This window comes from Lycium barbarum, chromosome 6 (assembly GCF_019175385.1).
Source record: "Lycium barbarum isolate Lr01 chromosome 6, ASM1917538v2, whole genome shotgun sequence".
In the NCBI taxonomy this organism is placed as follows: Eukaryota; Viridiplantae; Streptophyta; class Magnoliopsida; order Solanales; family Solanaceae; genus Lycium; species Lycium barbarum.
In genome coordinates, this window is record NC_083342.1 from 103253827 (window position 1) to 103325049 (window position 71223).

At 35.7% G+C, this 71223-nt stretch overlaps 7 protein-coding genes, 2 long non-coding RNA genes and 1 pseudogene across 11 annotated transcripts; 7 read left to right on the forward strand and 3 right to left on the reverse strand.

Moving 5' to 3' along the window:
• Positions 1 to 369: 369 nt before the first annotated feature.
• On the forward strand, positions 370 to 3858 carry LOC132645150 (pentatricopeptide repeat-containing protein ELI1, chloroplastic). Of its 2 annotated transcripts, XM_060361945.1 has the most exons (3): positions 370 to 562; positions 1649 to 2802; positions 2884 to 3858. In XM_060361945.1, the coding sequence occupies exons 2-3, from the start codon at positions 1755 to 1757 to the stop codon at positions 3639 to 3641; spliced, it is 1806 nt and encodes a 601-aa protein (XP_060217928.1). In that variant the 5' UTR covers positions 370 to 562; positions 1649 to 1754; the 3' UTR covers positions 3642 to 3858. The 2 variants fall into 2 exon arrangements, with proteins under 2 accessions (XP_060217928.1, XP_060217927.1); XM_060361944.1 differs by having other exon boundaries at positions 371 to 562; positions 1649 to 3858.
• Positions 3859 to 5282: 1424 nt separating this feature from the next.
• On the forward strand, positions 5283 to 22811 carry LOC132644291 (benzoate carboxyl methyltransferase-like; annotated as a pseudogene).
• On the forward strand, positions 12508 to 15096 carry LOC132645148 (uncharacterized). The gene is made up of 3 exons (XR_009584013.1): positions 12508 to 13508; positions 14081 to 14251; positions 14566 to 15096. It is a non-coding gene; the product is annotated as an uncharacterized LOC132645148 (long non-coding RNA).
• On the reverse strand, positions 17387 to 20261 carry LOC132645149 (uncharacterized). The gene is made up of 2 exons (XR_009584015.1): positions 20084 to 20261; positions 17387 to 19740 (listed from the first exon to the last, which is right to left on the reverse strand). It is a non-coding gene; the product is annotated as an uncharacterized LOC132645149 (long non-coding RNA).
• A 20275-nt stretch (positions 22812 to 43086) lies between the features above and the next one.
• Positions 43087 to 46626, forward strand: LOC132645151 (nucleolar GTP-binding protein 1-like). The gene is made up of 3 exons (XM_060361946.1): positions 43087 to 43213; positions 43948 to 46030; positions 46262 to 46626. The coding sequence occupies exon 2, from the start codon at positions 43983 to 43985 to the stop codon at positions 46020 to 46022; it is 2040 nt and encodes a 679-aa protein (XP_060217929.1). The 5' UTR covers positions 43087 to 43213; positions 43948 to 43982; the 3' UTR covers positions 46023 to 46030; positions 46262 to 46626.
• A 773-nt stretch (positions 46627 to 47399) lies between these two features.
• Positions 47400 to 48374, forward strand: LOC132644292 (probable protein phosphatase 2C 55). Its single transcript, XM_060360882.1, has one exon. The coding sequence runs from the start codon at positions 47400 to 47402 to the stop codon at positions 48372 to 48374; it is 975 nt and encodes a 324-aa protein (XP_060216865.1).
• Positions 48375 to 48779: 405 nt separating this feature from the next.
• LOC132599905 (benzoate carboxyl methyltransferase-like) lies at positions 48780 to 52538 on the reverse strand. The gene is made up of 4 exons (XM_060313071.1): positions 51472 to 52538; positions 50877 to 51269; positions 50476 to 50724; positions 48780 to 49331 (listed from the first exon to the last, which is right to left on the reverse strand). Exons 1-4 carry the CDS (start codon positions 51580 to 51582, stop codon positions 48969 to 48971), a joined length of 1116 nt encoding a protein of 371 aa, XP_060169054.1. The 5' UTR covers positions 51583 to 52538; the 3' UTR covers positions 48780 to 48968.
• An 8691-nt stretch (positions 52539 to 61229) lies between these two features.
• LOC132645153 (benzoate carboxyl methyltransferase-like) lies at positions 61230 to 64670 on the reverse strand. Of its 2 annotated transcripts, none has more exons than XM_060361947.1 (4): positions 63499 to 64670; positions 62762 to 62875; positions 62228 to 62620; positions 61230 to 62034 (listed from the first exon to the last, which is right to left on the reverse strand). In XM_060361947.1, the coding sequence occupies exons 1-4, from the start codon at positions 63628 to 63630 to the stop codon at positions 61423 to 61425; spliced, it is 1251 nt and encodes a 416-aa protein (XP_060217930.1). In that variant the 5' UTR covers positions 63631 to 64670; the 3' UTR covers positions 61230 to 61422. The 2 variants fall into 2 exon arrangements, with proteins under 2 accessions (XP_060217930.1, XP_060217931.1); XM_060361948.1 differs by having other exon boundaries at positions 64501 to 64661.
• A 2882-nt stretch (positions 64671 to 67552) lies between these two features.
• LOC132644293 (uncharacterized) lies at positions 67553 to 69003 on the forward strand. The gene is made up of 3 exons (XM_060360883.1): positions 67553 to 67830; positions 68009 to 68559; positions 68636 to 69003. The coding sequence occupies exons 1-3, from the start codon at positions 67553 to 67555 to the stop codon at positions 69001 to 69003; spliced, it is 1197 nt and encodes a 398-aa protein (XP_060216866.1).
• Positions 69004 to 69116: 113 nt separating this feature from the next.
• On the forward strand, positions 69117 to 70209 carry LOC132599906 (uncharacterized). Its single transcript, XM_060313072.1, has 2 exons — positions 69117 to 69246; positions 69387 to 70209. The coding sequence occupies exons 1-2, from the start codon at positions 69121 to 69123 to the stop codon at positions 69825 to 69827; spliced, it is 567 nt and encodes a 188-aa protein (XP_060169055.1). The 5' UTR covers positions 69117 to 69120; the 3' UTR covers positions 69828 to 70209.
• Positions 70210 to 71223: the final 1014 nt, after the last annotated feature.

Sequence of the window (71223 nt, forward strand, 5' to 3'; positions counted from 1 at the left end):
GATATAATTAATAATTACATATATTCTAGAAAACAAGAATTACTATTTAATAAGGATTTAAGTAAGATGCACGGACAACGTAGATTTCTATTTTAACTATGATTGTAATTTAACATATATACATAGTAATATAATAACCATTTTTACTAGTTAGCAATAATGTTTTATAAATTTTTATTACATACAATTACCTCATAAATGATAAGTATTTTGTTTTATAATGTTAGTACGTAGAATTTACACTCATTCCCCCAGTTTCTAGATATTTGGAAAGGGCCTAAGAGAATATTACTACTACGACGTCGTTTGTGGGGATAGCCGTGATAGTGTTTGATACTATTACCATCATATTTAGTTGACAACTAAACATGATAAAGGATTATCTTATGAAACCTTTAGCTTTAACTAAGGAATGCCAATACATAAAGATACATACTAGTTGCTATTTTTTTTATATAAAAATAAATAAATTAGCTTAGTTTGAGGCTACTTTTTTCAGGACTTCTGGTGGGATTGGACTGACAAGAATTACTGGACATATTTCATTGTTGCTGGTTTAGTGGTGAGAGTTGTCGAGCTTTTCCTTTTCATTATTATTATTATTATTTTTTTTTTGGGACTGATTGTGTTTGGAATACTGTGTGACATCTTTATTTTGTTCTTACTGGCTATAGTATCAAAATGCACATTCAACTTCAAAAAGAAATAGCTTTGCTTGGACGGCTTACGTCAGGGGTCGTTTGGCAGACAGTCAAAATTATCTCGTGATTATAATTTTGAGATTAATTTATCTCATCTATTAGAATTATTTTATACCATATAAAATAATCCCAGTATAAGTGCATTTTATACCTTGTTTGGTACAACGTACCTTCTACCAAATATGGTACAAAAAATTAGTGCTGGATATCCCAGCTTATACCATGCTTCAAACGACCCCTAATACTGCTTAGAGCTATTTTATTACTTGCTCTCTGTATATGTGCTTACTTGTATACTCTGGTAATATGGATTGCTAAAATATGGTGACTGAGGACACTATATTAGTTTAAGTATAATTCAAGCATTAGGTTAAATTGTAGTAGATACATCATAGGCGATATTGGAATCACCAAAACAAAGATTTATTAGCAGTGTTTTTCCAATTCTGTGAAATTTGTTTTACGAGGTTAAGAGTTGTTGGTACTGCATCAGTTTACTACTATCTTTGGTCTTAATATGTTTTGATTTTCCTCTTTTCTATTGCAATCTAGGAATAACTATGCACAACATTATAGTTGTATATTTAACAGATCCTGTCAGCCTTAACACAAAAGGTTAGATACATTAACAAGTCTACCGGAATCAACAAAGTGCTTCTATGAAATTCCTTAGTGAATTGGCTCTTTTTCTATATGATTCTGGGTTATAAAGCATTGATTTGCATCATAAACTGTAGGCAGTGGTTTGAAGCTGTGCATGCAGCAATAATTGAAGTGCACTTAATTTCTATGTTGACCTTTTTAATGGCTTGAAGCAATCCCCACGATGTAAAAGAGTTCAATCATTATATATGCTCTTTTATTTTATTTTATTACGGTTCCCAACTTTCTTGCAGCTGTTCAAAGTCTTCCTTATAGTTATGTGCTTATTGTTGATGGTGGAGCAGGTGCTTGACCAGATGCCTTTTGCGTTCTCTTAGTTAATGAGTGCCCCCTGGATCTTGGACAAATTAAAGTGTTGAAAGAGTTCCTAAACAAAGCTTTGGCCATGCAATGGCTGAAATCATGTCTGGAACTTCCCTTTTCTCCCACCCACCACTATACATTACTAGTACCACCACCAAGTACAGCCATAGCCCATCACCAGACAGACTTAAATTCTTGATAGAGAAATCAAAAAGCATCAGGCAGCTTGTACAGATTCATGCATTTCTTATTCGCCATGGCCTGGAGAGTGACCCAGTCTTGAATTTTAGGCTCCAACAATCATACTCTTCCCTTGGACACCTCAAACACTCTGTTTCTGTCTTTAAGCGTGTTCAGAATCCAACTGTGTTCTCTTACACCGCCATTATCCATAATCATGTGATCAATGATCTCTATGAACAAGCCTTTGTCTTATATATCCAAATGCTAACTCAAAATATTGAGCCTAATGCATTTACGTTTTCTTCCATCCTTAAAACTTGCCCACTTGAATCAGGGAAAGCCCTTCATTCTCAAGCCTTAAAACTGGGGTATGAATCTGACACATACGTTCGAACTGCTCTTGTGGATGGCTATGCAAGAGGCAGTGATATTGTCTCAGCTCGCAAGCTCTTTGACACTATGCCCGAAAGGTCTTTGGTGTCTTTGACAGCAATGATTACTGGATATGCAAAGAATGGGCATATCCAAGAAGCAAAAGTGTTGTTTGATGGGATGGAAGACAGGGATGTTGTTTGTTGGAATGCCATGATTGATGGGTATAGCCAACATGGCAGGCCTAATGAAGCTTTGGTTCTTTTTAGGCAGATGTTACTGTCAAAAGTGAAACCTAATGAAGTAACTGTGGTGGCAGCTCTTTCTGCTTGTGCGCAAATGGGAGTACTGGAATCAGGTCGGTGGATTCATGCTTATGTGAAAAGTAACAGAATTCAAGTAAATAAACATGTAGGTACTGCTTTCATTGACATGTATAGCAAGTCTGGGAGTTTAGAGGATGCAAGAATGGTGTTTGATCAGATGAGAGATAAGGATGTCATAACGTGGAATTCGATGATTGTAGGATATGCAATGCACGGATTTAGCCTTGAAGCTTTACAGCTGTTCAATGAGATGTGTAAGTTGGGTCTCCATCCTACTGATATAACATTTATTAGCATTTTAAGTGCGTGTGCTAATGCTGGATTGGTCTCTGAAGGGTGGGATTATTTTCACTTAATGGAGAAGTATCGGATTGAGCCAAAGATTGAACACTATGGTTGCATGGTGAATCTTCTTGGACGAGCTGGACAGCTAGAAGAAGCTTATGAATTTGTCAAAAGAATGAAGATTGATTCTGATCCTATTTTATGGGGAACATTACTAACTGCTTGTAGGATTCATGGGGACATAAGGCTTGCAGAGAAAATTATGGAGTTCCTAGTCGAACAGGATCTTGCTACTTCAGGAACTTATGTTCTGCTATCCAATATATATGCTGCTGCTGGCAATTGGGATGAGGTGGCAAAGGTTAGGGCATTGATGAAGAGAAGCGGGGTTGACAAGGAACCTGGTTGTAGTTCCATTGAGGTAAATCATAAAGTGCATGAGTTCCTTGCGGGTGACATGAAGCATCCTAAAAGCAAAGAAATCTACGGAATGCTGGAGCAGATGAACAAGTGGCTTGAGGCTCATGGTCACTTGCCGCAGACTGATATAGTCTTGCATAATCTTGGGGAAGTTGAGAAGCAGCAATCACTTGCAGTTCATAGTGAAAGGTTAGCCATTGCTTATGGGCTAATTAGTACTCAGGCAGGAACTACAATCAAGATTGTCAAGAATCTACGTGTTTGTCCAGATTGTCATGCTGTCACCAAGCTCATTTCAAAAATCACAGGACGTAAAATCATTGTGAGGGACCGGAATCGCTTTCATCATTTTGTGGATGGTTCATGTTCTTGTGGTGATTTCTGGTAGAATTATTAGCTTATATTAACAAAGGGGCAGGTTTCCTGTAAAGCTCTCTTTTTTGGTTTTGTAAATTTCTTTTGCTGTTTTGGATGCAAATTTCCTTTTCACCTTTTGGGAAGTATTTGGCTTCTGTTTGTGTTGTAACATAATTGAAGAATGGGAAAAAGAGGAGAACCTTTCATCATTCCTCTTATTTTAATGAAAGCGTCAATATGGATACAAAGTCTCTATTATCTGTTCAATTTCACTTATTCTGAGTAATTTGTAGACATGCAAGTCATCCTCTCCCATCTTTTTGTGGACAATTGTTCTAATTGTTTATCTTACCACCATCTTTGTAGTAAAGGAGTTTGAGAATTTTTCTTCTTTGAATATTGTTCCACGTGAGATTGAGTGATTCGACTTATGTACCTGTTTATATGCCTTCTTCTGCCTAAATTACTTGAGCTAGTGCCTTTTGTCTCTCCCGAATTAATTGTCACGTTTCTCTGAAATCTATATTGCATTTCGTTGAGTCTTTACTAGCTAATTTATTTTCAAATAAGTGCCTTTAGGAGTAGTCATTTGTTATTGGAATCCCCCGATATATTATCCTCTTATTTTCTTGTCCCATTTTATAACAAGGATCAGTCATTTTTCTTGTTAATTAGATGAATGCCTCCTATTGATTTATAGCTGGTATTTGTGGAAACTGGAAAGAGAGTTTGGTACTTAACCTGCTGTTTATGGAGTATGATGTACAGAGCTTTCCAAGAATTGCATTGCACCACGGTGCCTCTCGTAGCTTGATGACATCCTCATACGGTGTTATGCTCAACCAGGAGCTTATATAGTTGAAACTGACTCATGTTTGGCTATAAGCTCCAACGAAAGAGCCGAAGGTGAGGTTTCATCACCATCTCTTCCCAGATCTTAGTAAGACTAGTGCCAAGTGCTTGAAATACCAGTCTGTGGAAGATGCAACAACTTTAAGGACACTTTGAGCATTATCTGCTTCACTGGAAAGCTGCAAAACAGGTGAGTAATGCTTGGCCACGTTCTTTCATTGAGGTTATGTACAGAAATTTTGTAGATTTCATCCATAGCCCCTTTGTCAATATACTGATGGTAAATCAGCTGCTATCTTAGCATATTTTCCAGTGCACTAGGGTGCAACATATGGAAGAAACAAGCGTTTCAATGACTCTGCCTTTCAAAATTTTCCCCACTTCATCTCTCCACTACTGCATATCATGTCGCCTGTCTGTAATTAGAAATGAGAAATATTTTTCTAATGACATAAATTTTCATTTCATCTGGAAATAAATAAATCATATTTCTCTCAATATTGTCTTTGTAAATTGATTCAAAAGTGTTTCATTATACAGGAGGAAAGTTACTAAAGACTGATAGCTCTCAGGTAGAGCATTAGAACTGAAAGATCCATTAGCTAGATAATGATATATTGGTTCTAAGACATCCATGTTCCACTTTTTGCCTGGGGAATAAGGAAACTAGAAGGAAGATTGTAGTTTTAAATGGCCGTAATATGGTGTTGTTGACCAGTGAGCCACACCTCATGGTTTTTACAAGGTGTGTAAGGTCGGAACATCTAAAGATGGTTTAGTAGGGAATAGGGATCGATGTTTCGGCTAGATACTAGAGCTAATGGGGCAACAAGTGCCTGAACTATTAAGTATTTGCAAGAGTTTAACATCTTCTAAAATTGTGATTTTGAGGCAGTTTGTTCCTCCAGATTCTAGTTACACCAAACTCAGCAACCCTTTTGGCCACTGGCAGCCAAATAAGTTGCTGGAAATTTACGTTCACCTCACATGGCAAGTTTGTAAGTGTTTCTACAACCAAGAACAGGATTTGGCACATTCTGAGCATTTGCTCCTGTCTTTTAAGGTAACATTTATAAGGAACCCAAAACCCTTCCTATGGGCCAATTTGTTCTTCCCTTTATTTTTCTTTTTTCTTTTTTCACTTGTGTCCTTTGGAATGTGTTATGACTTATGAGACTCTTGGGAGTCAGATTGGTTGATGCATTATGCAGAAATTATTTGTATAGAGATTAATAATAAGGAAATTATTATATGAGTTACTAATGAATAATAATGCTAATCATGCTTTCTTTTAATTCTTTAATCCCTTTATAGATTTTCTATTAACGTTATTCATGTTTTGTTTACATGCACAGTTCGTTCTATTTTAGTAGATCCTTTGGATAAAATCTTACTCGTGATTTATGTAATGATACTTAGTCTAAACACGCAAATCGTGTGAGATCTGGATGAGGCTAACAAGTTTCTACCAAATTAATGGAAAGATCTTCTAAAGGAAGCCAAATCACGAAAAGGAATAGTATCCTATTTTACCTATATACGCCTCTTCTTTTTATATGTGTTTCTTAAGGATATTGATTTAATTCTTTTATTATATAGCAATAGATGAAACTTGTAAGAATAAAAAAAAATGACAGGTGAAACTTGTAGCAAATAGCAATAGATATTTGTTGAAGTGTCCCTATATTGGGAATCTATTTTAAATTGACTAGTTTTATATTGATGGTCAATCTATTACAATCAGCCTCTTTTATTCGAGTTTGAGACCAGCAGTGTGAGTAAACAGTACACAAGCAGAGTACAAATATCCAGAGAATTAAAATAAGATACAGTTGAAATGGAGAAACCCTATTGGAGGGTCATGCAATAGATAGAAGATACTTATCAAAGTGAAAGGCAAATTCTAGCTGTTATAAGAGCAATACAAATGTGGTATGAGAGTGAATGTTGGGCCTCTTGGGTCCAGTACAATGTTACGGTATAGATGTCCAATTATAAAATATACACAACATTAGAAATGAGTAGATTAATAGAAGATACAGGTTGTGCACGTAAAGAATAACATAAGAGATCACCTGTTTGATCATGTGATTGAAAGTCTTGAAAGGGATATTATATTGCACCCAGAGAGAGAGAAAATTGAAATGGAAACTCAATAAAATGGTAAATATGATCGCCATTTGGTCCACAAATTAAACATAAGGAATTAAGAATAACAAGCATTTTGTTGAGATAGTGCCGAAGAAATAGAGAAATGGAAGGAGAGAAAGCAGTGCTCCACATGAATCTAGGAGATGGAGAAAATAGCTATGCTAAAAACTCAACATGTCAGGTCAGTCTGTTCTTTCTTTATGATCTTTTAATTATGCTATCCTTACGTCATTTATAAATAATCTTGTACTTAGAGAGCTATATTACTCTCTTTTGTGTGTGTGTGTGTACGCAGAAAATATGGATGATGAAAACAAGGCATGTTTTAGAATACAGTCTGAAAAAAAGTTGGAATCATTATCAACTTCCAAAGTGCTTTAGAATGGCAGACTTGGGATGTTCATCAGGACCAAATGCTTTATTGAGTATCTCTTAAGCAATTGATGTCATTGATCAAATTTGTCAACAATATAATCGCAAAATGCCTGAGTTTCAAGTGTTCTGAATGACCTTCCTAGTAATGATTTTAATCAACTCTTCAAATTGCTACCACATTTCCACGAGAAGCTTAAGGAGGAGAAGGGTACTGATTATTGTTGCTTCATTTCTGGGGTTCCTGGTTCTTACTACAACAGGTTATTTCCAAGTAATAGCCTACACTTTGTCTCTTGCATCAATGGGGTTCATTGGCTCTCTAAGGTATAGTGAAAATTTAGTATTTACCATTTTTTCTATACATAATATGCAAAGTCAAACTGAAATTTTCTTGAACATACCTTTTCCATAACTACTAGAATATATTAACAGAGGCGGATTCAGGATTCGGGACGTCACTAAACCCTGATCTTTTGAGTTACTGCGTTCGAAATTTAATATAGATTACTTAACACATATACAAATTCCGAGCTGGGTTCGGTTGAATCTATAACTTTAGTGGTACATTTGCCCCTGAATATAAGATATATATATATAGTCTTAGTATAAAATCTCTTATAAGTTACATAGCCAGAAATTCTGATAAGAGGATTCAAAGAAATGCAAAAAGTCACACCTAGGAATTCAAACCTGTTTTTGCCACTACACTAGATTACTTTTACCATGTTAATTTACCCACTATAATTTCTCTATGATGGAGATTTTATTCAACTCCTCTCCAACCATGTATCTCCTCCTCCGTTTCTGCTTTAATAGTTGGAAAATATACTAGAGGTGGTGCTACTATGCTTTGAAAATTCAAGTTCAATTGGAATGTTAATAATAATTTTGACATTCTGGGGATGATGTTATATTAGTTCCAGAAGGGCTCGAGAACAACAGAGGTAACATACATCTTGCGAAGTCGAGTCCTCGTGATGTTTTGAAGCATATTTAAAGCAATTCCAAGAGGACTTTTTCAATTTTCTAAGGTTTAGAGGCCAAGAAATTAAACCTGGTGGGGTTATGATATTTGCAATGCTGGCTGAAATACTGTTGCAAATGGCAGCTGAGGTAAGTAAAAGTTCTAACTCATAAAATCATAGAGTTTTGACATTTATCATTTATGTTATGTTTTTGGTTGGATGCTTGAAGAGGAGCTTGGAGCAACGGTAAAGTTGTCTTTGTGTGACCCATAGGTCACGGTTTCGAGTCATGGGACTCTTTTTTTTTTTTGGGGGGGGGTTCGATGCTTAAATTCTAGGCACGTGCGTCTCTGTATCAATACAACTCATCAAGCTGTCAACTCTCTGCTAAGGGCTCACTTGCTTTTTTTTTTTTTTTTTAAAGGTTTAAGGAAGAAAAAAAGGGAAAATTATGGTCCCTGCGGGGGTTGGGGGGGTAAACCTTAGAACCAAGTTACACGTTTGAGAAGGTGTTAGTAAATACACTATCCGTTATAGGTTGTCTAAGGGTTTTCCAAAAGGATTTACAATTTCACAATTCAGTCCACTCATTACCTTAAAAATTTAAGTTGGCTTCTCGTATTCTTTCACATTGCTACTGCTAATATTGTGCCATTAATTTCATGAGATTTTAGGGGCTTGTGGAGGAGGCTAAGGTTGATTCTTTTAATTTCCCAACATATTTTCCATACAAGGAAGAAGTAGTGACCATTATTCAAGCAGAAGGATCCTTCAATCTTGAAAAGCTAGAAATTTTTTAAGTCAATTGGGATGGCACTGCCAACAACGATAATGATTGTGATTTTGGCAATAGTCACACAATTATCACAAATAGCGTAAGAGCTTTCTCAGGGCCTATGCTTGCAAACCATTTTGGTACGTCGATTTTGGATGAACTATTTGAAAGGTATGAAAAACATGTCGCAAGGCGTTTGACCAAAGCCAATAGCTATTTCTTGAGTCATGTTTTTGCTTTGACGAGGAAGTAAGAAGCTTATAATCTAGTGGTATTAGTAGAAGTTTTTCATATGATAGGTGTGAGTTTATTTCTTCTTGTCTATATTCCCTCCTCTTATCAAGTAATAATGTAATAGAAAAATAAATAAATAAATGTAAGAGGCCAAGATGAGAAAATCTTCAAAGAAGTGACTTTATGAAAATGTTAGTCAGTTATTGTATATATAAACGGATTCAAGATATGAAATTTATGAGTTTCTACTTGTTTGCAACAAACTTTAATATTCAGAAATAAATTACAACCACAAACAAAATATGAAGAAACAGAGATTTTATTGATGAATATTGCGGGTAAAAGATCTGTTTACTCCCTTGATTCTTCTTTCCTAATATTTCTCCGTAATTTGAGGGCCGTTAGTAGCTTATTTCTCGAACGTAGGATGATTTGGATTTGGATATGTGGACTTTTTTGGGATGTATTTGATCTCCATGAAAGGATATTGTGGATCTTCTTGAAGTATTGGTTGTCAAGAAATATCCAGCCACATTGACCTCTTCTTGAATACCTATGAGTTTATGGGATATCTGAGATGCCTCTTTAAGTGAATATGTGTCCTTTATATTGGCTTAATCTAGAGTTTAGGGTAGAGTAGTTTTCAAGAAATCCTAACACATATTGGGCTCAACTTGTAGACACCACAAAATTTCGATGTCTGTTAGGAAAAATCTGACAATATTGACCAAGAACAAGTGAAACAGAAAAACAACTTATCGGATTAACGCTGCGTCGACAAGTCACTGCCTTAAAAGCGATTTCAGCCCAATTGTGGTGCAAATCATTTAGACTGGTTACTCCCCAAGGTTCCACGGAAATACCTAAACACATGCACTCGTGGCTTGAAGTTTGGAGTGTGCACAAACAAAATTGCCCAGAAAATAGAATTGTAACGAACTATTAGAGAAAAGAAGAGAACGTATTTTCTATGTGTTGACAGGAGAAATCTCAACATGTATACATATATAGATGATAATCATGGCTGGAAGTTTGCAGTTTGCACAAACAAAATTGTAAAAAAAAAAAGAACTGTGACGAACCATTAGAGCAATGTAGAGGAATTATTTCTATGTGCTCACAAGAGAATCTCAACCTCTTTACATAGGTAGATGACAATGTCTGGATAGTAAAGGTCAAGACCAGCAACAACTATAAAGTTAATTGTATTGATTAAGAAAATAATGACTGTCATTTAATCTTGTGTAATCAGGAAAATAATGATTTCATTTAATCTCAAGTGATGGCTCATCAGCTCCAACGACATATCAAGTGAGAATACAACCATTGACACCAAAGTCATAGCTCACACCGAACTCATCGGCTCAAACCACATGTAAAGATGTGAATCACATATGCAAATAAGTTGACATACGTACAATGTATGACTAAGAAGCTATACGTATAATTAAACATGCATATAACACATAGTGTTAAACTAGCATATCCTGATGCCAATGCAGAAGCGACTATGAGTTTTGCAAGCAACCTATGGTTTAGATGAAATTATCTTAAAAATTGATGAATTAATTCTTGAAACGTATCGTTGTTGGCATTTAAATGAATATTAACAAAATGATAACGTCATCATCGATATAAATACTAATATCAATGAAAGAATACAAGTCGTTCACTATTAATCTAAACATTACAAGTTGGTCGCATAATTATTTCGCCTATTGCAATAAAGACAAGAGCATTTCACATTGATTATATGTAATTATGTCATCAATTTCAATATAGATCATATGTAGTATAGTGACCATTTGCTACATGTCTAAGAAAAATATGTGATGCTCACATATAATTATGTCACCAATTCCAAGTTGTTACATATAGCTATGATCATCATAACTTTTTCTTCAACACATTATTAACATTACTCATTACTTATCATTATTTTAGATTATTATAGTGTTGTTTCACTAATTTCATTGTGATAACTCACATATTGTTTAGTAACAAATTTAAGTTTTATAATAGAAAATTAGTTTACTTCTTATTAACAAAAAAAAAAAAATCTTTTTTGGTTGCAAAAGCAAATGTTAGATTGTAGATTCTAATAACATGTAACTGGCTTATTAGTAGAGTATGCAAGTGTAGTAACATAGCTCTTTTGAGGACCTCATTCTCCTGTCCCAAAGCACCTCATTAACTAGTTTCAACTACTATCAGTTTCCAATTCTTGAGAAGGCCAAAAGGTATTGATAGGATTTGATGGGTAATGGCCTCTTTGTGGTAAAGACATGAGACAGACAAAGCGGTACAAGATATTCATGAAGGCATAATCAGCAGTGAATGTATTTCTGTTATTGGTCTATGCATAACTGTTACCCATTTATTTTACTTTTAATGAATGTCTTCTGCTAATAATAGTTCAATGGTCTATGCATAGACATTGTCTTTTCTATAGTAAAAGTTAAAAATCTGAAAGTGTTTATCTTCAACCTCAAGCTCAAATCTGAAATGATCATCTTTTATCTCAAGCTCAAATCTGAAATTTTATGCAAAACCACCTTTAATCTTTTCCAAATTCTTTTGAGACTTCTCAAAATATCCCCAATAATACCCACTTTGAAATAAATCACTTCTTCATAAAACCAATTTTTCAAGTTTGAAGCTCAAGCTTCAACGATGGCTATTATCAAGCTCAAATCTGAAATTTAATCCAAAACCACCTTTAATCTTCTCGAAACTCTTTAAAATTTGAGATTTAAACTCATCAAAAGATCCCCAATAAAATCCAACAACACTCACTTGAAATGAATCACTCCTTCGACAACTCATTTTTTCAAGCTTGAAGCTCACAGCTTCACCAATGGCTGTCAATTGAGTATATTTTAGATGTAGGAGGAAAAAATGTGGGAATGAATTGAGAGAGGGGAATATTTTTTTGTTTTGTTTTTTTACAAGGTAAAATATATATATTTTTAGATTTATTTTATTATTTCTTACGTTGGATCAAAAGTGTATTCTTTTAAATCTTGGAGGCTAGTTTGAATGCTTGGAATAATTTTATTTTTTATTGTTTTTAAATCATTGGACAAAAATGTATTTTTTAAAACTTGAGAGTTTGTTTTGACGCTTAGTTAACTTGTCTCCACTTAATTAGCACTAATCCTAAAAGGGTCCTGACACTTAATAATTAAAAGGCTGAAGTGGTGAAAATACTCCTAAACTTGGCATGTTTTGGTACTTTAATCCCTAAACTATTGACCCTCTTAAAAACACCTCTAATCTTGGCCAACTCAATTTAAATTCACCCCCATGTAAGGACACCTCAGCAACGTGGATTCACGCGCTGTCCACTTGGCATTTTCTAGCTGTGCCATGTGGCAACATGGGGTGAATTTAAATTCAGTTTGTCAGTATTAGGGGCATTTTTGAGTGTGACAATAGTTTAGAAACTAAAGTAATAATTCGTGTCAAGTTTAAGAATGTTTTCGTCACTTCGACCTAATTAAAACTTTGGGTCCAAATTCCTACATGAAAAAAAAAAAAAAAAAGCCTTGCTGGGCCCTGTCACCGCACTTAGTCTACTTTACAAAACTTGTAAACAAAACCTAGAAATGAAGAGGAAAATCATAGATCTACTTACTGAGTAAAAGAAAGCAGAGGAAAATGATGGATCGGCTTAGTGATTTGCCCGATTCAGTGCTACAAAAGATTCTGTCTTTGGTAGAGAATATGACAGAAGTTGTAAGAAGTAGTGTGTTATCCGCTTTCTTTGGAAGTCCGTTCCGCTATCACTTCGTTTCTCTCTTGACGACTCTAATTGTAGCGGAGATGGTGATATTGATGATTTCGTCAAATACGTTAATAGACAGGTTTTGCTTTCCAGGATATACGAAAATTCAGTGTGAATATGAGGTTCAACGAGTGTTACAGACAAGATATTGATCTCTGGGTATATTTTGCTAAAGCTGCTAATGTTGAAGATTTTATACTCACATTATACTATGTTGTTAAGCATGATTATGAGTTTCCTCAGTTTGGGTATATGAATTCGTCCTTAAAGAATATGGTTTTACGTGATTACCAACTGAACCCTACTGGTAGTATTAGCTGGAGTAGTCTGATTTCTCTTTCAATTGGGGATCTCAAGTTGACAGATGGGGTTATGGAAAAGGTATTATCTGGTTGTCCTAACTTGGAGTCCCTCGAAATCGATAAATTCTCGGGCCTTAATCATTTGGAAATCAGCTCTGTCAAGGTTAGGAAGTTGATCGTTGGGAGCAGCAAAATAGAAGGGACAAAAGCTGGCCATCTGCTTGAAATTTTTGCCCCATATGTTCAAAATCTTCAACTTTTGGGGTCCAGACACGAGACGCCCTTGCAGCTGAGAAATGTGGCTTCACTTGTCACTGCTTTCCTCGATTTTACACCCTATGTAGGCCTTTAACGTGCTGATGATGATGGAGTAGACAGGGAGTGTAGTTATTTGAAGGAGCTTCTTCAAAGTCTTGTCCACGTCAAGAGTCTTGAATTGGGTCCTTGGTGCATCGAGGTTTACTCTTCTTCAACCCTCCAAATATTTGAATCTTTAAATTCGGTAGCATTTGCTATTTGCATCATCATTATAGTAACATTAACTGTGATGCTAACAATGATAAGATTAATAAGTTTGTCGGACTAAGAGCTGCATTCTCATGGCAAATGAGGTTGGATAGGAGCAAGTGATTTGATGGAATTTTTGAACAAAATATATGAAAGGGGTTAATTAAACGAAAGGCAAAGGTATGCTGTGGAGAGGGAAAATATGAAAAGGCTTAACTAATGTTACATCCTTATGATCAAGTTGTTTGTGAATGCTTTCTTTGAGGTGGTTAAAACTCCTTTTTCTGAAGTTCTAATAGTAATATCACTACCATAAAATTTTCTTTCTAGTTTAAAATTTTCCCAATATTTAACCAAGCTTGTAAACTTTGATGTCCCAAAGCAGTCATTTAACAAGGTTGTAAACTTTGACGTAGTAAAGCAGTCATTTAGTTCTTTCTGTCAATTTTCCAAAATTTTGTATGCAATTGTCGAAGGATGTTGAATTTGTTGGGCTGACATTTACCGGTTTATTTGTTAAAGTTCTTATCCATATTGGTGCTGAAAGGGTGGCAATCTCCTGCATCAAGTCGAAGAATCTTAACACTTAACGCCGCCTTGGTACAGCAGGACTTCCCTGCAATTTGCAGCTTGCTACAGAGTTCGCCAGATCTTGAGACATTGGTCATTGACTGGACTAAGAACAATTCAAGAGTAAGTTATTTACATATTTCTCCATATTTTTCTTTTACACCTACTAAGTAGGAAGTCCTAAAACTGATCTTCAGTAAGGTTTTAAGATATCAGATTGTCACTATCAACATTGTTTCTGTGAGTACGCCATTAGTCACCATTTACGTAATTGTCAGAGAAAGGTGTTATTATATTCTTCTTCGTGGGTGATGTAATATTTTTTGTTGGTTGAATGTATCAAGTTGGTAACTTTTTTCCACAATCTATTCCTTGAACATGTAACTTCTAACTCAGGGGAATAACCTCGTTTTGTATTTCGTATTCTTTGCCTGCAGCATTTCCTCTTGAGGTTCATCGATGAGGATGAAAATGGCAGGATGTTTGAGAAGCATATTTTTGACTGCTTACTGTTCCATCTGAGGACTGTCAAGATCATTAACTATTACGGACCATTAAGAGCAAATAAGTATATAATGCCATTGGTAAAACATTTGCTCAAGAATGCAGAAGTGCTAGAGAAGATGGTCATTGCTGCCAGTTTACGCTACAACAAATTCGAAGGGAGTGATGTGTCTCGTGATTTTGTTGAAATGGCACAGGAGCTTCTAAGTTTTCCAAGATCCTCCAAGCATGCTGTAGTTCTGTTTTCTTATTGATAATCCTCGGCCACTCTCATATGAATGGATTGCTACATAGTATTTAGCAGGTGTTACCTTATGTGCAAAGCGTATTACGAACTAGTCTGTGGTGATTGTTAAGGTTGTGATCTTTCTTGTCTGTAGCCAAAGAGTTGTCAGTAGATGTTAATGTCTAAGTGACTATTTCTTCTCTGATCATGGTAAATCTTGCTATTATATGTTTTGTTATATCTATCCAATTGCTGATCAAATTTTCATACTGTTGGAAGATTTAGGGTTGATAAATGAAAGGAACTTATTATAACTTGCTGTTTGGAAACGTAACGAAGAGTTTGGAAACGTAACCAAGATGAGAGTGATGTGTCTCTGGATTTTGTCAAAATGGCGTAGGAGTTCTGAGCTTTCCAAGATCCTCCCCACATGTTGTAGTTGTGTTATCGTATTTCTAAACCTTAGCCCCTCTCTGTTGGTATTGATTGTAACATCATTGAAAGTTTTCACTTTATGTGTAAAGAGTATTCGAAACTGGTTTATGACTGATAGACCAGGTTATAATTGGGATTGGGATCACAATGAGTTTTAGTATCTGTTCATCTCTAAGAAGGCTTGTTGTGTATGTGTTTTTGTGATTTCTATCCATTAGTGTGTAATAATTGTTCAATACCATGCTTGAATATTCTTTTAGTTGTTAGTGTATTCTGAACAGTTCATACAAAAATACCCCTACCAATGTTACACCTATCTGACACGAGTATGTCCGGAATAAATGAAGGATCTATATTGGAGATCGTTCATTTTTCTTGAGTAACTCAAATTATTCATACTTTTTCGACTCCCAAAGACTCCTAAGTAGCAGCAGATTTTTTTAGTGAAGTTATATAGTCAGCTATGTCTTATCCCTGAGTCTTCAATGTTGGGTTAGTACTTGCACGCCGGGATGACAATGGGGGAGGGCGAGGGAGAGGGAGAGGGCGGGGTTGGGTTGATTGACAACTTTGTGATTGTATTTGTGAGTAGCCAAAGAGTTGCTAAGCAGGCTTCATGACGAAGTACCAGTGTACCCTCTCTGATCATTATAATCTTGATGTATATGTTTTGTAATTTCTATTCAATTGCTGATCAGATTTTCATAGTATTTCTGAAAGATTTGAGGTTGGGAAAAGAAAGGAACTTAAGCAGTGTGTGCATCAGCATTAGGTTCAGCTTCTATAAACCACCTTCAACTCTTTGCTGGAAATGTTACACCCCAGAAAATTTCGCGTTACTAAGGCTGCAGACGACTTAATGTGAGCTTAGGAGGAGCAAATATTACAAGTATAAAGGATGAAATTCTACTGTATTAGCATGAGGATAGCATGAGTATGATATCTGGAATTCGTACAATATGATTGGAATGATATGTTAAAAGATATATAGCCCTCGTAACCGTAAGCTGAGGTGGGGCCCACGTGATGGGATTTTTATAAAGGACATATGACAAGTTATATGGACAATATATGTGAAGTTAAACACAACTCAAGAAGGACCGTTATACCCCATTTTAACAGGATCAAAACAGAGTACAACATATTGGTGATTCCTAATTATTTAACTTAAGGAATTGCCACCTAATTATTTTAACGGTGAATTAGGACACCCAATTATTAATTAAGTAATGCTAAACTAAACTACAATTTTAAAGGTCTTACTAACCTAATAAATTCTAAGTAAGGGTTCTAAATATCTTAATGGGAAAGTCTTAGACATCCATTAGAATCCGTTAATTACGGTTACCAACCAAACTTAGGTTAATCAAAAGATTAAAATATATTATTAAAAGATTTTAAAGAAAATAACAATGTCTATTATAACTAGGTGCACATTAGCTTTTAAAATACAGTAATGCTTAAAATTTGTTTACTTTAACTATAAACTCCCAAACGAAGTGAACGTAAAGTCATTACAATTTAAAAGGGAGATCAAATTATCAAATTAGCTAAAACACTAATTTTTAATTTATCAAAAGAACTTGAAGGCATTTGTTTGAGGTTGTAAGAAATTCAAGAATATATTAATCTAAATAGCTTTTGAACTTAACTTAAAAGAACTTAGTTCTAAAAAACAGTTCCTTTCATTGAATGCAAAACGAAATCAGTTCCAGTTGGTTATATTTTAAAAAGTAATGTTCACCATATGTTATCCGAACTAAAAGAAAAACTACAAGTGATTAATTTTAGCAAAACTCGATAAGTTTGTATCTTGAGCTTGAAATATATATATATTTTTTAAAATGAGCACTTCATTTATTTTTATTTTTTTGAAATCTAAACTCAGTTATGACAAGTAAAACATGCACAACTGTACCAAACTTGAAGATTGTAAAAAATGCTTCAGCCAACATTTGCTTATCAGTTGAAATTTCAGCTTTTAATCATAAAGGAAAGTTTGTCCTCTCAATTCAAAGAAATATGCTCAAGTTCTGAAAATCAGTTCTCTGGTCAAAACTTGATTCACATCTCCCTCTTGGCAAAGCTTACAGTGATAAGAAAAAGAAGTCACAAATATAGACTTAAATGTTTCAAAGAAAACGTTGTAGGTATTATAAGTAACTCAAAAATAAGAAAAAATTAACTACTAGCTTCTCCCTTATGTCAACTACCCCTCTAAATCTAGGTGTTCTAGGGTCGATAACCTTAAGCGAATCAAATAAACATTCACAAACAAGAAAATAAAAATGGTTAGTAATCTTAAGACGAGCAAAAAATAAATGCAACAGTAGTCCTCTCTTCTCCTTGCATTTGTTCAGATGTTTTCAAGAGAGGGAGAGAATTGAATGCAGGATAGACGCGGGTTCACAATCTAGCGGAGATATCGAGTCTCAGAATGAGACTTCTACTGGCAGCGAGAGTCTTCTTATGAAGACTCCAATTGCTCCCGAGATGTACATGTAACACAAAAAAAAAGATAATAGGAATTAGAAATGCAACTATTAGATAAGGCAAATATAGAGTCATATGAATTCCAACTCCCACATAAACACCTTACAATATGCACAAAGTGGACTGAATCAAATTATAAAAAAAAGGTCATATTTTACTATTTCAAGATAGATAAACTTAGAGGAAAATGTTTTTGAAACATAGAACAGGTTTTCTTTTTATGACAAATATTAAGTAAACACAGATGGGTCCTCAGATTAAGTCCTTGAAGGCAGCCACCATTAGAGATATTAAATAAACTGAATCATGATCTAAGCTAACATAATTAGATGCCTCATTCCTACCCCTACTCAGATTTTGAATTATTCATCAAGCTAGATTACATCTAATACTTAAGCCAATATAAGAAAGGGAAGTAAACAGATTGCTCATAAACTAAATTTGAGTATTAGATTCTCAATAACTGAAGCAGGGAAAACTGAAATGAACATATATAGTCAACACTCAACCTAACAGCCCAAAAATAACTGTAAGAAGCATCCTGTCTAACCTAGTATCAATATCCGAATCCCACACATACAGAATAGAGCCATCAAGAACTCAAATATACAAGTAGGGAAATAATATTGAAGTTTAAAGCTGGCAGGGTAAAACCCTGAATTAACCGTGGTGCACTTGCGGGAAACTCCTTGCCGAGGGCCTGTGCACCCCCGGGATTAGTCGGGGCTCAAAGAGACCCGGACACCCGGTGCTTAATCAAAAAAAAAATAAAGCAGGCAGCAGCTATTTTCACGAGGAACTAATTTTGAAAACAGTTTCAACACAGGAATTTAAATCACACAGTGGCATTTAAACAATACCTTAATCAGAGTCTAATAGCTTAGATTAAGCTGTTTCCCACAGGATTTTAACTAGCACAACTAAGTCCTTAAGATATTTTCATTAAATGCCCAGGCAACTTAGTTTTAACTTCAAATACATATGTGCTTCCAATCGCAACTTCACAAACAGATCCTAAGAGAGCCATTTCTTTTATCCAAGTCCAAATCACTTAATTTTACTAGTCCTGCTTTAGACCTTATCGCGTCGGCATGCTTTTCTTCAATTGTTTAGTCTGAATCTAACATGTTGTTCATATCACATGGACACACAATTACATAGTCCACACCTGATTTGAATCCTTCAACTTAACTCCCAAACATACTTTAGTTAAAACTACAAATGAAGCCAATCTTGTGTATCACTTGAAATAGTCGCGGAGACAAGATAAGAGATTCGAGGATTCTATTTGCTGCTTTGGGAAAAATACTTAGTCAATCATGTATTTTCTTGTTAGGATAGCATAGCATTAACTTGGTGAGAATCTTTTAGGATTGTGAACATTTGAACTAATCATAATAATTAAGGTCAATACAAATCTAAATGAATCACTCTAACAGCAACAAGTCATCGATTGTAAGATGAATTCTCATGGTGGCATTGGTTCGCGCTAATCAAAGATTGAAACTAAAGCCTTTTCAATAGTTTAACTACACTACACTTAGGATTAAACCTAGAAAACAGTTGAGCATTACATTTAACCCAACACAAACCATTAACTATGTAGCTTCTAAACCAATGTACTGAAATCTAAGTAACCAGAAAACAGAACTGGAAAACCATAAACATTAACACTTAACAGAGGCAGTTAGGCTGGATTCATATACATCAATGCTTAAATAAAGGGCAATATTTTATGAAGGGAAACTAACACTTAACAGAACTTATACATTTAGACAAATAAGAACCAAAACAGGACAAAACCAAAAATAAGAGAACTGCAAAGGAGTGAATGTTACCTGCTGCGGGGGCAGTGAATCGGAGCTTTGAAGTCTCAGATCTACTCAGCTTCGAACCAGATTAAATCAGACAAAACCAAGTAAAGTAAGGAAAATACAAGAGATTCTGCTATTGCCTGAAAGTAAATCGAGAGTGAGTGCAAAGCTTCGGAAATATTTTAGACGTTGTAGCAGTTAAAATTTTATGGTGGAAAAGGGCGGCAAAAAAAAAAAAAAAAAAAACTTCCAGAGGTAAAGAGGCCGTTCTCCAACTTGGTCCCAAAATGGACTCCAAATGCTACTACTTATAGATACCAAGTAGGGTTTGCTAGGATACAAAGTTTTTTGGGCGGAATTTGAATTATTTTTGAATTTAAAACGAGTCAAATGGAATCGTTTAAATCTGAACGTTGGCATTTTGGACGGACATGGTCAGATTGCTCCGAAAGTGGGAGAAGGCAGAGTGAAGATGACATATACCTCTATATTTCGAATAGTTTTGGTCAAATATGAAAGGGGGAGCGTCCTTCTGTCAGTGGTCACGCCAAGATCTGAAGATTTTCACGAAAATGGAGAGGGCAAGCCACTGCCATTGATGTAGGGTACTGGAGCTTTTCTTGAAAGGGAAAATGGATGAGGGAGACGTGCGGCTGAATATGTGGGATGGGAATTAGCTTTAAAAAATAAGTCTTCTCTTGGGCTTCTAAGTGTGCTAAAATATTAATTAATTTTCAAATTAAAATTATATGATATTGTAATAGTTGACGATAATAATTATAAAGTTTAAAAGTAAGTAAATGCTATCGTCTAAATATATATATATATATATATATAAAATAAATGCGATACGTAAGATGTTAAAACGATTATGATTAAGTGATCACAATATAATGAAAATAATAATAATAATAATAATAATAATAATAATAACGGTAATAATAATGATAATAGCCAAAAACTATAGTTGGATAATGAAAAACGACGATATTAATAAGAGCTAAATTGTAATAAAATGTAAATAACTGTTCTTAAGTTGTCAAAAATATGAGAAGCGCAAATAAATATTTTGAAAGAAAGGCGAGACAAAATTGGGTGTCAACGGACCCTTGAGCCAAATCCAATATATATATATATATATAGACATAGTCTTAGTATAAAATCTCTTATAAGTTACATAGCCAGTAATTAGAGGATTCAAAGAAATGCAAAAAGTCACACCTTGGAATTCAAACCTGTTTTTGCCACTACACTAGATTACTTTTGCCATGTTAATTTACCCACTATAATTTCTCTATGATGGAGATTTAATTCAACTCCTCTCCAATCATGTATCTCCTCCTCTGCTTCTGCTTTAATAGCTGGAACATCTACTAGAGGTGATGCTACTATGCTTTGAAAATTCAAGTTCAATTGGAATGTTAATAATAATTTGACATTCTGGGGATGATGTTATATTAGGTTCCAGAAGGGCTCGAGAACAACAGAGGTAACACACATCTTGCGAAGTCGAGTCCTCGTGATGTTTTTGAAGCATATTTGAAGCAATTCCAAGAGGACTTTTTCAATTTTCTAAGGTTTAAAGGCCAAGAAATTAAACTTGGTGGGGTTATGATATTAGCATATATTGGCAGAAGTACACCAAATCCCTTTATTAAAGACGCTGTTAAAATCTTAGCAATGTTGGCTGAAATACTGTTGCAAATGGCAGCTGAGGTTAGTAAAGATCTAACTCATAAAATCATAGAGTTTTGACATTTATCATTTATGTTAGGTTTTTGATTGGATGCTTGAAGAGGAGCTTGGAGCAAAGGTAAAATTGTGTTTGTGTGATCCATAGGTGACGGTTTCGAGTCGTGGGACTCTTTTTTTTCTTTTTTGGGTTCGATGCTTAAATTCTAGGCATGTGCGTCTCTGTATCAATTCGACTCATCAAGCTGTCAACTCTCTGCTTTCCGGCTCACTTTCTTAATTTTTTTTAAAAAGGTTTAAGGAAGAAAAAAAGGGAAAATTCTGGTCCAAGGGGCGGGTAAACCTTTGAACCAAGTTACACGTTTGAGAAAGTATTAGAAAATTTAAGTTGGCTTCTCGTATTCTTTCACATTGCTACTACTAATATTGTGCCATTAATTTCATGAGATTTTAGGGGATTGTGGAGGAGCCTAAGGTTGATTCTTTTAATTTCCCGACACATTTCCCATGCAAGGAAGAAGTAGTGACCATTATTCAAGCAGAAGGATCCTTCAATCTTGAAAAAATAGAAATTTTTGAAGTCAATTGGGATGGCACTGCCCACGACGATAATGATTGTGATTTTGGCAATAGTCACAGCATCAAAATTATCACAAACACCACAAGAGCTTTCTCAGAGCCTATGCTTGGAAACTATTTTGGTACGTCGATTTTGGATGAACTATTTGAAAGATATGAAAATGTCGCAAGGCGTTTAACCAATGCAAATAGCTATTTCTTGAGTCATGTTTTTGCTTTAAAGAGGAAGTAAGAAGCTTATAATAGCAGTCACCTTACTACCTAAAACTGCTTGCCCTAAAAATGTGAAAGAATATAGGCCAATTGCCTGTTGCACAGTGCTTTACAAACTAATTTCTAAGGTGTTAGCTGCCAGAATTCAAAAGGTCATTGCTTGTGTAATAAGTGAAGCTCAGTCTGGATTTATCCTAGGGAGAAGAATCTTTGATAATATAATTCTAGCTCACGAATGTAATAACTCATTTTTTTAAAATAAGGGTTTGTTTGGTAATTTTTGCTAAAAGGAATTAAAAAGAAAATAGAAAAGAAGGAATTTAGTGGGCCAAGCCCAAAAAGAAAAAGGAAAAAAATTAAAAAGGAAGGGCTGAAGCCCAAATTTGAAAGAAAAGAGAAGAATGAATTTTAAAAGAAAAAGGAAGCCTATGTAACAGAAGCAGAAAAGGCAGAAGCAGTAGAAAATACGCACAGAAAGAAAACAAAAGGGAGGGAGAAAAAGAGAGGAAAAGAAAAGAGAAAAATAGGGATTTTCAACCCTAATCATCAAGGTAATGCTTCTAATATTTTATTTAAATTTATTAAGTAATTATGGGTGAATTTTTGTGGAGAAAACATGGGGATATTTTGAGAAATTGAGAAAGTTTAGCTCTAGGGTTCTTCAACCAAAATCATTGATTTGAAAGGGCAAATGGCGTCGGATTTTAGACTTCTATATATCGTTGGAATCCTCTCGTTAAGACCATTCCGAAAACATAAGTCTTGTCAGGTTTTGAACACATTGACCAGATGGCGTTTTCGTCCTTTAAAATTTAACTTTAACCGCTTAAGCCTCTAAAAATATAGAAGTGGTTTACCCTAAGGGTTTTGACCATTCTAAATCTGTTTTTGTGTAGTTCGAGCAATCCGGAGACTTGAGAACCCAGTTTTGATTTATTGGGAAGTGTGCTTAAATTGTGAATTTGAGGTACGTGAGACTTTAAGCTTTGAGTATTTGCTTTTCAAAACCCGTTTTAAAAATATGTTTTGTCTGCCTGGTCCATGTGTTGGGGCGAGCGTGTGCTTGGCAGAATCGGTGGTCCTTAAGGCCAACCGCATATACTTTATTTTCAAATAATCCAAAAACTCCCTTTATAAATTATTTTGTGATGTGATATAACTGTGAGCCATGATATTGGGGCATTGTGTAGCTTCCCTTAGCATTGTGTATGCTTCTTGATTATACTGGGGCATTGTGTATGCTTCCCTTAGCATTGTGTATGCTTCTTGATTATACTGGGGCATTGTGTATGCTTCCCTTAGCATTGTGTATGCTTCTTGATGATATTGGAGCATTGTGTATGCTTCCGTTAGCATTGTGTATGCTTCCTGACGTATTTGGTACATTGTGTATGTTGCCGTGAATTCATAGTGTTGACTAATTCTTTAACTGCCACTTATGACGGTTCGTAGCGTAAATTGTGTTGAGATATATAATATATTTGATAAACAGTGGTTTGGACCTTGGTTGCTATTATATAATGATATATTCATGTGCATAATATTTTTGTGCTTGTTGTGTGTTTGTATTTTCTAACACTTGTTCCAGAGGTATTTGAAGTGGCGGGTCGAGGATCTTACAGGGTTATATTTATGTATAACTCACTCCTTACCTGCATGTCCATGCAGATACTGTCGTTGAGAACGAGGCTGGTAATTGAAGATTTCGTGAGTGGATTCTGTTGCTGAGGTGAGCCACCGCATTGTTCGTGGAGGCAGCCATTTCAGCTTTATCTAGTTTACTTCTAGTTATTTCTTTTATTTTGGGTTTACATGCCTGACACTCAAACTCATGTAACTCTGTTAGATGCTTTATGGTCTTAGCGTGGGATGTGGGCTAGAGATTCTTTTTATCTTAACGTTGGTTGGTTTTCATAAATCAATTATGGATTTGGTTGGTGACTATTTCGCATTTTTATCATTAATAACGTTGTTGGACCTGCACTTATTTTCTTTTAGTGTTTTTGTAAATGAATAAGAGTATGATATATGGTTCGCCTGGTGGGTGGTGTTTTCTGGGTGCCAATCACGTCTAGCAGGTATTTTGGGACGTGACAAAGTTGGTATCAGAGCCTAGGCTTTAAGTCCCGGGTCATGGAGCAGTGTTTAGTAGAATCTTGTTCATGGGTATGTAGGCGCCCATACTTATGACCTTGAGGCTACTAACATCTAGGATGGTTCCCCTTCTTTCATTCCTTATTCGTGCGTTGAGTTGAATCTAGTCTAATTGTTGTAATACTTATTCCGCAGACGGCTAGAACATGCATATCCTCCTCTGTTAGATGTCACGGTTGATTCGAAAGTTTTTTTTAACATCATATATGTAACTGAGAGTGATACTGAGTACATGGAATGTTGTGTGCGTTGATTGTAGTTGAGATTGGACCGGTGTACACTTTGGGATAGTTTTATTTACAAAGAAAATTCTGCCAAATATTTTTCTGAATGTTTAGGAGTTAGTGAAAATTTTGAACGTTAAGAAATCGTTGAATGAAAGGGTAGCATCTACGGGTTCCCTAGTCATCAAGAAAAAAAAAGTGGTCAAATGATATAAAAAAAAATTGTGTAAGAGCGACCATCCAAATCTGGGGTTGTTGGTATAACTTTATATTATGAGTCTTATCGGTAAAAAGAAAGAGGGTAGCGGGAAAGTAAGAAGTGTAATTGCATACCCATACCTAAGTTGTTGGGCTTTATGGTGAAAGATATTTTGAGGAAAGTGCTTAAATGGCTCTAAGATTAATGCCTTTTAAAGCGATTCACTATTATTAGTAATGTCGTGATGGTGATGTCATAAGTGTGACTATGGCATAATATTACATATCTTAAGTGTATTAAGTATGACCATGATAATGGCCCTATGAGATGCACAACTTGTTCGTGGAGTAGGTCCCTGGGTGAATTCCAGATTGTGAGCGAGAATAAGACTTAAGTATAAGAATTATTGAAACAAGATAGTAAGATGTTTAGCATGAAACTCAGTGTATAGTGGCTTGATTAGTTGTTGAAGGGAAAGACGTGGAATATTAAAGACTATCACGCACCAAGAAAATAAATGAACCATAAAAGAAGTGGGAGTAAATAAGAAATGACATGATTGCCACAGATAACCAATTCACACAGTTTTGTTAATATACATTGTTTTCGATAAAGCACAAGCTTGAGGAAGATGAGAAAACACGTTAATGAGATGATAGTATAGATGAGGATAAAGAGAAAAGTTGATACTTAGATGTACCCTTTGTGATTTCGCGGTGGAGTCTACTATTATTGGCCGGTCTATCGAACATGTGTGGACACAGTTCAGAGTCATGATACGTTTATGTGCTGGGAAAAAAAACATAGCGTTATTGACCTTGAGGTTATCTTTGATTCAGATTGAATAACTTCGTCTTGCCTTAGGCTTGATTGCCATAAAAAGACCGTTCCATTTTCCATTTCGATAGAGCCTAATATTGAGTTTGTAATGAGTTTAAAGGATTCAATTGGTACGCCCACAGACAAAGCAACCTCATCGATATTATAGGTCGTATCTAACTTTAACTTGAGGCATCTGAGTTGAATAACTAACTAGTGGGTTAGTGTGAGTAGTTAATAAGTTTTTGAATATGAGTTGGTAATAAGCTTTTTACTATTCTTTCAGTGAACCTACTAATTATACCATATAATGGGGAGGTCGACTAAAACTTGGTATTGATATGCTATCATTAATATGGTATATTTTTATTTTTAATTATAGAATGACTGCAAAGTCAAAGGAAGTAAATTATAAGTTACAAGATTTCGTGATTGAGAGGTCACTATACCAAGTATAGCCCAGAGGTGCTTAATTTCTGTTTGTTGGGGAGAACATTGAATCTATGCAGATTTTTATCACTAAGAGAAAAATGACTTAATTTTTATCATATGATGGGAAAGTATGTTTTTGTCTTTTCCTAAATTACATGATATGTGGCTTCAGTTACAGGGTGTTATATGCTATTCTAAGATAGACTTGTGATCAGGATACGCTGAGTAGTAGGAGAAAGGGATGGATAATCTGAAGACATGTACCAAGACTTATTTTGGTTAGTGTAAATTTCTAGTGATATCTTTTGGATAGAGAATGCATTAGTGATTGTCATGCACTAGAGGATTGGGGTATTCAAAAACGTTCCTTAGCTCTCTATTTGTTATGCTCATTAATGACATATACGAATATCTTCTCAGTCGATAGAAGCATATGATGTGGTTGAAAAAGAAGCCGGAATAATATTGATTAAACAACTGAGGTTAAAAGTGTGAAGTTTAATTTTTACATCATGGCGTTATGAGCCTTGTGGTGTCTAGTAAAAGGATGGAAGGTTGAGTTTAATACACACACTAAGGATCTATCATGTGTTATGCTACAGTTATTTTTGTTTGAACATGCACAGTTGATCGATACGAGAGTCTTGACCTTATTAGGGATTAGTGATAGTCTCTAAAGACGAGGCTACTTGATAGTGGGAAAAAAAAGGGAACATTCTAATTAAAGAGTTGAATGTGTGTACACCTATGGTGGTTGACTTAAGGAGATTTGTACTCGAAAAGATACAACGTTTATTATATTTATTACTTTTTAGATTCACAAATATGCATTGGGGCTGCGAGAAGAGAGTCAAAATTGACAAAAGTTATTTAGGGTACATAAATGTTGTTCTTGTGTTTAAATCGTTAATATATTAAATACGAGTGTTAGAGACTCGAAATTTTCGATGCATGGTTGTCTCCGATAGAAAGTAAAAATAGATCAATGTAGACTTTGTAGTTGGTCTATATGTTCATTCAGAAAATCGTGATCGTAGCTTGGGTGATATTGATTGACTTAGCGAGATTGTGTACCTGAACTATTTTTTTATATATCATACTAGCTTATATGGTGTTATGTGTCAGAGATAGTGCAATGGCATGAGATGTCAATATTGTCATGTGTGACAAGAGTAACAGTGCATGGAACGTTTATGTAGGAGCATGTGGATGTGTTCCAATATCGCTATATGTGAAAGTGTTATGTAGGAGTGTATGGATGTGTTCCAACACCACTGTACATGTGAGAGATATGTATAAGCATAAGGATGTATTTCTAATATTGTTGTACGTGAGAGCATTATGTAGGAGTGCTTGGAGGTGTTTTAGCTCTACCGTATGTAAGATTGGTGGATATGTTTCGCCATATGATCGTGGTTGTGGCACTTGGATTGTGCCATCCTTGGGTGCCCAGTCTTAACACTTGTCAGATGGATATTACCTGATAAGTAGTTAATGATCAGTTATTTTTGACCGAGTTCGTGTATGATATTAGTTTACTAACTCATTATGCAAATCTTGTCGTTTTAGGTTTTATACGAATGCTGGAGTCTTACTATATTTGGTTGATTGAATACTCTAAATCAGAGTAGTTGGGTCTAGACTTTGATTAGCAAGCCTTGAAGAAGGTTGCATTGAATGCGGGAACGAATTCAGATAGCATAGAGTAGACAAAAGTCTTATAGTGATAAACAAGATTGTGATTTGAAGCTTATGAAAGGGAGTAATTTGAAAGTTCTCAATATGAAATGAGTCATGAGATTCAGTCGAACGGTAGGCAAAATCTTAGGTATATTGTTTCTTGTGGGATTGGGATCGAATCAGGTTGGTGCATGTGAACTTGCTTTTACCTCTGTGATTGTCTGTTGTTCATATCTCGTGTTTCATGTGTCCATGCTTAGATCATATGTTCGTAATGATAGCCATGATTCAGTCCAAACATAAAGTGGAGCTAGATTAAAATTTGACTTGCGAAGAAGGTTCAATATCTATTGTAAAGACAAGTGCGATAATTGAGCTCAAACAAGGTTTCTTAAGTGGAAGTATGGTATGAAAATCATGTTTTTTTAAGGCTTTATTAGGATATCGATATCGTCTCTAGTTGAGTTGTTTGAGCTCGAGAAGACAATGCTATTTTATTAAGAAAACAAGTGTGATAGGCCCTGATAAAGTTGGGTTGGACCAAAATACAACTTGGAGCAGGAAAAGTTTCCTTTTCTTTTCGAACAAGAAAAATTCATGACTTAAATTTATAGTGAGTGACTGCTTTTAGAGGTTTCTTTTACCGTTAGCAGTGTTGTGTGAGATATTGAAAGAAGGATAAGTTGTGGGGTGCAAGCGTATTACCGATAAGATTATGGGCAATAGGTTGTGGTGGTAGGTAAAAGACTTGCTATGCTACAAGAGGTACATGTTATATTATGTGAATATGTTCCGAGAGTGCATTTATGATCGGATCCATGTTATTGAACCTGAAATAGTGCTGGTAAATACGAATTGCGTCTTTTTGTAGGAAGTTGTTATTCTGTATTCGAACATATGACTTGTTGGTTATGGATGAACAAGTATTCTGAGGTTAAAGTATTATAGTAGGACTATCTACAAAAAAAGATCACTTTGATAGTATGAGTGGGACATGCGTACTGAGTATTCATATCCTGACAATTTCGAAAAGTTCCTGAACACGTTCGAGGACGAACGTTATTTTAAGTGGTGGAGAATGTAATAACTCATTTGTTTTAAATAAGGGTTTGTTTGGTAATTTTTGCTAAAAGGAATTAAAAAGAAAATAGAAAAGAAGGAATTTAGTGGGCCAAGCCCAAAAAGGAAAAGGAAAATAAAATAAAAAAGGAAGGGCTGAAGCCTGAATTTGAAAGAAAAGAGAAGAATGATTTAAAAAGAAAAAGGAAGTCTATGTAACAGAAGCAGAAAAGGCAGAAGCAGCAGAAAATACGCAGAGAAAGAAAAAAAGGGAGGGAGAAAAAGAGAGGAAAAGAAAAGAGAAAAATAGGGATTTTCAACCCTAATCATCAAGGTAATGCTTCTAATCTTTTATTTAAGTTTATTAAGTAATTATAGGTGAATTTTTGTGGAGAAAATATGGGGATATTTTGAGAAATTGAGAAAATTTAGCTCTAGGGTTCTTCAACCAAAATCATTGATTTGAAAGGGCAAATAGCGTCGGGTTTTAGACTTCTATATATCGTTGGAATCCTCTCGTTAAGGCCTTTCTAAAAACATAAGTCTTGTCGGGTTTTGAACACATGGACCAGAGGGCGTTTTCGTCCTTCAAAATTTGACTTTAACCGCTTAAGCCTCTAAAAATATAGAAGTGCTTTACCCCAAGGGTTTTGACCATTCTAAATCCGTTTTTGTGTAGTTTGAGGCAATCCGGAGACTCGAGAATGCAGTTTTGATTTATTGGGAAGTGTGCTTAAATTGTGAATTTGAGGTAAATGAGACCTTAAGCTTTGGGTACTTGCTTTTCAAAACCCGTTTTAAAAATATGTTTTGTCTGCCTAGTCCATGTGTTGAGGCGAGCGTGTGCTTGGCAGAATCGGTGGTCCTTAAGGCCAACCGCATATACTTTATTTTCAAATAATCCAAAAACTCCCTTTATAAATTATTTTGTGATGTGATACAACTGTGAGCCATGATATTGGGGCATTGTGTATGCTTCCCTTAGCATTGTGTATGCTTCTTGATTATACCGGGCATTGTGTATGCTTCCCTTAGCATTGTGTATGCTTCTTGATTATACTGGGGCATTGTGTATGCTTCCCTTAGCATTGTGTATGCTTCTTGATGATATTGGAGCATTGTGTATGTTGTCATGGATTCATAGTGTCGACTAATTCTTTAACTTCCACTTATGACGGTTCGTAGTTTAAATTGTGTTGAGATATATAATATATTTGATAAACAGTGGTTTGGACCTTGGTTGCTATTATATAATGATATATTCATGTGCATAATATTTTTGTGCTTGTTGTGTGTTTGTATTTTCTAACACTTGTTCCAGGGGTATTTGAAGTTGCGGGTCGAGGATCTTACTGGGTTATATTTATGTATAACTCACTCCTTACTTGCATGTCCATGCAGATACTGTCATTGAGAACGAGGCTGGTAATTGAAGACTTCGTGAGTGAATTCTGTTGCTGAGGTGAGCCACCGCATTGTTCGTGGAGGCAGCCATTTCAGCTTTATCTAGTTTATTTCTAGTTATTTCTTTTATTTTGAGTTTACATGCCCGACACTCAAACTCATGTAACTTTGTTAGATGCTCCATGGTCTTAGCGTGGGATGTGGGCCAGAGATTATTTTTATCTTAGCGTTGGTTGGTTTTCATAAATCGATTATGGATTTGGTTGGCGACTATTTCGCATTTTTATCATTAATAACGTTGTTGGACCTGCACTTATTTTCTTTTAGTGTTTTTGTAAATGATTAAGGGTATGATATATGGTTCGCCTAGCGGGTAGTGTTTGTTGGGTGGGTGCCAATCCCGTTTAGCGAGTATTTTGGGACATGATGATGAATTAGTGCAAGCTTATAACAGGAAGCAATTGTCTCCCAGGTGCATGCTAAAAATTGATCTTCAAAAGGCCTATGATAGTGTGGAATGGATTTACTTGAGACAGGTCATAGAGTACCGGAGGTTCCCTGATAAATTTACCAACTGGGTAATGGAATGTGTGCAGACAGTTAGCTACTCAATTGGTATAAATGGTGAATACACAGATCTGTTTGATGCAGCCAGAGGTTTGAGGCAGGGAGATCCTATGTCTCCCTACCTTTTTGCAATAGCTGTGGAGTACCTAAGTAGGTGTTTATGTGGTCTGAAACATGACAAGAAATATAAATTTCATCCTAAGTGTGCTAAACTAGTAATAACTCATTTGAGTTTTGCAGATGATCTGCTGATATTTGCAAAAGGAGACTTGAATTCTTTCATTGCTGCTTTACTCAATTTTCGCAAGCATCAGGGTTGAAAGCAAATCTAGACAAAAGTTGTGCCTATTTTGCGGGTGTGAAGCAGACTGCTAAAGAGAGCATATTACAGCAACTTGGGTTTGTAACAGGTGAACTGCCTTTCAAATATTTAGGGATCCCATTATCAACTAAGAAATTAACGTTTCTCCAGTGGCAGCCTCTTATTGATAAGTTAGTCAAAAGAATTTCTTTATGGACTGCAAAAAGGCTTTCATATGCAGGGAGGATTCAATTGGTGCAAACTGTCCTGTTTGGAGTCCAATCTTACTGGTCACAAATGTTTCTACTTCCTAGCAAGGTAGTGAAGACCATAGAAGCATATTGTAGAAGTTATGTATGGTCGGGAACTAACACAATTACTAAGAGGGCATCAGTGGCTTGGGAAAAAATGTGCATGCCAAAGTCTGTTGGGGGTCTCAATATTATCAACCTACAAATCTGGAATAGAGCAGCTATCTCAAAGATGTATTGGTACCTTACTCATAAGCAGGACAGGTTGTGGATCAGGTGGATTCATGAATTTTATATCAAAGATTTGGACCCTCATACAATGGTTGTTCCAAAATAGGCAAGCTGGATAACGAGGAAGATTCTAGAAGCTGGGCAGTTCTGGATGCAGTCGCAATATACAGCTACCAGTAATGCAGGACTCATCAGACAAATTTATTTGAAGATGCTTGGTGATGGGGATAGGGTGCCATGGAAATGTATGATGTTTGGAAATGCTGCACGAAATAAAGCTATATTCATAATGTGGTTGTAACTACAAGAGATACTCCTCACTAAAGACAGGCTGCTGAACTGGGGAATCGATGTGAATGCGGATTGTGTCATGTGTCAAAACGCACTAGAATTCAGGGACCATTTACGAGATATGTAGGAAGCTCTATGCAGAGTTCGGTCACATCGGGACGAGAATCATTCTTTCCCCAGCAAGTATGCAATCTTGCACCCTCCCAGTATCTCGTAGCTCGATACTGGGGCAATTTTGGAAGCGACGACGTGGGTATGCGAACATTTTTTCGGCCCTGAACAATCCTTCCCGTTTATCATTTTTTCTTTGTATTGCAACCCCGCCGACGGACTAAGAGTATTGTCAAAGCTCTACCAACGTCTGGCCTCTTTCTCCGTACATATACTTTTAGCAATTCTTTATCGAGCCAAAATAAGCTACATGTCAACGTCTTCGTCCGAAAACTCTTTCATCATCTCCGGTCGAAGAGGGACAAGTTGTTGACACCTAATTTTGGCTCGACGTGCTTAAAATTAACGTTTTGGGGGGCCCTGATTCGTTAAAGAGCACGAAATACATTTTTTTACATTTTTTCAACAATTTATTGATGATTATCCTTATTTTAGGAATTTTCTCAATTTATTGTCATTTTTCAAGAATCATTATTTTGCACATGTACAGCGTAATACTATCATTTTTTGTGCAATTAATAATTGTTTCTTAATTTTATAGCAATACATTTTCATATCATAGACATTAATGTTTATATTTTATACTTGCGTTATTATTTATACATGTATTAATTAACTATATTTTAGTACAGTCTGACAGTGCAGAGAAAATCGGAGTAATTAATTTTTTAACGCAAAGTAAAATCCGATCAAGTCAAGGTTTCATCATTTAAAAAAAAAAGGGATTAAGGTAAGCATTGAGGAGACAAAAGGGTGCAATTTTCTATTCTTTGGACAAAACAGGGGCCATTTTGCATTATCAGAAAAGGGAGGGGGTATTCATCTTCTACATATATTTACACAAACACACACTTACAGAGGAGATTTTTTTTCAGATTTTTCCCATCCTCTCTCTCTTCTAAGAAACCCTAAACATTTTTTTTCCCTCTCTTCTACTTCACAAACAGCAGCCGCCGCCGCCAGCCCTCCACGCCGGAGCTCCGAGCTCCGGCGAACACGAACCAACGACTGCTCCATCTCCGCAGATCCACGAACAACCAATCCACACCCTTCGTCCCTTTCGCTGCTCCGGCGAGGAGCATATAACTCCGGTGAACCGGAGCAGCCAGCAACCCACAGCAACCAACTACACCACCATCTTCCTTCTCTTTCCCCCTTTTTTCTCCTCCATATCCGTCAAACACCATCAACACCATCACCGCGAAATCCAGCCACATGCCTCACGCCACCGGAAAATAGCCATTGACGGCGAGAAAAGCCCTGCTATGCTTATCTTCTTCTCTTCTTGCTCTTTCTTTGTTTTATTTTTCGATTTCACTAACCCACATCTCCTTCTGTTTCTTCCTTCAGATCAGAACGGAAAATGCCATTAGCTACATTTTATTGTGCTTTAGTTTTCTTCAAGACTGATCTCGTCCCACAGTAGGACACTGCATTGCTCGTCCAGCCCCACAATAGGACACCGAGGGCGTCATAGTCTAAAGGCATCATTCTCATCGCCTAAAGGCACCATTTCATGGCCCAAGGACCTTACCTTCTGCACTTCATTCGCGCCGAAGCAAAGGCGTTACCCTCCACACCTGCATTGCTTTATTGTTTTCAAATGCCCCTGCGTATGCTCGCAGCCGCATTGCACTGCACCTGCATTGCTTTATTTATTTTTCAAATGCCCCTGCGTATGCTCGCGGCCGCATTGCACTGCATCTGCATAAGGCTGAGCACCGCCTTCATATGCTTCATGGGCCATGCACCGCCCTTTGTAATTTCTGCATAAGGCTGAGCACCGCCTTTCATATGATGCACGGGCTGCGCACCGCCCTTCGCATCGCTTTCATATGTTACATGGGCCATGCACCGCCCTTTGTAATTTCTGCATAAGGCTGAGCACCGCCTTTCATATGATGCACGGGCTGCGCACCGCCCTTCGCATCGCTTTCATATGTTACATGGGCCATGCACCGCCCTTTGTAATTTCTGCATAAGGCTGAGCACCGCCTTTCATATGATGCACAGGCTGCGCACCGCCCTTCACATCGCTTTCATATGTTACATGGGCCATGCACCGCCCTTTGTAATTTCTGCATAAGGCTGAGCACCGCCATTCATATGATGCACGGGCTGCGCACCGCCCTTCGCATCGCTTTCATATGTTACATGGGCCATGCACCGCCCTTTGTAATTTCTGCATAAGGCTGAGCACCGCCTTTCATATGATGCACGGGCTGCGCACCGCCCTTCGCATCGCTTTCATATGTTACATGGGCCATGCACCGCCCTTTGTAATTTCTGCATAAGGCTGAGCACCGCCTTTCATATGATGCACGGGCTGCGCACCGCCCTTCGCATCGCTTTCATATGTTACATGGGCCATGCACCGCCCTTTGTAATTTCTGCATAAGGCTGAGCACCGCCTTTCATATGATGCACGGGCTGCGCACCGCCCTTCGCATCGCTTTCATATGTTACATGGGCCATGCACCTCCCTTTGTAATTTCTGCATAAGGCTGAGCACCGCCTTTCATACGATGCACGGGCTGCGCACCGCCCTTCGCATCGCTTTCATATGTTACATGGGCCATGCACCGCCCTTTGTAATTTCTGCATAAGGCTGAGCACCGCCTTTCATATGATGCACGGGCTGCGCACCGCCCTTCGCATCGCTTTCATTTGTTACATGGGCCATGCACCGCCCTTTGTAATTTCTGCATAAGGCTGAGCACCGCCTTTCATGTTGCATGGGCTGCGCACCGCCCATTTAAATTTCTGCATAAGGCTGAGCACCGTCTTTCATATGATGCATGGGCTGCGCACCGCCCTTTGCATCGCTTTCATATGTTACATGGGCCATGCACCGCCCTTTGTAATTTCTGCATAAGGCTGAGCACCGCCTTTCATATGATGCATGGGCTGCGCACCGCCCTTTGCATCGCTTTAATATGTTACATGGGCCATGCACCGCCCTTTGTAATTTCTGCATAAGGCTGAGCACCGCCTTTCATGTTGCATGGGCTGCGCACCGCCCTTTTATAATTTCTGCATAAGGCTGAGCACCGCCTTTCATATGTTGCCTGGGCTGCGCACCACCCTTTCAATTTTCTGCATAAGGCTGCGCACCGCCCTTTTGTAATTTCTACATAAGGCTGAGCACCGCCTTTCGTATGTTGCACGGGCCGCGCACCGCCCTTTGAAAATTTCTGCATAAGACATCGCACCGCATCTGCCTTGTTTTATTATTATTTTCTTAATGCCCCTGCGTATGCTCGCAGCCGCATTGCACTGCACCTGCATTGTTTTATTGTTTTCAAATGCCCCTGCGTATGCTCGCAGACGCATTGCACCGTACCTGCATTTGTTTGTTTTAAATTCCCTGCGTATGCTCGCAGATGCACTGCACATACATTGCATCATTACTTTGCGAATGCTCGCAGATGCACTGCACATACATTGCATCATTACTTTGCGAATGCTCGCAAATGCACTGCACATACATTGCCTCATTACTTTGCGAATGCTCGCAAATGCACTGCACATACATTGCATCATTACTTTGCGAATGCTCGCAAACACACTGCACATGCATTGCATTATCACTTTCAGATACCCTTCAAACGCATTGCATCATGCCTTAAAGTCCATTAGTTATCACCTTTCGAACTACGTTGACCTGATTCTCGTGATTTACGAGATATGTAGGAAGCTCTATGCAGAGTTCGGTCACATCGGGACGAGAATCATTCTTTCCCCAGCAAGTATGCAATCTTGCACCCTCCCAGTATCTCGTAGCTCGATACTGGGGCAATTTTGGAAGCGACGACGTGGGTATGCGAACATTTTTTCGGCCCTGAACAATCCTTCCCGTTTATCATTGTTTCTTTGTATTGCAACCCCGCCGACGGACTAAGAGTATTGTCAAAGCTCTACCAACGTCTGGCCTCTTTCTCCGTACATATACTTTTAGCAATTCTTTATCGAGCCAAAATAAGCTACATGTCAACGTCTTCGTCCGAAAACTCTTTCATCATCTCCGGTCGAAGAGGGACAAGTTGTTGACACCTAATTTTGGCTCGACGTGCTTAAAATTAACGTTTTGGGGGGCCCTGATTCGTTAAAGAGCACGAAATACATTTTTTTACATTTTTTCAACAATTTATTGATGATTATCCTTATTTTAGGAATTTTCTCAATTTATTGTCATTTTTCAAGAATCATTATTTTGCACATGTACAGCGTAATACTATCATTTTTTGTGCAATTAATAATTGTTTCTTAATTTTATAGCAATACAATTTCATATCATAGACATTAATGTTTATATTTTATACTTGCGTTATTATTTATACATGTATTAATTAACTATATTTTAGTACAGTCTGACAGTGCAGAGAAAATCGGAGTAATTAATTTTTTAACGCAAAGTAAAATCCGATCAAGTCAAGGTTTCATCATTTAAAAAAAAAGGGATTAAGGTAAGCATTGAGGAGACAAAAGGGTGCAATTTTCTATTCTTTGGACAAAACAGGGGCCATTTTGCATTATCAGAAAAGGGAGGGGGTATTCATCTTCTACATATATTTACACAAACACACACTTACAGAGGAGATTTTTTTCAGATTTTTCCCATCCTCTCTCTCTTCTAAGAAACCCTAAACATTTTTTTTTCCCTCTCTTCTACTTCACAAACAGCAGCCGCCGCCGCCAGCCCTCCACGCCGGAGCTCCGAGCTCCGGCGAACACGAACCAACGACTGCTCCATCTCCGTAGATCCACGAACAACCAATCCACACCCTTCGTCCCTTTCGCTGCTCCGGCGAGGAGCATATAACTCCGGTGAACCGGAGCAGCCAGCAACCCACAGCAACCAACTACACCACCATCTTCCTTCTCTTTCCCCCTTTTTTCTCCTCCATATCCGTCAAACACCATCAACACCATCACCGCGAAATCCAGCCACATGCCTCACGCCACCGGAAAATAGCCATTGACGGCGAGTAAAGCCCTGCTCCGCTTATCTTCTTCTCTTCTTGCTCTTTCTTTGTTTTATTTTTCGATTTCACTAACCCACATCTCCTTCTGTTTCTTCCTTCAGATCAGAACGGAAAATGCCATTAGCTACATTTTATTGTGCTTTAGTTTTCTTCAAGACTGATCTCGTTTATTTTAATTGTGTTTTAACTGTTAATATGTTATGTTGTGGTGTATGATTTCTGGTTAGATTCATTTTTTTTTGGTGATTCTTTCTGTTACAGTGTCATTCCGTAATGCCGTCGAAACGACGCCGCCCATTTTCCCTTCTTTTGTCGCTGTCACACCCAAAAAGACCAGGCCGTAACACATTCTAACCTACAAAAAAATGGGGCTTTCAGCTTTGTGTGAAGATATTTGGTGGCAATTTACTTGGCATAACTTGGACAACGCCAAATCCACCTTTGAGCTGCTGCTTTTGCTGGGAAAGTAGAGACGTACTTGGCCTTAAACGTAGATGCATTTCTTTATTAGCTTTTTGGTGCAAACTCAGCATTGTACATTATGTAGATGCAATGACTGATCTCATACGCGATTTGCAGTCTATAATTATCCTTTGTAAGACCACTGCAAGTTTGCCATTTATAAAAAATAAAAAAAAATAAAAAATAAAAAAAACTTCTTTATGGATATCAACTAGTTTCCTTGACCGGCTGCTGATCTTGGGCTGCTGTCATGTTTATATGTGTGTCTCCTTGGCCAACTGTTGCAGTGTTTTGTTCTAATTGGCTATTGTAATATTTGCTGTTTTTCAATAGTGATTGAAGTAAAGGACTTGGCCGATGAAGAAATTTCCGTCGATTTCCAAGGCCTTCCATGTACAAAGACGGATTTTTATTTTAAGTTTATTTATTATTTTTTAATTCATCTGATAATTATTTATTTTCTTACTAACATTTTTATTAAGTCTCATGCAGGTATCTGAAGTTATTTTTTGGGAGATGGCACTCAAAAGAATTTCAAATAGCTTCTTAAATTCTTTGTTTATATATATATATATTTTTTTTACATTCTTAAATTATGCAAGCATAAAATATAATGAAACTTTACTTTTTAGGGTGTAGGCTAGTGGTATTTATTTATGATCTGCTTAGGTGATTTAAATTTTATGTGTTTTAGATAAATTAATATTAGACAGTTATTATTTTTGTAGTTAATATTCTTATAGTTATCATGTTTCGCTAGAGTTTTAATTTAGTAGCTTAGCACACTTAAGTAAATAAATAGGGTGATTTGCCTCAATATTTAGGTTTTAAAATATACTCTCATAATTAATTGATTAGGTGTACATACTTAGCTAATTAAATTAGTTAACACACCTTGCGTGCAGAATAATTTCATGTCCATTCCTTACACCTTTTCACATACTCAAGCTCTTAAGTTGTAGATAACCTTTTTAAATAATTGTTTATATCACATATGTTTAAATCTGTTTTTTTTTTCATTCAAAAGCAAATCGTTCATTGTTAAGTAAATATCTTTATAATATATTCATTTAAAGCTAAAATTTTTAGTCACTGTAATTGCGCACTTTATTTACTTATAAATTATCACGTAATACGTATTTTTATACATATGTAAATACTTACACCTTTTACTACATAAACATTCATGTTAGTTATTCTTAGTCTAAATTCTATTAATTTTTGTAAATAATAATCAAGCCTTTTCCACATCCCTCGTATAGTTAAATTGGTCCAGCCGGGAACCACATTTGTGGATTCTGAAGGATGCCTAACACCTTCCCTTCGAAATAATTTGAACCCTTACCTAGAATCTCACTTATTTTCGTAGACCATGTTAAGCTGCATATATTAATAATTTATAGGTACCCTAGTATACCTTAAATGCTAGGTGGCGACTCTGTACATAATTAATTATTTTTAGAGTCCCATAAGTTGTGTTTTGTTTAGCCTTCGGTTAAAATAGGGTGCAACAAGGCCAAGATGAGAAAATCTTCAAAGAAGTGACTTTATGAAAATGTTACTGTTTTCGTATATATAAACGGATTCAAAATATGAAATTTATGAGTTTCTACTTTTAGGAAAAATCTGACAATATTGATCAAGAACAAGTGAAACAAAAAAATAACTTATCGGATTAACGCTGCGTTGAGAAGCCACTGAATTGAAAGTGATTTCAGCCCAATTGTGGTGCAAATCATTTAGACCGGTTGCTCACCAAGGTTCCACAGAAATACCTAAACACACGCACTCGTGGCTGGAAGTTTTGTGTTTACACAAAAAAAATTTCCCAAAAAAAAAAACTGTGACGAACTATTAGAGAAAAGAAGAGAAAGTATTTTCTATGTGTTGACAAGAGAAATCTCAACCTGTATACATATGTAGATGACAATCGTGGTTGGAAGTTTGGAGTTTGCACAAACAAAATTATCAGAAAATAGAACTGTGACGAACTAATAGAGCAATGTAGAGGAAGTATTTTATGTGCTGACAAGATAAGTCTCAACCTGTATACATAGGTAGATGACAATGTCTGAGTAGTAAAGGTCAAGACATTGTATTGATTAGCAAAATAATGACTGTCATTTTATCTTGTGTAATCTGGAAAATAATGACTTTATTAATCCCAAGTGATGGCTCATCAGCTCCAACGACATGTCAAGTGAGAATACAACCATTGACCCCAAAGTCATGGCTCACACCGAACTCATCGGCTCAAACCACATGTAAAAATGTGAATCACACATGCAAATAAGTTGACATATGTAGAGTATGACTAAGAAGCTATACATATAATTAAATATGCACATAACACATAATGTTAAACTAGCACATCCTGATGCCTATGGCATTATATTAGCATGATAAGATGGTTAAAGCAATCATGGCGCGAAAAGTAACAAATAAAGCATATATATATATATATATATATATATATACACACGAGGTTAAGCGAATCCATCGATGTCAATTTCAATTTTTTTGCTAGCTCAAAGTCAACCCCCAATCCCATGGTCAAACCCTAAATAAGTTACGTTCTCGGATTACCCATAAGCCTACAAGTCCCAATCTATAATTAAATTCCCATTCCAAATTCAAATCGATGATCAAAACCTCAAATTACATGTCTCTTAACCAAGGTCATAAATTCCCAATATCCCCTCTTTGATTGAATGTTTAAGGTGTTAAATTCAACAAGGAAAACAAGATATACAACTAAAATCAAGATTACCACTTACTCAAACTTTGTAGGTGAAAACCCCTTTTGAATCATCTTAATCTAAGCTTCTGAGACCCAAATTTTCGATTTTGGAATTTTATATTGGTATTCACACAAATGCCCCTATTCGGGGTGGTGTTTAATTTTTGCCCCTTCAGTACTTTTGACGCGACATAATTTAGATTTCGCTCGACAAAGTTTACATTTAGCTTCGTCATACATATCATAACATCCACAAGTTATGCCGGACAACACAGGACTTTCAACACTCAGCATAATCTGAAAAATAACATAAGTTTAAATTTTGCTCGGCAAAGTTTACATTTAGCTTCGGCACATATATCATAACATTCACACAAGTTATGCCGGAAAAGACAAAACTTTCAACACTCAACATAATCTGAAAAATGACAAGTTTAGATTTCTCTCGGCAAAGTTTACATTTAGCTTCGGCATATGTATCATTACATCCACAAAAGTTATGCAGGAAAAGATAAAACTTTCAACACTCAATATAATCTGAAAAAGTTTAGATTTCGCTCGACAAAGTTTATATTTAGCTTTGACATATGTATCATAACATCCACAAAAGTTATGCCGGAAAAGACAAAACTTTCAACACTCAACATAATTTGAAAAATACTTTCACAACTTATATCGCATAACTTAATTCCTAAAGAACTTGTGCGAGCGAGGCAAAAGTTCAGTTTCCGAAGATAAGAATCTTACAGAACTTATGTCGAGCAAAACAGTCTGGATATTTTCATTAAATAACCAGGGGCCAAAATTAAGGACCTCATATATAAGGGGCAAAAATTAAAGACCAGTGCGTTTGAAGGTCAATCCGTGCAAAAAATTGATTTTATATATCTGGACAACATTTAGTGCGCTCGCGGTCCAGGCGAAATTTTTTTATCTACGCGATCGAGGTGGCCTACTGAGACCATGGCATGACAATAGCCAAGCCCAAAATCCTTCATATCGCTTCCCCTAGAGTGATCGTGGTGACACAAAAAAAGTTATACACGACTACAATTTGATTTTTCTTTCCAAAAATTAATCTGAACCCCTTGGGTCCCAATTTGAATCATCCCAACAAATCACAAATAATAGTATTGACTTGTAAAAATCTCAAATTATAAAATGGCTATTAAAACTGAAATTAATAGTGGGCTAAAAAGGAGTATATGGCGTCAATTTCTATGAAGAAATTGCACGGTTTCCTTCAAATAGGCTGGTCTTTAATTTTGGAAAAATAACCCATATATACCGCTGACACATCTAATTTATAGCCAATATTCTAGCCCATTACTGTATCATCAATGTATAGATAATATATATATTCTGTATAGCTATATATAAATATTACGTATACTCTTATATATTATGTATATACTTTGTATAATCATGTATAAACATGAAACCAATTCAAATTGCAGTGTATAAAAAATGTATATGTTTTGTATAACTATATGTAACTTGCTCAACTATTTTTGTAACTTTACATATACCTCCGTATACACTATTATATATTACATATACATTCTTTTATATATATATATATATATATATTATATATAATGTATAATAATACATATCCTTTTGTATAACTATGTATAAACAATGTATTTCTTGGGGGACTCAAAAATTACTGTAAGAAAATCCACCATAACCAGATCCATCGGCCAGAAAAATCAACCATAACTAGATCCACCGGCCAGAAAATCCACCATAACCAGATCCACCGGCCAGAAATCTTCTCCGCCTCCTTCCAACTCCGAAATTCATCGGATTTGAGGCTCTATTTCAGTTTGCTGTTGAGCCGAGCAGTAACAATCTCCTTGATCGCCACTTCTCTGTCATCAACTCGGTGGGACGCCTTTCACACCGTTGAGAAAGACACCGCCCCGATTTGCTTTTCAACCACATAGTCCCCGACCTCAAATCTCTCACATCTGCTCATCGATTGAGCCATAGCGCCTCAAAAATCCCCAAACCCTAACAATTTCAAGTGATCAAATTAATATTGATATTGTGGCATTTGCAGAATAAAGCAATCCCTGAGCTCCAAAGTTCTGAAAACAAAACTAGGATAAAAATATTGGGGAAATCATATTTAAGTTGAGCTCATGGGAGAATCGTGATGAATTGATATGCCTAGTTCACAATTTTGGGACTTATGAATATTGCCCTACTGGAGCAGTAGTCATTCAGACAATCATGCCTCACAAAGTTACAATAGATGAGGTGCAATATATCTAACTGATTTCACAAGTAATTTTCTTCTCTATAAATCATGAATACTAAATAAAATGATATTTACCTAGTATTTACACGTTCACAGCAAGCCAGCCTTGATCGGCGATTGAAAAGCCCTCAGTTGTACGGTGGTCAACTGTAAGAAATGAGCATGGTACGCGGACAATGAAAATTGAAAGTGGCTAAAATTTCAATAATTTGGATTGTCGAAAGGTTATATGGGTAAGAAGTGGATAGTTGGGTTAAAAATGGCAAACTAGATCCCTGGTTGGTATCTGTGTGTAATTATCTGTTTAATTTTTTCCCTGGTCTTTTATATTTACCTTAGCAATCTAATTTATGCCTAGTGAGACATAGGTTTGTTAAGGGTGTGGGGCATAACTTATGGGATATAATATGAAAACATAAACTTATTCTCCACAAAAACTTTACTCTCTATGTCCTAATTTATGTGACACACTTTCCTTTTTATTCTTTCCAAAAAAAGGTCATCTTTTTATATTTAGAAATAATTTAACTTTATGAGATTATTTACAACTACACAAATATCTAAGACTTGTTTTGGACCACAAATTTTAAAAATCTTTCTTAAACTTTATCCCAAATCAAATAGTGCCACATAAATTGAGATCGAAGGAGTATTTGCCTTGAGCGACAAAAATTAAAGACCAGCACAAAATAGGGACCAACAGTGCAAATGATACCAATTTCTATTTCTCCAGTTATTAATAGAATGGGCCTTGAATATTGCAAGTTGTCCCAAGTCCATATAATATAAGATGGTGCTGCTCAACATAAACTCCTCTTAAGCCTAGGGTTTAGGTTTTTCCAAAAACCCTTGAAAGGCCACCACTCTCTCCTCTTCGCCGCCATCGTATATCCGTAATTTCTTCACTCTGCATCTCTAATTTTGTTTTCTCTGTTCAATTAGTTTAAGATTATATATATTTTTATCATTTCCTTTTACTGATACACTATAGAAGAATTGAGCTCATATTTTTGTTTTGCTTCTATGCTTAATTTATCTTTGAAAATTTCGATGTGGGAATATGGTTATCTTTGAGTTACTGTAAAATACATGAATTGTGCTTATGATATGATTTCTTTTTCTTTTTGTGGAACTGAAAGTGAATAAAAGTTTCCTGAATGATTTAGTTACTGATTCTTGTTTGCAGCATATTATTTTGACTTAAACTAGGTAAATTTATGTTTTGAATACTATAAAGTGTGTTGCTTTCTGCAATCTTGTTCAGCTTCTGTGATTTAGTATGAACTAAATCAGTATTTTACTATTTCTTCATGTGCAACTTAAAAAGTGTTAATGTCAAGGTCATGGACGTTAAAACTCGATTCACTCGAAGAGTTCTCTTTTATTTTAAGGTTCATTCCACATATGAAGTACCTCTAACAATAGTTAATTTGTGATGAATTTATCTAAAGGTGAACTTGTGCTTCTATCTGAGCAGATTTTAGGATAGCCTCTATGTGTTGTAAAAAAGTTTTTCCCTCTGTAACGCATGTCATAATAGTAGTATTCTGATACTAATATTCAGTTGGTTGATGGGTTCTTTTTGTTTTGTGGGTATACTAATGTAGTTTTTCATTTTACTGTGCAGTTTCGACTCTCTACTGCAAATCCAGATTATAAAAGATGGTGCAGTACAACTTTAAGAAGATTACAGTGGTTCCCAATGGGAAGGACTTTGTCGATATCATCCTGTCACGCACACAGCGTCAAACTCCTACTGTTGTGCACAAAGGTTATGCTATCTCTCGTATACGTCAATTTTACATGCGCAAAGTGAAATATACGCAGACAAATTTCTATGAAAAACTCTCTACCATTATTGATGAGTTCCCCAGGCTTGACGATATCCATCCTTTCTTTGGGGACCTTCTTCATGTGCTCTACAACAAAGACCATTACAAGCTTGCCCTTGGCCAAATTAATACTGCTAGAAATTTGATTTCTAAAGTTGCTAAAGATTATGTGAAATTATTGAAGTATGGCGACTCACTCTACCGCTGCAAGTCCCTGAAAGTTGCTGCTCTTGGGCGTATGTGCACTGTTATAAAGCGCGTTGGCCCAAGTTTAGCTTATTTGGAACAGATTAGGCAGCACATGGCGAGACTTCCCTCAATTGATCCCAATACTCGAACCATCTTGATCTGTGGGTATCCAAATGTTGGCAAGAGTTCATTCATCAACAAGATTACGAGAGCAGATGTGGATGTGCAGCCTTATGCCTTCACCACGAAGTCCTTGTTTGTCGGTCATACTGACTACAAATATCTGAGGTATCAAGTGATAGATACTCCAGGGATCTTGGATAGGCCATTTGAGGACCGTAATATCATAGAAATGTGCAGTATTACAGCTCTAGCACATCTGAGGGCCGCTGTGTTATTTTTCCTTGATATTTCTGGGTCTTGTGGCTATAGCATTGCGCAACAGGCAGCTCTTTTTCACAGCATCAAATCACTTTTTATGAACAAACCGTTGATGATTGTATGCAACAAAACGGACTTGCAGCCAATGGAAGGGATTTCAGAGGAAGATAAGAAGTTAGTCGCGGAGATGAAAGATGAAGCTATGAAGACAGTGATAGGTCAAGGTGGCGAGCCGACAGATGAAGCAGGTGCGCTGTTAACTATGAGCACTTTGACCGAAGATGGTGTAATTGCAGTGAAGAATGCAGCCTGTGAGAGGTTACTGAATCAGCGGGTGGAATTAAAAATGAAGTCGAAAAAGTTAAATGACTGCCTGAACCGTTTCCATGTTGCTATGCCAAAACCACGTGACCAGAAAGAGAGGCCAGCGTGCATACCTCAGTCAGTGTTGGAAGCCAGAGCGAAGCAAGCCGAGGCAGATGTTGAGAAACAGAAAAGGAAGCTTGAGAGAGATCTGGAGAATGAGAATGGAGGTGCTGGTGTTTATTCTGCGAGCTTGAGGAAACACTATCTATTAGCAGATGAGGAGTGGAAGGAAGATATAATGCCTGAAATTTTAGATGGGCACAATGTTTATGACTTTGTTGACCCTGATATCTTAGAAAGGCTTGAAGAATTGGAGAGAGAAGAAGGTCTTCGTCAGGAAGGAGGAGGTGATGACTTTGAGATGGACGGTGCAGAGCTGACCCCCGAAGAAAAAGCAGCATTAGCTGAAATCCGGAAAAAGAAAAGTTTGCTTATTCAACAACATAGGATGAAGAAGAGCACCGCAGAGAGCCGACCCACTGTACCAAGGAAGTTTGACAAAGACAAGGAGTTTACTTCAAAAAGAATGGGTAGACAGTTATCTGCTTTAGGATTGGATCCAACTCTAGCTATCAATCGAGCCCGAAGTAAGTCAAGGGGTCGTAAGCGAGAGAGATCAGTTGAACGTGGAGATGGCAATGGTAATGATGCAATGGATGTGGATGAGATTACTCCCAACAAGAAGCAACGTAGGTCTAGATCGCTTTCCATGGGATCAAGAAGGTCAATGTCACGACCTCGAAGCGAATTTGCTCCAGGGGAGGGCTTCAAGGACAAACCGCAGATGGAGAAGGCTATAAAGATGTCTAAGAAATCTGCTAATAAGAGGAACAAGGATGCTCGGCGGGGAGAGTCTGATAGAGTCATTCCAACTCTTAAACCAAAACATCTCTTCTCTGGCAAGCGATCAACTGGCAAAACTGACAGGCGGTAGTCACCAAGGTATATCTTACTCCCCTTTTTAAGTTCCTTAGCTGACATTTTCAATTACAGTTCTTAGAATATGCTCTTCTCTATATCGTTCTTGCCTTTTAAAAAAACTATTTTGTTGTCTTCATAGATGCTTGTAGACTTTTGAGTGTTCACAACTTCTGCTGGTGCGTTATTTGGTTCCTTTCTGATACTTAGAAGTTCAGTGACTAATGTGTTACATTATTATCTTCTGTCTTCCAGATGACGTTCTTCAGTCCTGTGGGATGACCATGGAATGGAATTTGCTGGTGTGTCATGCTGAAAATTTTTGGTGGCGGACAGAAATGCAAAAAAGAGAACCTTTGTTGGAATGCCAGTTCAACTCAGCTTATTGTGGACACATACCGCAGTTAATTTTGCCGTCTCTGTTATGCAATTTTGGAGCTTACCCCTAGTTTTTTTTATTTTAAGTTTGCATTTTTCATATTGTTTTGAAGTTATGTTGTGGAAGAATATTAGTTTTTCTTAATGAAAGATACGAGGAACATGTCAAGACTGCAACCTGTTGCAGTTTTGTAATGGCAACGCAAGCATACAGATTAAGTATTTAAATTTGCTTTTTGAGATGCAGTTTGTCTTGCTGCCTTCTATTATGCAATTCTTTATGTTAAGATGCTGGTTATATTCTCATCATATGAGCCAAGAGAATCAATAAGAATCTCTCTATTACTTTATGAATTATTTTGATTTAAGAATCTGCGTGGCCATTCGTATTACTTCGCTCTCACTTTATTCTCATTATCAAATTAACACAATTTGGATTACCTACGTTGTATGATCCATTCTAAACAATTTAACTAGTTTGACCTAGTAAATAAACAAAATTTAAGCCAAACAGTTTTTTTAATAAATTTAAGAAACACTTAATCATATAAGATAAAATTGAAAAATTCAATTTAATTTTCTCTTAGTTTGATAAAACGAAGAGAATGTATGTTCCTACTCTTTTTTAGGTCGTAGAAATAAATATGTTTTTTTAGAAGGTAGAGATAAATAAGAAACCATCAGCGATCCGAAGATTATCCTGGAGAAACAAAACAACTTGATATTTTATTTCGAGTACCAAAAAAACAAAAGTTTCCAAAAAATTTAAAGAGCGAAAAAGAAAAAGAAAAAGGAAAAGTTTCCTAATTTTACACATACATGGTTTGCGCCTCCTACATAAAGTAGGTTTTCAAAACAAAAACTTATATATACACCCACCCCCCCCACACACACGCTCCTTCAAGACTCCATCTTAAACCCAACACTCTTCTCCAATTTTCCACTCTTTGTCTCTAGGGTTTTGCAATCTTCTTTTTTAATGGCTATTGATATCGTTACTAAAAGACAACGACTAATGGATGAATCAGAATTTGATGTCATCACAGCCGATGATAATGATGAACAACTCCAATTCTTGCTCTGTTCTGAGACATTATCACCTGCTTTCGATGTTATTGATGATTCAGTTATGCCACTTCAGACATTAACCCCTCAAGAATATGATAATATATACACCAACAACAACAACAACAACAACGTTAGTGTTGTTGGTGCTGGAAGTACGATAATGATTGCTGGTTCTTTTTACATTCCGAAATATATTGAAGAAAAACCATTAGGTGAAGATGCAAGTTTTATTTGTGTTAAAGAACAGACTATTGGTGTTGCTGATGGTGTTGGTGGTTGGGCTAAAAAGGGTGTTGATTCAGGTGAGTATTCAAGAGAATTGATGAAAAACGCTGAATCAGCAATTCTAAAACAGAGATTAGAAGATAATGATAATAACAGTACTAGTGTTGATTTGATGAAAGTCTTGAAAGAAGCTTTTGTGAATACAAAGGCGAAAGGTTCTTCCACTGCTTGTATTCTGTCTCTTTGTGATGATACATTACACGCTGTTAACGTTGGAGATAGCGCGTTTGTGGTGATCAGAGACGGGGTTATTGTGTATAAATCGGAGATTCAGCAATCGAGGTTTAATTGTCCGTTTCAGTTAGGGAATGGGAAGTCTTGTGATGATCCGAGTGTGGCAGAGAAGATTAGTGTTCCGGTGAAAGCAGGGGATGTGATCGTGTTGGGAACGGATGGATTGTTTGATAATGTTCATGATTTCGAGTTGGAGATGATTGTGAATAATGGTGTTGATTCGTGGGAATCGGATGTCCCTGAGACTTTGGCATGGAGGATAGCGCAATATGCATTGGATAATTCGAAGAGTACAGAGCTTTATACGCCTTTTTCTAGAGAGTGTTTTAAAGCTGGATTGGAACATAGTGGTGGAAAGATTGATGATATTACTGTTATTGTAGCCAATATTTGGCCTTTGTAGTAGGGGTTCTAGGTTTTTTGATGTCTGATGATCTAACTTAATTGGAGAAATTTGAGTTAACTATTCATTTAGTAGTTGTAAAATGTTGATGTAATTTGATTCTTTATGTTTGGTCCCACTTGATCATTCATTATAAAACTTAAGTATTATGTTTCCTCTTTATGTTCTTTTGTCTTGTATCTTTTCTGCTTGCAAGATTTGGCTTTGTAATGCTCTGCTCTTTTGATGTCTCATGGTGAAATTAACATTTAGCAACTATTGATAGATATGAAAAATTGATTCTTTGGTTGTTTAAGGTTGTTCATGTTAAATATAGACCTATAAAGAGAATATTTCCTGAAATTTAATCATTAACAACGAACTGTCACTACATGAAAGATTTGGAATGCTCACAACTCAGAAATATAGTAAACTACAACCACTTCCATAGCATGTATCTTCCATTTAGGAGATCCGAGTACAGATAAATCATGAGGCTAAAGATCTGAGCACAGATAAATCATGAGATTAACATAAAATAAATAACTTTAACAGCTTAATAAGCCAGAATTCACTAGTGTGGTACTTGGATCTGCAGCATCCTTTTGTCTTTTGTCATTTCTTTCTCAAAGATATGACAATGTTGAAGAATTTACCTTTTTGAACCAACAAATGACAAGCCACATGGTAGGCATATCTCTCAAACAAATAGTCAACAATGGACTCTCCAAATTGGAAATGGCTAACGAGCATTTGTTCTGCAACAGCTCTAATGGTTCTTGCTACATGTTTACCACTGCTGTAGGCATCAAAATAAATGTCATCGTCGTTGGCCCGATCATCCCAGTTCACTTGGAAAAACTCTAGGGTATCAATATCAAATGAACCTTCCAAATGAACAATCGTTTCAACTTCATCCTTGTATGGTGCATAAGAAGGCCAATTAAAGGAGTCTAGTTCTGCCTGTTCAATAAGTCCCTGCAGACATGTCAAGAAAATTTGAACATAGATTTAACAAAGGACTTTATTTCTATACACTGGTACCAGTTATAACACTTATGAGAAAAGGACATAAATGGTCCCTAACTATGAGAGTAGGTTCAAAATAGTCCCTTAACTATGCACTTAACGGTTTTGGTCCTTTAAGTTTGCCACAAGTTAACAAAAATGGTCCCTTAACTATTAGGGTTGGTTAAAAATAGTCCCTTAAGTATGCACTTAGCTGGTCCTTTAAATTTGCCAAAAGTTAACACTTTTAGTCACCGACAAAATATTCATCGAACTTTGTTTGTTAGTCTGAGGTATTTTACTTAGCCGACGGACTCTCTCGGTTTTAATCAACAGAGTCCGTCAGTCTTTGTGTTCCGAGACACTATTTTCTGACATTATCAAGTCTGTAGGTTTTTTCTCGATTTTTCCCTATAACCTACTAACGTCCGTCGATTCTGTCCCAAGATATTTGATCGTTTCTTTAATAATGTGTACCTCTAAATGTGAGTTCTCGCTATTTTTTTCCTTTTTTTTTCATAGTTCTCATCAAATCTAACAAACAGAGTTTTATGCATATTTTGTCGATGACTAAAAGTGTTAACTTTTGACGAATTTAAAGGACCAAAACTGTTAAGTGCATACTTAAGGGACTATTTTTAACCAATACTCATAGTTAAGGGACCATTTTTTTTAACTTGTGGCAAACTTAAAGGATCAAAAACGTTAAGTGCACAGTTAAAGGACTATTTTGAACCTATTCTCATAGTTAAGGGACCATTTCTGTCCTTTTCTCTAACACTTATACACTATCAAGCAATTTAACTCTTTGTAGTAGATTGATCCTTCCGCATACCGCGCACACGGAGGGAGTTTAGTGCACTGGGCTGCTCCTTTTTGTTAGCAGATGATTGCTATTTTCTAGGTAACCAGTTCATGACTACTATACTATGATAGTTTTTACCAAAATTGTCAGTGCAACAAAAATTCATGATTAATAGAGTTTGTTACTATACCTAATAGGAACCTTCAACTTGACCCGATTGTGTAAAATTTTCCTTATGTATTGTCAGTTTATGAAAGTTAAACTCTTTAACTAGTTATTGGAAGTGTAAGCAGAAGTGAAGTAGTGGACCTCTTGTACTAATTCAATGAGTGACTTTGATAGAAGATCCAAATAGGCACAGTGATGTCCATAGGGATCACGAATGCTCCTTCCCATAAATGTTATAAGCATGTGTCCACCAGTTACTATTTCCTCGGAGAGTAATTGCAGAAACCTTGAGAAATCCTTCTCAAATTGCTTCAAGTAGGCTTCAAATACTTGAGGAGGACTTGTCCTTGTTATGTATATGCTGTTGTTGTTCTCGATCTTTTCTGGAGCCTACATGTTTCAGTATGTAATGGATATCAAAATGTTTAGTCTATCTAACAAAATATGGCAGAAGGCCAGAACTGCATATGACTTGCATACAATTATTTTATAACATATGATTAGCAAGGTAACTGAAAAGAGTTAGTATGATTCATTGATACCTGAGAGAGCCAATGAAGACTGTAAGATGAGTGAACTAAGTGCAAGCTTTTAGTAGGAAATATCCGCTCATAAAAGGAACCTGGAACGCCTGATACGAAACAATTTGCTCCACCTTTGAGACTCTGATAGAACGATGGAATCGATTTGAAAATAGTGTTGAAGTCATTATCAGGGAGATCATTAAGAAAAGCTTGAAACTCTGGCATTTTGCAGCTCTTTTCATGGCATAATCTTTGTATGATCTTCATAACATTCGACACTGTGAAAAGGGTGTTTGGCCCTGAAGAGCAACCCAAGTCTGCCATATTAAAACACTTGGGAAACTCACCACTATTGACCATCTTCTTGATGGCATCCTCTAAAACAGGTTTGGCCTTTAGTATTACCTTTCTCTGGAAATAAGGTAACATGAATTGTTAATTACATAAGTTCTTACAACGACAACAACAACACCATCAATGACGCCTCAATTCCAAACAAGTTTAGTTGGATTAAAAAATGTAAGCAAGCTCAAACAAGCAGATCATTGATTACATAATTTGCAAGGGAAAAAAAATAGCTGAAGAGTAGAAAGGAGAAATAAAGAATTCAGACCTGAAGAGTGGAGCTGCTGGCATAACTGCATTCTCCATTTCCTGCTTTCATATGTAGAAGTTTTCCCCTTGCCATTACTTCTGCCACACCCCTATTTTTTTGCTGTCCCATTGCCTGAGATATAAATAAGTTAGCCGAATGACAAAAAATTACTAATGTTCTGTTTGTCTTTGTAGGTGATACATCACATAGTATATATAACAATATATTACATATCTTTTTGTAAATACACGTTTATCAATCATTCATAGGGTGCATCCCATTTTTAACCATGTGAAAGAAGAGGTTTTTATTTGGGAAGAGCACACGGTCCAAAATATCTGGCAAAGAAAGCTAGAGAGAAAAAACTACACCAAATAACATTAGTATTTTATTATTATCTTTTTTTTTTTTTGGTTTTTTGTATTTTATTATTATCATTATGCAAGTCCCGTGTTCGTTCTATTATCATTTCCTTTAGTTTTTATTATGATTATTGATGATGCATGAATTTTGAAACTATTTAAACTGGATTTTAACGATAGCACTATCTGAAGAATATCCATTTATTAAAGTAGTACTAAATATAGAATGCAAATGATGCAATAAGATTTTATAGATTACCAATGCTTAAAGTATTTTCTGAGAAGCACAGGGAAATATAATACTATAAACAAAACTAACACATATGTAAAACTCATACAAGAAGCTTTTGTTAGGAAATATCCGCTCATCAAAGGGACCTGGAGCGCCTGATACGAAACAATTTGCTCCATCTTTGAGACTCTGATAGAACGATGGAATCGATTTGAAAATAGTGTTGAAGTCGTTATCAGGGAGATCATTAAGAAAAGCTTGAAACTCTGGCATTTTGCAGCTCTTTTCATGGCATAATCTTTGTATGATCTTCATAACATTCAACACTGTGAAAAGGGTGTTTATGATGGAATACAGGCATACGCAGCGGAAACAAATAGTCAGGATCGAACTTGCATGCAATATAGACAACACATAATCAAGATATTAATCAAACACAAAACTGATACTTATCTCTTGAAGCGTGAATGTACCCTCGAATATAGCCTTCAAGCATGATCAAAAGTCATCCACACGTTCATCCTCCAATTCCACGGCATTCTACTGTGTAACCCGAATAATACCAGAATCTGTGAAATTCGTGTGGGCGAATTTCTATGGAAAAAGTTGAAGAAACTTCTAAAACCTTTAGCCTCCTTATGAAATAAGACTCCTATTTTATAACTACAGGTTTTAGGGATTTTCCCCTTTTCCAAAACCTGCTCGGTCTTTATTTTCCACCAAGAAATAATATTCCATTTAATTCTTTATTATTCGGGCACAGCAGGGACCACATAATTTAATTAACGAGGCTTCCTATTATAGAATTAATTCGAAATATCTGAATTAATCCTACCATAATAAATTACGAATTATTCCACTAAAAATCGTAACTGTACTCCTCAGTTCAATTTCGAAATCCTTCATTAAATCTTATTTAACTCCCATGTTAAGATTACAGATACAAATCAATTAAATTAAATTACTGACAATTTAATTCATTGATTAATTGAATCCTTTATATTTCCGCTTAACTTATATCATGTGACAGATACAAAATCCACCTGCAGGGTTTTCACATGAGACTTATAAGCATTCATAAAGGGGTATCATCAATGTCAAAGTCGAGACATGGATTCTATCAACTAATTATTATTTCACAAATGTATTTTGCCATTATCCAATTTACCAGGAATACATAGACCCGCAATTGAGTCGTACCTTTTAATAAATCAAAATAATGAACAAATCAGATTGATCATAATAATTATATCAAGATTAAGAGTATAAGTACATTTAATGAACTAGAGAATTTATTTTATATATTCAGTACAAAAACACTTACCTCTACTTGGTCCGTTCAATACATACAAAATGTACTATCACAAGAACACGAAACTATACCGTTCCCATAATGAAGATACATTATATTAATCTTGTGCTACAATCATACCGATGGCTTTGTCTAAATTTCATCTTAGATTGTGAATATAAATTTTATACTTATAAGAACCGATGATTTAATCTTCCGTGTATAAACTAAACTCTATACACTAAATCATCTACTATATAAGTAAAGGACACACATACTAGTACATGATCTATTTAACTCTTTATTAAAAATTGAATAAATAATTATTCTATAATAAATACTATATCCATACACATGGTTAATAGTATATATCCAACAGTTTGGCCCTGAAGAGCAACCCAAGTCTGCCATATTAAAACACTTGGAAACTCACCACTATTGAACATCTTCTTGATGGCATCCTCTAAAACAGGTTTTGCCTTTAGTATTACCTTTCTCTGGAAATAAGGTAACATGAATTGTTAATTACGTAAATTCTAACGACGACGACGACAACAACACCAATGAAGCCTCAATTACAAACAAGTTTAGTTGGATTAAAAAATGTAAGCAAACTCAAACAAGCAGATCATTGATTACCTAATTTGCAAGGGAAAAAATAATAGCTGAAGAGTAGAAAGGAGAAATAAAGAATTCAGACCTGAAGAGTGGGGCTGCTGGCATAACTGCATTGTCCATTTCCTGCTTTCATATGCCTAAGTAATTTGCCCCTTGCCGTTACTTCTGCCACACCCCTATCTTTTTGCTATCCCATTGCCTATATATATATGTTTATATATATATATATATATATATATATATATATATATATATGTATATATCTATAAAAAAGTTAGCCGAACGATAAAATATTAATGCTCTTTTTGTCTTTGTACGTTATCCATACATATATGGTAGATATAATACATATGTTACTTCTCTTTTTGTAAGTTAACTTTTACCAATTGTGGCATGCTTTGCTGGCTCAGCGTGCTTACCAAATCAGGATCGATAATTCTAGATTTTCTGCTAATAATGGTAATGTTCAACTTGTTCACACGTGATATCATGGATCAAGCCTTGTTCTATGCACTTTTTGGACAGAGGAGTATTATTAATATATTAATCTATCAATAGCGAGACTGAAAGATTCTGATAACATAAAGAAGTTTCCCCTCATAATTGAGTGTATTGATATAGTATTATCCAATCATTCACTTGATCACTTCACTAGCAACGATTATTAATGAAAACAGGTATTGTTTATATGTAAAAGAGGACACTGATATCTTATCGAAAAAGAAAAAGAATCAGTCTAATATCTGTTGGTAGCAGGAAATATTTTCCATATCTCTTAGATTAGTAGTTAAATTATTTAAGCGACGGGCTGATGAGGGCGGATCAAGCAGGATTGAGGCTTCTAAGCTAGTGCGTTTTTGAAAATGAGGTGCACATGACACCTCCGACGGATCCAACATCGGAATGGAAGAGAATAATGAAGAGATTTATATACGACAACTCAAGTTCACATGGTATGCGCGTTTTTTGGGCTTGATGTGACATAACCCAAATGATAAATTTGTGTGAGCCTAGGTTGTCCAAGGCGGACAATACATGCTATGGTGGTTGTGATAAATGTGGTACCACAGCCTGTATCCCTCAGTACAATGGTGGGGAAAATTTTAACGAGGACACTGAGTCCCTAAAAGAGGTCGGGGCGGGGAGGGGGGGGGGTTGTCACCCCCCATGGAGGGCGGAGCTTCACAATTTAATCGCGTTATATTTGTCTAAGAACATCTAATCCGCTATTTGGTTATTTTTAAAAATAAAGTGAGTTTTTTGTAAGTTATAATGGTTGGTAAATAGCTTAACCAACCTTTATTGGTAGTGAAATTGAGGTACTAAAATATACTCCATTAGATAGCAGTACCGCAAAAGCCATTTCAAGTAGCAATAGTACTCCGCTATTTATCAAGACTTAAAAGATTTTGTCAACTGTCAATTGCGACCAGTTAGAGTTTATGAAGTGTTATTAGTTATATATTAGTGTGGGTAAAGTACATCTCATTTAGTAAGTGTGTGCCCAGATAGAATAAATTGCAGAAGATATGGATCTTCCTTTTAAGTTAAACTTACTAATACTAGAATGTCCACCAATAAATAACGTCGTCTCTTTAGCTAATTTTGATATGTCATCCTTTCTATTTAGAAAGTGAAAGTCCTTGCCGGTGTGACAGCCAACCAGTTTGCAACATGCATGTTAAAGTATATTGATAACGTAATCCCAATGTGCATCAGTGCATGACTACATTTTAGTTGATTGTTTAATTGGTTCCCATATGGCTGTCGTGCCACTGAATGGCTCATTGGGACTCAAAAGTTCTGAGAAATTTTATTTTATGAGTCGCATAACAAATACTAATTGTGTGAGAGTACTTTACTACTTGGCAAGTGGACACCAGCTTGGTTTAAGCATAAACAAAAAAGACAATATCATTAAAGTCCACATTTTTCTTTAATTAATTAAATTGCCTAGCTAGAAAAAAAATGAAATTTAAAAAAAATGAAAATATCTCCAAACTCAATAGAGAATGGTAACAAAATTGGCATTACCAAGATTTTTAATTGTAGTGTTCTAAAACCATTGCTAAACGTAATATTTTTTTTGTTAATGAAGATCTAAAATAAATTATTTCTCTAAATATTGCTTTTATCAAATATTCAATTATAAATATTTAAAGCCACTACAGTTAAATCTATTTATCTGTTTATACACAAGTGCATCTGGTTCATGATCTTGTGTCCTTAATTATAACTCTATTCATTTAAAAAAAAAAAGAAGAAGAAGACCAATAGCATTTTATAAGATCAAAATTCTTGGATTTTAACACTAATTAATATATATATACACACCATTCTCTAATCGTTGATTTTGAAGATATTTTAAGTTGTTTTTTTTTTTTTATAGCTAAGCATTTTAGTTAAGGGAAAGATTATCATTGCCCTTCTTGTTTATGCTTAAAACAAGCAAGTGTCCACTTGTCAAGTAGTAAAATACCCTCACATAAATAGTGTTGGTTATGTGACTCACAAAATAAAATTTCTCTAAAGTTCTAATGACAAATTCAACACTACAAAAAAATAGGTAATTTGCGGAGGTTGAAAATTGCAATTCGCCGAGGTTTTAGCCTCCGCTAGTTGCTAGAAGAGGCTAAAACCTCTGTGAATTGCAACTTTCTATCTCCACAAACTACCTTTTTTTAATAGTGCAATGACATACGCCAGCGTCACTATATGTTTTATTATTATATACTCTATATTAAGACTAGCAACTAGCAATCAGAAAATAGTAATAACTACAGTACAATAAGAAAAATTGAAGGTGGAAAGAAATTAGGGAGAACTAGGCGAATGACCATATTTTGGTATCCTTTACAACACATTAGCCTTCTATGTTATTTAATCATTTTTGGTCAACAAAGGTTATCAACAATATACAACATTCAAAAAGCTTAGGGAAAAAAGAATTTTTTTTCCATTGGTATAGTTGGAATCGTTGAAAACACAAAGACGGGGCAATATACAAAATTTGAGAAAGATTGGAGGTAATTTGGAGTTAAAAATTTTCTAACACGTATCTGACACAGGTAAACACAGACATACAGGGGATACATAAGATATACACAACTTGTCTTTCATGTTCATTGTCTACTTCAATTTTCAATTCAAACTACCTAAAAATCTCCTCCGGATTGTCCCAAAGTTGAGATTCAAACTTCTTAAGATGTTCGTGATCTTTTCCAACACATTCATACAAAACAAATTTCAATTACACAAATCCAATTTTTCTAACTCAAGCTTAAGTGAGCTTCAATGGATTTTTAATGGCCGGATTGGCTAAGCTGGGGTTCCATTGACTCGTATTACGTCTAAGTTTAATTATCATCAATTCAATGTTTTGGCCAATTCTTTGAGTCAGTCTTTCTTCCAATTCGTTAATTATTTGTTCAATATAGTCGCTTTATTATCTTGCTGTATGATTAGATATAACTTGCTTCTAACTTTTCATGCTCCTTTAAGTCAATATTACCAATTTGATTTGCTGTTACCCCAACTTCAATGCCTTTTAGAATCGTTGGTACTTTTTGTAATAGAAAAAGGGTTTTCAACCAATTTTTTTTTTTGGAACCCCCAGGGAAACCAATATTTTCAACCAATATTGTTACTAGTATTTATGAATTGGGCTATTTTTTTTTGGTTTTGTTCTAGAATCTGGACTACTAAACTGGCATAGTTTTCTCAAGTAACTAGTGCAATTATCCGCGCTACGCCCGGTCTTTATAAATTTAGTTGATATAGAAAGTTAAAAGTTTATTATACAAAAAATTACAAATAAAAATAAAATATAAGACATTCTAATTCCCTTGAAATTGAATTAGATTTCGTCAAATGTATTGTCCTAAAAGAAATCTTGTTCTCATGGAAATTCAAAGGGAGCACCATTTTTATATATATATATAGAATGTATTCTCCACATACATCTCTGGCTTTCTCTCCTCCATCTGCTTCTATAGAGAAGGCGGAGCGTCCTTGGCTCAACATTATAGCACATAGGGCTTCGACGCTACTACAACGCCTCGCTATGAGAATCTAGCTTTGATAACGCTCGGCTAAGTCTTGAACCTTCGCGCTAACTGTTCGTAGAATCAACATTATCTTCACAATTAAGAGGAAACAAAAACTGTAAATACAGAGGTCAAACATTTAACAGCCATGTTTCCTTTTTTCAAACACTGGATTTAACAATGATCTTTAGTTTCTTGAGAAACCACAGAGAGATTGGAGAGAACCAAAGCTATTTACCTTGCTTGCATAGATTGTGATACAGAACTGATTTACACATATAGAGATACAGATTAAAACTGTGAAAGGACCAAAAAAACAAATAATAACTAACAAATTCATTAATTACAAAGATGAAGATAAAGCATGAGGGAGGAGAAAATTATGATACCTGGATCCGTGGACTCATCTGAGATTTCTCATTTAACAGTCAAGCCAATGAAATGTATATAGATTTCTTCACCACAGTACCTTCAGAAATTTATATATCCAATGAACAGTAATTAAGGAGACTCTTAGATTTATTGAGGAAAAAAAAGAAGGAAAAAGACACATCTGTGAAGGAAGAGGGGTCTCTTAGTATTCTGAAATCTGAAACGGGGGCTATATGGGCTTTAGTTCAACATTTACTTTGTGACTTTATTACTGATACGTGGGCTTGAGTGCCACATTTATTTTGTGAGGCTTTAAGCCATTTAATTAGTAAAATATGTATAAAATCAAAATAAATCCAAAAAAAAAAGGAGAAAAAAAATAAATTCAATTGCTGGTCATAGAGAGGTGGCACATCACCTTGTCTATGCGTAACTTTATATTATATATAGATAGATATAGATTGAACATCTACTTCAGATGGAACCAAATAGTCGCAAGCACCGAAAATGTTTTCTTCTAGTAAGTCCAGTTATTAGTGGGCAATTCGCACGATTGGCCTTATTCGGGGGATGGTCTTTAATTTTTGTCCTTCGCCTAATACCCCGAGATTCTGGGTTTGAACCCCGACTCAGTGAAAAAAAAAATTCGCAAGGCAGAGTTTCGTAGCAAAATTAAGCCTATTCGGGCAAAAATTAGGTCTTTTAAGGTAAAGGTTTGCCCTTCTGCCCAAAATTAAGCCTTAAGGCAAACCTCTGCCTTAAGACCTAACTTTTGCTCGAAGAGGTCTAATTTTGGGCAAATGTTAGGCCTTAAGACAGAGGTTTAGCGAAAGCCTTGCCTTGCGAAACTCTTTTTTTTTTTACTGAGCGGGGGTTCAAACCCAGAATCTCAGGATATTTTCAGCCACTTTTTGAAGCGAATGACAAAAATTAAAGACCAGCAATTTGTAGGAGAAAACATTAAAGACCAGCGCCTTTGAAGGACAATCCACGCAAAAAAATGGATGTAAGTTGGACTTCTATGCCAAGAAACATTTTCGGCTCTATTTAAGAAAAATATTGGAACCTTAAGACCATTCACAATAAAAGAGTGTATATATACACTTTTGAGCAGAATTTCAAACAAAAATGAGATATTTTATGCATAAGCTCTTTAGATGAAAAGGATTATACACATGTAAAGGAGGACACACAGGAATAAAATAATGTAGCTTGGTTTTGGTTTGGTATCACCTTTTGAGCATACCAACATATTCGTTGTTGAGCCCATTTCAGTATCTTTACTCAAACCAAAAACCAACAAATCTTTACTCAACCCTCCATTCCCCCATGGCTCGAGGTCCACTGATAACTGGCTTACCAATTGCCATCAGATAGAAGGGGAGAAAATTTTAAAAAAATAAAAAAATAAAAAAATATTGGTGGAACCAATATGTATTTAGTCTAAGAATGCGCAAGTAAACAATAGCGAAATCACTGAAATTGAGAGAGATGTGAGTGTCAATCATTATGTCAACATGCTCAGAGAGTGTTCCAGAAGATGGAGAAGGAGAGAATGCACTTACATCCTCTCTCCCATATTCACCTGTCAAGGCATGACATATATAGCAGACAACCAGCTCTCTTCAGCCAGTTACTGCGATTGATTAGTATCTTGTGCGGCGGAGCAAACTGTTCTCTCTTTTGCGTTTTCTCTAGCGGAGCCCACCCCCGGTCCATCGTACTGATTCGTTTTGGAGACACAAGACAAATCTACAAAGAATTCTTTTTGCAAGTTATCTAGAGGCTTAGCCAATTCTTTTAAGAACTAATCAAAGATTAGAAGAATGTTACGGCAAAAAGCAATTATATAAAAGATATAAGGATACTTTTCATGGTGTAAGACCTTTTGAAAGAATTGATCCAACGCAAATAATACCATGCCTTGTCCAGAATCAAGCAGAATTATCCCAAATAATCTAGACCTAGCGTCGTCCAGTGAAGCCACTTCCAAAGGAAAAACAACATTTGTTGTATTGTAGAAGGAGGAGAATGACACTTCGCACACTGTCAACGTCAGAGATAGCAGGTTCGTGGTGATAAGAGACGGGGTTATTGCGTACATATATTTATGCTTGTTCCTGAAGTATAAAACGATCTATTTGTTCCTGAATAGTTTCTTTCAAAAGGGCTTATGCTTCCTAAGTAAATATCTTGGTAGAAGATATGATTTCTTAGAACTGAGGTTTATTAGTTTTTAAGTATGTATGTAGCTCAACAAGAAATTTCCTTACCTGTCCAAAGGCACAAAGCTTTAGACAGCTCTTGCTAGAGTGTGTTTTAAAGCTGGATTAGAACACAGTGGTGGAAAGTATGATGATATTACTGTCATAGTAGGTGTAGCCAACATTTGGCCTTTGTAGTGCTTGCTTCTTGATGTCTGATCTAACTTAATTGGAGAAATTAGAGTTAACAGTTCTTAGTAGTTGTGAAAAAATTGATCTTCATAGGTTAGATATAAGTTGAGGAACAAGCAAGGAACCTCTATGTAATTTGATTCTTTATGTTTGGTCCTACTTGATCATTCATTCATTCATTATAAAACTAGTTTTGTTTCTCCTTAATGTTCTTTTGTCTTCAATCTCTTCTGCTTTCCATAATTTGCATGTGTTTGGCCTTTGTAATGCTCTGCCTTTTTGATGTCTTTTCTGAAATCCAATGGAGAAAGTTAACATACAACAATTGTTGATAATTATGAAAAATTGGTTCTTTGGTTACGGAGTTTCTATGGTTAATTAAGTTGTTGATGTTAAAAAGAAACCTATCATAGTTCTCCTGAAATTTAATCAATAACAATTAACTATCACTCCCTCAAATATATGGAATACAATCTCCTGAAATTTATTAATAAACTATCACTCCCTGAAAGATATTGGAGTACAATGTCTGCAGCTCAGAAGTATAGAGAATTGGCATTGACATAAAAATAAGCTTGATATTCCAGAATCCACTAGTGTGGTACGTAGCTGTATTGGCAAGTGCAACATCTGCCGTCTTTTTCACTCTTTGTCATTTCTTTCTTAAAGATATGACAATGTTGCAAAATTTACCTTTTTGAACCAACAAATGACAAGCCAAATGGTAGGCATATCTCTCAAACAAATAGTCAACAATGGACTCTCCAAATTGGAAATGGCTAACAAGCATTTGTTCTAAAACAGCTCTCATGGTTTTTGCTACATGTTTACCGCTGCTATAGGCATCGAAACAAATGTCATCGTCGTTGTCCCTCTCATCCCAGTTCATTTGGAAAATCTCTAGGTTATCAAGATCACATGAACCTTCCATTTCAACTATCTTTTTTAATTCATCCTTGTATGGTGAATAAAAAGGATAGTTAAAGGAGTCTAGTTCTACCTGTTCAATAAGTCCCTCATGCACTAAATCTATGAGTGACTCTGATAGAAGATCCAGATGAACACAGTGATATCCATGGGGATCAGGAATGCTCCTTCCAATAAATGTTATAAGCATGTGTCCACCAGTTACTACTTCCTCGGAGCGTAATTGCAGAAACCTTGAAAAATCCTTTTCAAATTGCTTCTTGTAGGCTTCAAATACTTGAGGAGGACTTGTCCTTGTTATGTATATGCTATTGTTGTTCTCAATCTTTTCTGGAGACTGCATGTTTCAGTATGTAATGGATATCAAAATGTTTAGTCTATCTAACAAAATATGACAAAAAGCTAGAACTACATATCCTGCATATGGCTTGCATATAATTAGCGCGGTTAATCTTCACATGAAAATATTTCCCTTTGCAATATATGATTAACAAGATAAACTGAAAAGAGTTGGTATGATTTATTGATACCTGGGAGAGCCAATGAAGACTGTAAGATGAGTGAACCAATTGCAAGGTTTTGGTAGGAAATAGCCTCTCATAAAAGGAACCTGGCATGCCTGATACGAAACAATTTGCTCCATCTTTGAGATTCTGATAGACCAATGGAATCGATTTGAAAAGAGTGTTGAAGTCATTATCAGGGAGATCATTAAGATAAGCTTGAAACTCTGGCATTTTGCAGCTCTTCTCGTGGCATAATCTTTGTACGGTCTTCATAACATTCGACACTGTGAAAAGGGTGATTGGTCCTGAAGAGCAACCCAAATCTGCCATATTAAAACACTTGGGAAACTCACCACTATTGAACATCTTCTTGATGGCATCTTCTAAAACAGGTTTTGCCTTTAGTATTACCTCTCTCTGGAAATTAGGAAACATGAATTGTTAATTACTTAGTTCATACAATAGACGACAACAACAATTACGCCTCAATTCTAAGCAAATTTAATTTGACCGACAATGTAAGAAAAATAGCTGAAGAACAGAAACGAGAATTCAGACCTGAAGAGTGGAGCTGCTGGCATAACTGCATTCTCCATTTCCCGCTTTCATATGCAGAAGTTTTCCCCTTGCCATTACTTCTGCCACACCCCTATTTTTTTGTTGTCCCATTGCCTGAGATGTAAATAAGTTAGACGAATGACAAAAAATTACTAATGTTCTGTTTGTCTTTGTACGTTATACATCACATGATATGTATAAGAATGGACAAACTTGGGTCCCATTTTCAAATTCTTCTTTCTCTCCTCTCCCAAACTCTCTTCTTCCTCCCATCTATCCATTAATATGTCCACATTTCTTTTCTACTACAGTACAATTTGTACTTCATATATGCTACTAATTGGAACACCAATTTAAAGACTATCTTCAACAAAAAGTTTCATCCTCCTCTCCGACGCCCCCCACCCCCCCCCCCCCCCCCCCCCCCAAAAAAAAAAAGCCTCCACTAGAAAAAAGCAAAAACAACTGAATGATATTTCCTTCAATATGGGTGTAAAAATTTGGTAGAGAGTGTCCTCTTACATCAAGAAAAGAAAGGAGAAAATTCATTGTCATTATCATTTTCATTTTCAATTCCTATAACAAAAATGTTCTCATAAAAGTATCAAAGTCACGAAATTCGATTTAAAATCCACGGGGGAAGAAAAAAGCCTACAACTGATTTAATCAGCTACAAAAAGAATTCCCCAAATTTAAACCTTTGTCGTGGTGCTCGTTCTAGGTTCCAGAAATCTTACCGTTAGATTGAGATATGAAAGTGCTTTTGCTTTACCTTTTATGGTAATTGGATTAATGTTTTGGTTGGTGTCGTTTAAAGACCAGTTTTGATTCAATTTTGCCGTGTTTTTTTTTTTTTTTTGCTGAAACATTTACAGTGCTCATTATAATATCTTTAGTTTTGAAAAAAATAAAATTAAACCTTTGAATGTAAAACTAACTAATTCACGTTATAAAAAATGAAGTAATAAAAATTGTTCTAGATTTTTTGTTGGTGATAATACAATGAAATTATAATTACAATTGAAAAATAAAATGAAGAAATAAAAATATCTTCGGCTGAGGCGCGGATAACTTGCTCTCTTTAAGGAGATTCAAGCCCACTGCAGCAAATCTACCGGTCCAGCAGTAATCTTTCTAACTTGTCCCCTCCAGGATACAACAGCCCGATCACGTCGTACAACTCAACAAACTCTGGACAAGATGTTGAGTCCAAAGCTCCACCAAAAACAAGAACACCTTTCTTCAACTAATAAACTCTCTTTTATTTTCCTCACTTTTCAAGAACTCTCCAAAATATATATTTTTCTCTACCCTCACAAGTTAAGGATGACTAACTATTTATAGCTAGGAAAATCATCCTTGAATTAATTTGATATGAATAGAGTAATAAAGTAGGTAGATAAATGCAAAAATTATTATTTAGAGGTTACATAAGTTACACACATAAAGAGGAAGAACGAGGGTGAGTAAAGGATTAGTGGTTACACAAATTTAACAGAAATTTTATGGCTTACTTACTGCCACAACGTGAATAACATGGTCAAAAGGAAGAAAATGAGACACTAAGTGAAAGGAGTAAAAGTGATAAATGGATAAAGGAGTTTCAAAGGCATTAAACTCCACATTCTGCCATGAACTGAAGGTGCATGAACTGAATGTGGTGGATCATTTCAAAGACACTTTAAAAGCAACACTTTAATATAATCATTTGTAATATTAAAATGCTAAAAGACACTTACATTTTTTTTTTCCGTAAAAGATAAATTGAACAAAATAGAGAAAGAAAATAATCTAAAAGAGGAACAAAAAAGAAATTAATGGTTGAATGAAACAAGGAAGAAGATAAAAGAAGGGGAAAATAGGAGTTAGAATGATGGATCTTTACTGGAACAAGAGAAACAAAGGTATTAGGGGAGTTTGGCAGAGGAGAGAGAAGAGTTTGAAAGTGGACCCAAATTTGTCTATTTGTCAAATAAATAAATAAGTGACTTGGCATAGTAAATTTTTTCAGAAATGAATATGAATAATTCCGGTATATAGCAGACTAATAATTTGGACAGAGGACTATAAAACCATCAATACGGAAACTAAGTGGGCGTTTGGCCATAAGAATTATTCACTTTATTTCGATTTTTTTTTTTATTTTTTTCACTTTTTAGCGTTTGGCCATAAGAAATTTGAATACAACTTGAAGTTATATTCCGAAATATCAAAAACTCTAAAAATTTATTTTTCAAAAAAATTTCACTTTTTTCACTTTTTTACAACTACGGTGCCGTTTGGCCATAAATATCAAAAACTTGTTCACTTTTTTTGAAATTCTTGAAGTTGGAGTTGTGTTTGGCCATAATTTTTGAAATTTTAGGTGCCGTTTGGTCATAAATACTAAAAACTTTTTCACTTTTTTTGGAATTTTTGAAGTTGGAGTTGTGTTTGGCCATAATTTTTGAAATTGTAGTTTTTGATGAAATGTAGTGTAAAAAAGTGATTTTTTTTTTAAAAACAAGTTTTTCTTATTTTTAGTATTCCGGAATACAACTCCGGAAAAAAGTGAATAATTTTTATGGCCAAATGCCCAAAGTAAAAAAAGTGAAAAAAATTTCCGGAAAAAAGTGAATAATTTTTATGGCCAAACGCCCACTTAATTTTTGGTGAAATGTAGTGTAAAAAAGTGAAAAAAATTTACAAATAAGTTTTTCTTATTTTTGGTATTCCGGAATATAACTCCGAAAAAAAGTGAATATTTTTATGGCCAAACGCTAAAGTAAAAAAGTGAAAATTTCTTTCAGAAAAAAGTGAATAATTTTTATGGCCAAACGCCCACTATATTTCACCAAAAATTATAATTTTAAAAATTATGACCAATTACAACTCTAATTCTAACTCCAAAAAAAGGTGATTTTTTTTTTTTTTAGTATCTATAGACAGGGCCTAAGTAAAAGCTTCTGTCAATACAATAAAGAAGTTCTCCTCATAATTGAGTAAATTATTTAGTATCCAATATTCACTTGATCACTTCACTTGCAATAATTGATGTACGACGGTATAATGAAGATAATGTACGTCGGGACATTGATATTGATATCTTATCTCCAATCTCGTGAAGAGTCCCACGTAGATTTTGATAAGGAATGAGTGGGACAGTCCTCACATCCCGAGGTAATTGTTGAAATTGACTCAGACTCAATTTGTGTTTTCTAAATGTGATATCAAAGCTTTTCTAATATTAAGCCACATATTATATTGCTCACGTTTTAAATGTCTAATCTTGAGCGTGCGAGCCAATGTTGAAGAGTTTCACGTCAATCAGTGAAGGAATGGGCGGTCTTGAATTGGGCAACAAATCCCCCACGTTTAATTGTTGAGTTTGTCTCAAGTCTACAAGAACAATGATTATGAAAAGAACACGACTCCCTTTCTCAATATAGGCAGGATTATGTAGAAACTAAATAAGGGATAACACTTAAAAGGGCAAGTTTTAAGTGCGGCCCAACTTATAACTGGACTCACTAGAATAATAAGGGCAAAGTACATATATATATATATATATATATACATCTTTAAAGTAAATATTTACAAAACGCGACGATAATTTTCAGTTTACAAGATATAACAGTACAATACTTACAAACCTATACAAAACCCAATTAGAGGCCAAACCCACGGAATCACGCATGCAAATACCGTTGATTCCTACTCTTCCCATAATATCTCCCTCGATTTTTCTCCCCCAATTTCGCTCAATGTTTTCGCCCTATCTCTTCAGTTTTCATTGAGGATTCGAATGTGATTGAAGAAACAACTGCAACGTTGATAAACAATCAATTCCTCAATCAAAAACCATTGAAGTATCAGAAGTAATACAAATTTCGAGTTCCAAAAAAAAAAAAAGGAGCAGGTATTTTCCTTTTTTTGTTGTTGATATTTTGTGGAAGAATACAATCTGATTTAATAGAAGTCGATTGATGCATCAATTACCTAAACAAATTATCAATTATACGCGATTGAAATTTCAGAAGAACCATTCAAAATCGTACGGATCAAAGCTTTATTAGTGTAACAATGGCTGATAGCACAATGCAGTCAATAATGATACAACATAGTGGAAGATGGGACGCATCAGGTGAATATATTTGAACTCCAAATACATTATGTTTTGAAGGCAATTAAAAGCATGTAATCTCGTGCATGAAAGAATTTGTATGAAAAGTTGTATGAACTTCATATAATAAGTAGATTCTGTAGTATGGAATTGATTTTGTTCAGGAAAAATTTGTCTATTGGAGTATGTATGAATTTTGGTTGAAAGTTGTATGAACTCCGTATACTAGGTAGATTCTGTAGTGTGGAACTGATTTTGTTCAGGAAAAATTTGTCTATTGGAGTATGTATGGATTTTGGTTGAAAGTTGTATGAACTCTGTATACTAGGTAGAGTCTGTAGTTTGGAACTGATTTGGTTCAGACAAAATTTGTCTATTTTAGTATGTATGAATTTTGGTTTAAAGTTGTATGAACTTCGTGTAACAGGTCGATATGTAGAATTCAAAATTGAAGGAATCCAGTACGATTCAAATTCGAACTATAATGGATTGATTTCTACAATTGCTGCTCAACTGGGGATAGATACCACAGTCCAAACCATAATGATTAAATACATTGCTAGTGACTGATGCCCACCAATGATCATACACAACGACATGGGTGTTTGGGTATATTTAGATAAAAAAAAAAAGAGTACAAAGATTTCTTCAGTAGGTTTCCTTTATGTATCACATTGGAGGATAGTGAAATGGAGGGAATTGAATTCCATCATGATGGTGAAAGTAGTTCCAGTTCAATAAACAGGGGTCGAGAAATTCAATCTTCATACATGGGAAATATTATTGAACAGATTGATATGGCTTCAAGTGAACATATTGAGTTGTTGGATAGTTGTGAAACTGAAATAATAAGCGACCCTCGACATGAATTTGTTGTGGAAAAACAGATTTACAAGGATAAAGAAACACTCAATGCAGTTATGAGGCAATATGCCTTTATGAAGCAGTTTCAATTTCGGGTGAAAAGGTCTGGTACATAAAGGTACGAACAAATATTATTGTTTATTGTAGATAAATAAAAAATGTATGAAGCATGTATGTATGTAAATCACATATATAATATAGGTGGGTGTATGAATATTGTATGATGTATGTGTAAAAATGTATATTTTCAATGTTTCTGATGTGTACTTCTTCATCAATAGTTATCATCTTGTATGCCCTGGTGACAATTGTTCATGGCGTTTAAAGGCCTTAAGTCTAAATGAGTCAAGGCTTTTCAAGATTAGGAATTTCTGTGATGTGCACACATGCTTGTTAAAGGATAGAATTTATGAACAACGTCAAGCAACTTCCAATGTCGTCAGCATTATTATAATGGATAAGTATGAAGATCCAAAAACAATATACACACCCAAGGATATATATAGGGACATGAGGAAACAACATGGTGTAACATTGACCTACATGCAAGCTTATAGAGCGAAGCAAAAGGCAATGATTATGTTACGAGGGGATCCCACCGACTCGTACAGTAAAATTCCAGCCTACTTATACATTTTACAGAAGACATATCCGGGATCGGTTGTAAGATTGGAAAAAACAGAGGAAGACTGTTTCTTGTATACCTTTGTAGCACTGGAAGCTTGTATTAGAGGATGGGAGTATTGCATACCTATAGTGGTGGTTGATGGAACCCATCTTAAATCAACTTACAAGGGGACTATGCTAATTGCTTGTACATTAGATCCAAGAGGTTTGTTTTTTATCTTCTTCTTTTTTTTAAAAAAAAAAAGTTTATAACTGATTGTATTATTTGTGTATGGAAACAGGTAGTATACTGCCGCTTTCATATGGTATAGTTGATTCCGAAAATGATTCATCTTGGACATGGTTCTTTGAGCGGTTCAGGGATGCTTTTGGTGAGAGGGAGAACATGTGCTTTGTGTCGGACAGGCATGAAAGTATATGGAATGCGAGTGCAGCAGTGTACCCTGGGCTGCCTCATTATGCCTGTATTTGGCATTTGTGGAACAATTTAATTAAGCAATGCCACAGAAACAAAGAGCTGATGAGGAAATTATACTATGCAATGGCTAAGACATACACCCTCCAAAAGTTTAACGAATGCATGGGAAGGGTGACCAAAATAGATAGGAAGCTGAAGAGATACTTGTTTGAGATTGGTTATCATAAATAGACACAGATACATGCAACAGTAAAAAGAACATGGACACAGACTTCAAACATAGCTGAATCTATAACCAATGCTACAGTGAATGCTAGGGAATTGCCGGTGGCAAAATTATTGGATTTCATGAGGGAATTGGTTGAAAGATGGAATGCGACGCACAATGAAGAAGCAAAGAATACATTCACAGATCTTACTAAAAAGTATCAAGAAATTATCAACAAGAATGGGGTATTATCACACCGTATGACTGTAAGATAATCCTTCTGTTAACTTATATCCTGTTTTTTTTTTTCTGTCATATGTATGAAAACTCTATAATATGTGTATATATGTTGTATGTTTAGTGTATAATTTCTGAATTACTTGTACAAATGTAATTTTGATTGCAGGTACGAGCTTCCACTGAATTTCTACATACAGTGATTGATGGTGTTAGGAGGTTCACAGTGTGTCTTCGAGCTAGGACGTGTACTTGTGGAAGATTTCAACTGGATGAGATACCTTGCGGGCATGCTATGGCTGCTATAGTGTATAGGCACCAACATGGAGCGGAATATACCTCTGCCTACTACAGCAATAAGAATTTCCTAGATACATATGCAATACCAGTTGTGCCTCTTCCATGTGAAAGTACATGGGATATACCGAGGCATGTAAAGGAAGAGATTGTGTTGCCACCAGATGGTAAAAGACCACCAGGAAGACCAGCTACCAAACGAATGAAACCATTCCACGAGGGGAAATTTAAGAAATCAACAGTGACATGCAGCAGATGTGGTACAGAGGGCCACAATAAGAAGACCTGTAGCAATAATCCAAAGGGAAATTAAATAGTCGACAATGTTATGGCGGTGATATTTTTTTTATGACAGTAGAAACTCTGTTTTTTTTCTTTTTTAGTAACAGTAGAAACTGACTCTGTTTTTTTTTTTTAGTAACAGTAGAAACTGACTCTGTTTTTTTTTTTTTAGTAACAGTAGAAACTGAGTACAATTTTAATAATAATAATGTTGAAAAGTTGATATGAATTTGGTTATCAACATTACGTGTTTGGTTTTGGTTGGCTATAATAAAATCTTATAGTTTGTCTGCAATATGTATGGTTACTGTATGACTAATGTATTTAACAGGCTGATGTATTGTGGTAAATATGTCAGAGCTCACATTACCTGTGGTTTGTTGGTGGACTCACTGGCTTTCACTTGTATCTAATAAGCACCAATCAAGTCAGTTGATTTACCTTGTATTCATGTTGATAGAATTGGATTTTACCACAGGAAGGCCTTTTGTGTTTTGCCTTCTGGCTGCTTTTATACCTTTGTTGGACCCATGAATATGCTGTTGTTCCTTTAGCAGAATATGATTGGGACCTTTTGATTCCTTTTTAGTGACCTTATGATGCAAGGAAAGAGGAGGAGCCTAATGTACTACTTTCTCTGTTCCCATAATTGCTTCTGCATTTTAGTATACTGTTGGACGGGAGGGTAGGGTCAGGTTGGTGTTTTATGTCTTCTTTTTTATTTCAAGTTGTTCCTTCGCATTTATCTATAATAGATGCAGGCAGTTCTGGTGAAGGTTTTGGGCTGTTCTGATTTAGGATAAATTGCACTCTGGTTTTCTTGCTTTTCTTTCCTTCTAATCATTTAAACCAAATAATCTGTTTTGGTTGGGTGGTCATGCATCAGGTTTCTTTTAGTCAAACTACTGTCTATATGAGTTAAAGTAAAATAACTTTTAGACAAGGTGTCTTGCTGTGAGATCCCACGCAAAGCTTGACACCTAAATATGTCAGAGCTCACATTACATTATTTTCAATTTGGCATTTCTTACAATCTGCAGAACCTAAAGCAAGAGCAGCTACACGATTCAAAACGCCTCTCAAACCAAATTGTATGAAAGACGTATCAAATATGATTAATAAACTCAAAGATTCATAGCAAGATGAGTTACAATATTTGCATAACAAAACAGGCAAAAACTTAAGATGGATCCCAACAAAATGTATCATAACCACTCAAAGATTCATAGCAAGATGAGTTACAATATTTGCATAACAAAACAAGCAAAAACTTAAGATAGATCCCGACAAAATGTATCATACCCAGTCACCAACAAACTATGCTTTTACATCAAACGCTACAAACTAGTAACTCTAAAAACTAATTTTTCACTTTTCGTTTAGGTCTCGGTAATTTTTCCCACTGGGGGACAGGTTCCTTGCGAATT

Coding starts and splice junctions, on each gene's coding strand:
- LOC132645150 (XM_060361944.1), top strand. CDS start 1,755: ATGGCTGAAATCATGTCTGGAACTTCCCTTTTCTCCCACCCACCACTA.
- LOC132645151 (XM_060361946.1), top strand. CDS start 43,983: ATGGTGCAGTACAACTTTAAGAAGATTACAGTGGTTCCCAATGGGAAG.
- LOC132644292 (XM_060360882.1), top strand. CDS start 47,400: ATGGATGAATCAGAATTTGATGTCATCACAGCCGATGATAATGATGAA.
- LOC132599905 (XM_060313071.1), bottom strand. CDS start 51,582: ATGGGACAGCAAAAAAATAGGGGTGTGGCAGAAGTAATGGCAAGGGGA. Junction 51,270..51,471: donor CCAGCAGCTCCACTCTTCAG/GTCTGAATTCTT, acceptor CCTTATTTCCAG/AGAAAGGTAATACTAAAGGC. Junction 49,332..50,475: donor TCATTGAATTAGTACAAGAG/GTCCACTACTTC, acceptor ACATGTCTGCAG/GGACTTATTGAACAGGCAGA.
- LOC132645153 (XM_060361947.1), bottom strand. CDS start 63,630: ATGTTTCAGCAAAAAAAAAAAAAAAACACGGCAAAATTGAATCAAAAC. Junction 62,621..62,761: donor CCAGCAGCTCCACTCTTCAG/GTCTGAATTCTC, acceptor CCTAATTTCCAG/AGAGAGGTAATACTAAAGGC. Junction 62,035..62,227: donor GTCTTCATTGGCTCTCCCAG/GTATCAATAAAT, acceptor TGAAACATGCAG/TCTCCAGAAAAGATTGAGAA.
- LOC132644293 (XM_060360883.1), top strand. CDS start 67,553: ATGGAGGGAATTGAATTCCATCATGATGGTGAAAGTAGTTCCAGTTCA. Junction 67,831..68,008: donor TTTCAATTTCGGGTGAAAAG/GTCTGGTACATA, acceptor CTTCATCAATAG/TTATCATCTTGTATGCCCTG. Junction 68,560..68,635: donor TTGTACATTAGATCCAAGAG/GTTTGTTTTTTA, acceptor GTATGGAAACAG/GTAGTATACTGCCGCTTTCA.
- LOC132599906 (XM_060313072.1), top strand. CDS start 69,121: ATGAGGGAATTGGTTGAAAGATGGAATGCGACGCACAATGAAGAAGCA. Junction 69,247..69,386: donor TATTATCACACCGTATGACT/GTAAGATAATCC, acceptor TTTTGATTGCAG/GTACGAGCTTCCACTGAATT.